Consider the following 69,428-nt stretch of genomic DNA (forward strand, 5'->3'; position numbering starts at 1 on the left):
TCTCTCTCCACAGATGCTGCCAGACCTGCTGAGTTTTTCCAGCACTTTCTGTTTTTATACCAGGGATAACTCCCCTGTTCTTCCTCAAAATAGTGCCATGGGATATTTTATATCAACCGGAGCAAACAGATGGGGCCTCAGTTTAATGTCTCATGTGAAAGACGGCACCTCTAACAGTGCAGCGCTCCCTCAGTACTGCACAGGAGTGTCAGCCTTGATTTTTGCACTCCAGCCCTGGAGTGGGACTTGAACTTGCAAGAATACTATCAACTGAGCCACAGCTGACACTATTGCATGTCCTCTTATTCTGACCCTACCTAATACCTTACTCATCCTTACTCTAGTATTAGCTGTCTCTCCCAATTCTTTTTACACCTTGATTTTCCTTTCTAATGTTACATCCTGGTTCTCATTCCAATGCCAAGTTAATGCAAAATTCACCAGGATGCTTGTCTTGGTTGCTATCATGACCCAAAATAGAAATGTGCATGCTTGAACACCTGGTGGGAAGAGGATTGAGATCACATATTGTTCTGTGATTAAATAGCTTGCTGATACTCACACATGAAGGATTGCCACTTAAAGAGGGTTTGGGAGAGCGAGCAGTGCTAGTGGAACTGTACTGTAGCAAGGAACCTTCAAGAAAGGAAGAAGGGTGAAAGTTGACAGAAAAAGGAGAAAAAGTGAAAAATACCATTTACACAATGAGTAACTTGTCTCTCACAGCTACCAGCTATGTTTCCCCATTACACATTCTATGCTGAATTTTCCTGTAAATCACTGATCTTGTTTCAGTTTTCACAGAAAAAAAATCAAATTACAGAACTTAATCTCTAAAATATTGGCAAAAATTTCAAACTTACTCAGTCCAATAAACCAGTGACCATGCTCATTAATTCCCATCTTAATTTTAACAATGATTTGGGAATGGAACTGAGGGAGTTGCTCTTTCAGAGAGCCGGTGCAGACACAATGAGCCAAACGGCCACCTCCTGCACTGTAACGGTTCTGTGGTGCAACCCATCCACCAAGCCATCTAGTCCTCCATACATCACTGACATTCCTAACCAGCTGCAGTTGATTAGCAGTATATTGATTGCATGAAAACAAGCAACATTTGGCAGTATAAGAGAGACCAGGGAGGCAAAGAGAAGTGCAGGAAACATAGAGCCAAGCATGATAAAGAATAATGAGACAGATACAAAGATCGTGCCATTCATGTCCTCAGGACATCTACAAAGCACCATACAACCAATTAAGTACGTTTTAAGTGTAGCCACTATAATGTTGGAAACCTATTTATGCACAGCAAGATAGCACACACAGCAATGAAATAAATGACCAGATCATCTGTATTAAGTATTGGCTCAGATTAAATGTTGGCCACAAATCTGCGATATCTCCTCTACTCTTCCTATAGTGTAATGAGATCTTTAACGTCCACCTGAGAGGAGAGGCGGGACCTTGATTTAACATTTCACGATACAGAAATGGCTGTCTACTTGAAGTACTAGAAGTGATATTTTAACCCACAACCTTCTTGCTCAAAATTGCCATAAACCATAAAATGGTTAATAATGGATAATTTAAAAAAACTGTGGATGCTGGCAATTTGAAATAAAAGCAGAAAGTGCTGGCAATACACAGCAGATCAGTCAGCATTTGTGGAGAGACAAACAGAGTTAATGCTTCAGGTCTGTGAACAAAGGTCTGTTTCTCTTTCCACAGATGCTACCAAACCTGCTGAGTATTTCCAGCACTTTCTGCTTTTACATAAAACAGCTAAATTGTTTTTAGACGCACTCCCTCCTGTTTGAAGCTTAGCATCCTGACAACTTGCATAGATAGTATAGTCTTTCAAGCTGTCGCGAGAGCAAATAACTATCACATAGCCCGTAGCCGCGTAATATTATGGGAGTTGTAGTTTACCTTGCCGCACTCTCTATGCGGATGTCTGTTAAACGGACAACATGCCCCACAATGCTGGGCGCGCCGCTTGCAGACATGCGCGCTCGCTGTCTATATATAAGACTGCTGCCTCACACTTGTCCTTGTCCACATTACCGTTCGCCATGTTGGGAGCTGTTGGACGGTGCAGTAGGGGCGTGGTGCAGGCGCTCCGGCCTGTAGTTAACCCCATACAGCCGGTGACGGGTGCACCCTGTGCACTTTATTCACGTAGGTATTCCGAATGGGGTGCTTCGGTTCGATGTTCGCATTTGCGCTGAATTTCCTGTTGGCGCCGAGTGGCAAAACCGCCATATGTAGGCCTGGGCATTTCCTTATCCGAACCGCTCCCCTTCCCTCCCGCTGAAGTCGCTTCACTGAGCCGACCTGGGGGCAGGCAGCAGGCACGGTCATTGGGAACCATGGTCGTTTTGACCTCATCTGTTCTGCAGGCTCAGGCCTGAGGCCTAGCGGGCTGGAGTTGCTGCTTTTTTCCCTCGTACATCAGCGGCTTTGGGTGGAGGAAATTAATCCTGGTTCAGTCGCTGGGAGGCGTTGGATGTTCCGTTTGTTAGGACCCGCTTGTGTACTTTTTTTTCTACACATGCTGTATTGGCTTCCTGGATGCCCTTCAACGTCACCTCTCTAGTTTGGGCCTTTCACCTTGAAGGTTAATCCGCAGTTCTGCACAATCTTTAGCCTAGTTCCACTGCACCAATGTACGTTCAAGCTGTTTTCTGTATCTGTAGTTTGCCCTTGCTGCAAGTAGCAAGTTATATATTTAATGAGAGTAACAGGCGCCATTGTTGGGCTGAAACTCGCGGTGTATGTGTTTAGTTTAGAGATACAGCACTGAAACAGTCCCTTCGGCCCACCGAGTCTGTGCCGACCATCAACCACCCATTTATACTAACCCTACACTAATTTCATATTGCTACCACATCCCCACCTGTCCCTATATTTCCCTACCACCTACCTATATTAGGGGCAATTTATAATGGCCAATTTACCTATCAACCTGCAAGTCTTTGGCATGTGGGAGGAAACCGGAGCACCCGGAGGAAACCCACGCAGACACAGGGAGAACTTGCAAACTCCACACAGGCAGTACCCAGAATTGAACCTGGGTCGCTGGAGCTGTGAGGCTGCGGTGCTAACCACTGTGCTGCCCCTGTACTTCAACCTTATTTGTATCTTGAGGGCAATGGTAATCAAAGTGTAAGAAAGAGAGTGCAAGTGTTGAGTATTGTGGGTACAGTACAGCACCCTTGATTATTTGCTAAATTGTGTAATGTGAAAATGTTGGACACCATGGAAACATTAGCTGCTTTGTATGGAGAGGGGAACTGACTTCATTATCAACTTGGCAAACTGTTCCAGGAGAGCAGAAGAAACCAAGCCCAACCAATAACTAGTAGCTAAATAGGGCACATCATGCAAGCAGGAACAAAAGAGGGCTATGGGACAAGAGCAGGGAGTGAGATTAATTGGATAGTTATATCAGAGGCACAATGGGCTGAATGGCCTCCTGTCCTGTATCATTCTAAAGTCAAAAGTCCCTAAAAATGACTGATTTATGGCAGAACTGCAATACAGTGAAATAAATGGCAATGTTTTCACCAGTAAATGTGTAAAGCAAATTTACCTGTATTGCATAAAATGTACCTTTATAATTGTGGCTAAAATAGTAGGAATAGGCCATTCATCCAGTGAGCCTGTTCACCATTCAATGAGATTGTGGTGGATCTACATCCCACCTGCCATGGCTCTCTATTCTTAGATTTTTGCATCTCAAATTAAGCTAGCATCTACTCTTTGTGAAGAGTTTTACACTTCTACCCTTTACAAGAAGTGTTTCCTAATTTCTCTCCTAAATGGCCTAGGTGCTGATTTTTAGGGTTATGCCCCCTTGTCTTAGATTATCTCACCAGACAAAAAAAGTTTTTCTAACTACCATATCAATTTCTTTCCAATTCCTAAAAAACCTCTTTTTTTTTTTAAATCGCTCCTTGACCATCTATAATCCAGGCAATGAAAGCTTAGTTTATGTAATTGCACCTTGTAATCTAACTTTTGAAACCCAGGTAACATTCTGGTGAAAATGCACTTCTTCCAAGGCAAGCTCACCTGTCCTCTAGTACTTCAGATGCAGTTTAACCATGGCTTTGTACAGCTGTAGTAAAAGTGCCTCCTTTTTTTATGTTCTATTTAGTTATAAAGGCTAATATTCTATGAGCCTCTTTGATTTTTGGACATGACAACTACATTTTAGTGACTTATTTACATAAACCCCAAAAACTCTTTGGAGTGCTGTTTTTATCATAAAAGAAAGATGCTTGAACTTTTTTTTTGGTCTAAATTGGGAGACCCTTCCCTGCATTGAAATCCATCTGCCATGATTTTGCCCACTCAATCTCAGTCTGTCATTTTATGCTCCTGTTTATGCTATTATATTGTCAATCCTTATCAAAGAATGAATAATGAAGGACATGGAACAGATCCTTGTGGAATGCAACTCATCTCTTCCAATTTGAGTAGCTATCCATCATCCTGATCGTCTACTACCTAAGCAACTCCTAACCAGTTCAATAGGAACATAGGAGCAAGAGTAGGCAATGGAGCCTGCCCTGCCATTCAGTATGATAGCTGATCATCCACTTCAATGCCTTTTCCCCACACTATCCTCATCCCCTTATGGCATTTGTATTTAGAAATCTGTCAATCTCTGCTTTAAATGTACTCTGACTGAGCTTCCATAGCCCTCTGGGGTAGAGAATTCAAAAGATTCTCAACCCTTTGAGGAAAGAAATTTCTCCTCTTCTGTGTCCTAAGTGGCTTCCCCCTTATTTTGAACTTGTGTCCCCTGGTTCTAGACTCACCAACTGGGGGAACATCTTAGCTGCATCTACCCTGTCTATCTCCAAGTATTTTGTTGGTTTCAATGAGATCATCTCTCATTCTTCGAAACTCTAGAGCATACAGGCCCAGTTTCCCCAATCTCTCAATAGGACAGTTCCGCCATCCCGGGAATAAGTCTGGTGAACTTTCCTTGCACTCCCTTCAAGGCAATAATCCCCTTCCTAAGATAAGGGGACCAAAATTGGACACAGTACTCCTAGTGTGGTCCAACCAAGGTTCTGTACAATTGAAGCAAGACTCCTGTACTCATTCTCTTGCGATTAAAGGCTAACATACCATTAGCCTTTTTAATTGCTTGCTGCACCTGGATGTTAGCTTTCGGTGATTTATTGACCAGGACACCCAAGTCCTTGTACATCTGCACTTTCTAATCTCTTACCATTTAAGAAATACTTTGCACATCTATTCCTCCTACCAAAGTGGATAACACTTTTTTCCGCATTATATTCCATCTGCCAAGTTCTTGCCTACTCATTAAGTCTTTCCAAATCCCCTTGAAGCACTTTGCATCTTCCTCACAACACACATTCCCACCTAGTTTTGTGTCATCTGCGAACTTGGAAGTACTATATTTGATTCCCATATCCAAATCATTGATATATATTGTGTACAGCTGGGGCCCAAGTACTGGTCTCTGCAGTGCCCAACTTGTCACTGCCTGCCAATGCGAGAATGACCCGTTTATTCCTACTGTTTTCTGCTTGTTATCCAATCTTTAATCCACGCCAGTATATTACTGCCTATCCCATGTGCTTTAATTTTGCTAACCAATCTCCTGTGGGGGACTTTATCAAAGGCCTTTTGAAAACCCTAGTATACCACGTCCACTGACTCCCCTTCAATTCCATGGGCTTTAATTTTAGTTAAATCTCTTGTGTGGGACCTTATTGAACAAATGTCTAAGTCCATATAAGCTATATCCAGAGACATTCCCTTGTCAACTACTACTGTTACTTCCTCAAAATTCAATTTAGGTTTGTTAGACATAACCTACCATTTATAAATCCATGTTGGCTCACTAATCAACTCAAATTTCTCAAGTCGCTCTCCTTAATTCTAGATTCCAATAACTTCCCCATAACACGTAGACTAATGGGTATATAATTTGTTTTTCTCTCCTTATCTGCATTGTTTCTATGCGTACCTTTTGATGAAGCCTGTGTGAAATCTGATGCTCAAAATATTGCCAGTTTAAATCGTGCATGCAGTGTTAGTGTACTGACAGCCCTTGCAGTCTTGGATTCATATCCAGTCCTAGACTGCAACTAAGCTTTGCAGATAAATTTGGTCTGTCTCATCCTAATTCCTAGTGGCAGAAACCTGTAACACAAATTGATTTTGCCAGTCTTGTTCAGAAACCAGAATGCAATTTACAATGCTGCTGTAGAAGCTGTTACTTTGAAACTTATATTAGGTGTAGTTGATCATAGGGAGCTTTAAACATGAAGTTAAGGCATGTTAATGGGGCAAAGTGGATTGAGTATTTCATGATTGTGATGTGTTTTTAATCTAGTCATTAAATTGAGCCTTTTAGGCAGTTGTAACCATTCTGAAGTTCAGTTTGGGGCTTTTACGATGAATATGGATACCATCTTTAAGTAGAAGAATAAACTGATGCTCACATTTGAAACTTCAAAATTAAGATTTCATGACCCTTCCCATAATCCAGAAGATGGGCTACTACTGAAATGAATATTCCTAGAATAGATGCCTGAAGTTTTCAGATTTTTTTTTTTACCTGTATATTTTCCCATTGCAGGGCGAAATTATGTCGCTCAAGCAAATCCTTCTGCCAAGCAAGGTATGGCGAAAGGTCGAATTGTTGCAGTCATTGGTGCTGTTGTGGATGTCCAGTTTGATGTGGGGCTTCCCCCAATCCTGAATGCTCTAGATGTGACCGGTCGTGAGAGTAGGCTTGTGCTGGAGGTTGCCCAGCATCTTGGTGAGTGCAGCTTGATTTTAACCTTGGTTTCAGATGAGAATTCAGTGATGAGACATCAAAAAGACTTTCGTTCTTCTGAAATGTCTGTAGATAAACTAATATCTGAGAAATGTAAAGATTTCAGTTTAAACTTTTTTCCTATGGCTGAGACTAACTAAAACTTCAATCTCTAGGTGAGAGCACTGTACGTACAATTGCTATGGATGGTACTGAAGGGTTGGTCCGTGGGCAGGAAGTTCTGGATACAGGTGCTCCTATCAGGATTCCAGTTGGGCCAGAAACTCTTGGCAGAATCATGAATGTCATTGGTGCACCCATTGATGAGAGGGGACCAATCACCACTAAACAGTAAGTGGGATGCTATTTAGAGTAAAGTTAGCTTGCACAATTTTCAAAAGTGCTTTTGTAGATTTGAGGAGACCAAGTATTAGGTATGCCTTCCCATTCTATGGCTTTCATTTGACCAGATATTTTTTAGAAAAGAAATATAGGGCTGTATTTTACGAGCTTGGCGGTGAGCTTCAAAGATGGCGGCTTGCATGCTTGGGCTTTACTCCATGGAGCTGCTGTGATGTTAAACATGGCAGCTCGTTTACATGGCTGCAGCGACTGCCCCCCAAGATGATGTGGACTGGCAGTCAGTCCCTGGCAACCACGTCAGGCACCTAAACCAATTTTAAGGGCTTCCAGCCCTTCAGTTTAATTAAAATTTTTAAAGAAACATGAGTATAAAAAAATTAGCTGTCCCAACCCCTTCCCACTTACCTCCAATGACCATCAACCTTGTGCTCACAACCATCTCCTTTTTCTCTCCTCCCCCACAACCCCCCAAATTTCATAAACTATGAACTTTACCCCTTCCTACCACCCTCTAAACCAATCAAAAACACTTGACCCCTACTCCCGCTCCCCACCAGTGTTCCACCTTGGTTCCCTGAACAGAGATCCGAAGGCATTGGGTGGGGGTGGTGGGGAGTGGCAGTAAAATCCAGCCCATAGTGTTCTACAAATGCTAAATCCAGGGAGGAACCACTCTAGCTAGTTCTAATATTGACCTTCACAAATAACTGTCATGCATTTCCCATTTTTGATCACTGGATGTTGAGAGTTGGAATGGAGGCTTTTTAATTCTGTCTATCCTGGCTTGGATTACAACATGTATTTCATTGACTGGATTCATATTTCATTGAGACAGATATAGAAACTGAGCTTGCATTGAGAATTTTGGCTGTACCATAGGATAATTGAAGCAAATGCAGAAAATACTTTGAATTAACATCTTATATAATTGAACAAATCATGTATCTGACAAGTTCTGAAATGGTCAACTTGTAGTTCCACCTTTCTCAAGTCCTCATCTTTCAGACTTGCTAGCCTGCTGAAAATTGGTCTCATTGGCATAAGTTGATCTGCTTTGACAAGCTTGGTTACAGAAGATGGTTTTATGACCTTGGTGATGACCAACCCTACAAATAGAAATGTAAGGAGGTGATTTTTTTTCCATCAAAAGCTCCTGCAACACTGGATCACCATCTCTGGAAAAGAACAAGAAACCATGTTTTTAAATCCAAGTTGCTGAAGCAAGTCAAATTGAATGTCTGAACTAGGTGCTTCTAGTTCATGTTCAGTTCCCATGGTTTTGGAGGGGACAACTTTTCACTGGTTGGAGTCATACCTAGCACAAAGGAAGATGGTTCCAGTTGTTGGAGGCCAATCATCTCCACCCCAGGACATTCCAGGGGTTCAAGGTAGTGTCCTAGGCCCAACCATCAGTTGCTTCATCAGTGACCTAGCCTTAGGGAGGGAGGAAGTGGAGATGTTTGCTCACGATTGCAGTTTTCAGTATAGTTTGCAACTCTTCAGATACTGAAGCAGTCTCTTCATACGCAGCAATGCCTGGACAATATTCAGGTTTGGGCTGATGAGTGGCAAGCAACATTCATGCCACGCAAGTGCCAGGCAATAACTGCCTCCAACAAGAGAATCTAAATATCTCCCCTTGACATTCAATGGCATTACCATCACTGAATCTTAATCAGCATCCTGGGGATTACCATTGACCAAAAACTTAACTGGATCAGCCAGATAAATAGTGATTACAAGAGCAGGTCAGAGGCTGGGAATTCTGTGGTGAATAGCTCGCCTGACTCCCCAAAGCCTTCCCACTATCTACAAGGCACAAGTCAGGAGTGTTAGCCCCTTGTCTGGACGAGTGCTGTTTCAACAATACTCAGAAGCTTGACATTATGCAGGACAAAGCCTCCTTAATTGACACCCCATACACCACCTTAAACATTCACTCCCTCCACCACCAGCATACAGTGGCGGCAGCATGTATCATATACAAGATGCACTGCAGAAACTTCCCAATGCTCCTTCATGAGCACATTCCAAACACTCGACTACCACTGCACAGGGCAAGGGCAGCCGACGCATGGGGAATACAACCATCTGGAAGTTCCCCTCCAAGTCGCACCATCCTGACTTGAAACTATATCGCTGTTCTTCACTGTCACTGGGTCACAATCCTGGAACTATCTTACTAACAGCACTGTGGGTGCATCTACACCACATGAACTGCTATGGTTCAGGAAGGCAATTCACAACCACCTCAATTGCAATTGGGGATGGGCAATAATGCCAGTGATTCTCTCATCCATGAAAGAATACAAAGCAAACCCTTTGACTACATTGCAAGTTTTTGTGCAGTACAGCATTCATGCAACTCTGATTTGTGCACATTTCTTGAAGATTATGCATGTGCTTAACTGGATGGCTTATTTTGTTCCTTATGACTAGTGATCTTGGATCACTGGCTTTTAATGTGGGATTTCTTCTGGTTTAAGTTAGTGTTGTGTTTTTGCATCAATACCCAGTGTTTGTGTAACATGAGATGAAACCTTGCTCTGACTCCCCAAATGCACTAATGTCAGCTGAGTTGAACTGCTCTATGGTGCTGTTCTCCATTGCTTGGCCCTCACTCATTTTGTGAAGCCAGGTTTAAAAATTGCTAGTCTACTGGATAGCATGGATACTTTGGTGAGAAAACCAATGCTGCTACTTCTGAAATTCATTTAGGAAGGAAATGGAAGCCTATATCTGTACAAAACTATCCTGGCTGACAAGAGTGCACACTGCAGTATAATTCTTGTGTGGTGACCTCTTTGCACAACAGTTACACATCAGAGAATGGGAATTACAAACCTCTAACTATCCATAGTGCGAAGAATATAAAACTACATACAGCAGCTGCAATGTCATTTTCCATCTAGTTTCAAATCAATAATTCCCTACCATGGCTGACTTGCACTTTAAACTGAAATCTCGATCAGGACAACAAGCACAACTTGCTCAAACTTGTAATTAAAATAGAGAAGCGTTTTTAATTTGAATTGGTAAAGTTAAGTGACCACTTTGGATGAATCCTTAAGTTGGCATTAACTCATGGTTTGTTGTAGTTTATATGCTACTTTTGATTCAATGCATGCTTTCATTCACACCTAGACATTCTGCAATTCATGCTGAAGCTCCTGAATTTGTGGAGATGAGTGTTGAGCAAGAGATCTTGGTGACTGGCATCAAAGTTGTAGATCTATTGGCTCCTTATGCCAAGGGTGGCAAAATTGGTAAGTGTGATCAAAAACTAAACCTAAATTATTGAACTGAAGCTAAATTAATCATTGGTCAAAATGTTGATTTTTAAGCTAGTGCTGCTTCAATAAAACCAATTTTTTTTACTCCAATATAAGGGTGGTATGATTAATTCCATGCATTTACACCACTGGGACAAATGCACTATAAATTGCTGCCTTTTTAATTAAGGTTGTTGATTGTAAAACTGTTTGTGCCAACCATGTGTAATTGAGGCTTGTGGCTTATTTGAAGTTACACAGCTTTACTACTGTATGCAATGTTAAGTGCTGCTGCGAAGTATGAATCCAAAGTGTAGATTTCTGAAACCGCTAACTAGGTTACAAGTGTTTTACATTGGTTTTGAATCAAAATTTTAAAATTGGTAACTCCAACCAAGGCAAATGACTCTGGCTTGCATTTTGATGCAAATCAATGGTAAATATAGGCTAAAGCTTACTACTTGTGTCTGCTTAGGTCTCTTTGGCGGTGCTGGTGTAGGTAAGACTGTACTGATCATGGAACTTATTAACAATGTTGCCAAGGCCCATGGTGGCTACTCTGTGTTTGCTGGAGTAGGAGAGCGCACCCGTGAGGGCAATGATTTATACCATGAGATGATTGAGTCTGGTGTCATCAATCTGAAAGATACAACCTCAAAGGTAAGTGTTAAATGTTATGTAGTTTAGGTTTTTTAGTCAGAACAGTGAAAATGTAAAGTGCATTTATGTGCACTTTTCTGGACTCAACATTTTAACCATTTCAGATCATAACCTCTACTCCCACTTTTTTCAGGGGTGGGGGGGAGGTGGGTGGTGGCTGCTGTTGATTCTGCTATTCCCACTTGTATTTCCTCTGGATGTATCTTTTTTCATTAATTGTCCCAGTGCCATCTACATTTGCCTTATGTCATTCCTTTGTCACTTAATCTCCTGCCTTCCATCCTACAACAGTCCTTTTTTTTTTTTCTTTTTTTGTCTCTAGTTGCTTAAAACCTGTTAAATCCCAACTTTTTCCACTTCTGACAAGTCATCAATTTAGCTCCTGTTTGTGTCCACAGATGCTCTGACTAGAGTATTTCCAGCATTTGTTTGTTTCAGATTTCCAGAATCTGCAGTATTCTGCTTTTGTTTGAAATGTACATAGTTGGAAAGCGAGTGAGGTTGGAAAAGGGTCACAATGCATTGAGAGGTTTTAGATATTCAAAATAGTGATTCAAGTAGTAAAACTTCTGCCATGATCTTAGAGTCCAAAATTAGTCCCATAAATGTAAGGTTAAATCCAATACAGAATTCAGGAGGAGCTTTACTCAAATAGTGAGGAATGTAGAATTCATTACCATGTGAGGTGGTTGAGGTGAGTAGCATTATGCATTTAAGGGGAAGCTAAAATACATGAAGAAAGGAATAGATGTATTTGGGGGTGGTGAGATGAAGTAAAGTGGAAAGAATGGCCTTTTCCTGTGCTGTAAAACTAATTAGGTACTGAAGTCTACTGTTACAAAAAATTCAGAACCAAAAAATCTACATGATTGTTATAGGCACCTATGCCCTGACTTAATTTCAATCTCTCCTCTTAGGTCGCACTGGTATATGGTCAGATGAATGAGCCACCTGGTGCCCGTGCTAGAGTGGCACTGACTGGACTAACTGTTGCTGAATACTTCCGTGATCAGGAAGGCCAAGACGTGCTGCTGTTCATTGACAACATTTTTAGGTTCACGCAGGCTGGTTCAGAGGTAAGCTTGTTTCTAATTATAGGTACATTTGAGTGCAGCAGCTTCATGACCGTTGTACTTTGGACAAATAGTCCAACACTCTCCATTATCCTTTCCTTAAGGTGTCTGCTCTGCTTGGACGTATTCCTTCTGCAGTAGGTTATCAGCCAACTCTGGCAACTGACATGGGTACCATGCAAGAGCGAATCACCACCACAAAGAAAGGATCAATTACATCTGTGCAGGTAACTGAAACTAATGTTCACTTGATTTTTTTTTAAATTGCCCAATTATGGTGCCAAAGTGACATTCATTTTCCTAAATGTGATGAAACAAAAAGTAGTTAGATGGTTTTGTAAAGATGTTTTATATTAATGCTTTATACTGAATTTTTTTTTTTTCAGGCTATCTATGTGCCAGCTGATGATTTGACTGACCCTGCACCTGCTACTACTTTTGCCCACTTGGATGCCACAACTGTACTGTCACGTGCAATTGCTGAGTTGGGTATATATCCAGCTGTAGACCCACTAGATTCTACTTCTCGTATTATGGACCCCAACATTGTAGGGCAGGAACACTATGATGTTGCTCGTGGTGTACAAAAGATTCTACAGGTTTGTATGTTTTTCTTTGAGGAAATGAGATCTCAACTTGACAAGTTTATGGTAGAAATGGCAACTAAGAATGTATGACCTAAATAGCTAACAGCTTGTATTTTTGAAATCCATGGGTTGAAAGATGAATCACCAGTGGATTATATGACAATTTTAATCTGTTGAGCACTCAGGAAACCAGACAAAAGCCTTTATAAAGTCTAAAGGTGAAAGGGATATGAATTGAAGCAGAGCAGTAGGGACAAAGATGGGTACTTGAGATGTAAAGAAAGACATGATTGAATGTAGGCTTTGAAGATTCTCTTGGGACTGAGCAGGATGCCAAAGTTCCATGTTGATTGAATGGGTATCTTGGAGAGATTTGGATTGTGGCCTAGATTTTCTGACAGGGTAGAACAGGACTGTTTGAGACTTTCCATTGCTAAACTGCAAGAAATTTTGGTTCACTGACGTCAGGTAGTTTGGACAGTTGGAAAATTTACTGTGATAAAAAGGGTAAAGCTGGGTATTGAGTTAATGTGTGAAACCTCATTCCATGTTAAGAGTATAAAGTTGTATGGGTGCAGATGACCTGAATTGGAGACAAATCCTCTAATTCTGTGCAACTTATGTGGGTAGGGCAGAAACTAAATTCTGATATTGAAGTAGAGAAATGGAAATTGGGATTTCCTTCAGCTTCCAAGATCCCAATTTCTGATCTGGAGACATTTAAGTGGTCAAATTAGTTTTCAAAATCAAGCTGGGCCTGTTGTGTGATCAGAACCTTGAGGGGTGAGGTAGGAGGTTAGTGAAAGATAATGACTCCTAAAAGGAGTTTGAGGTGGGTGGTGAGATAAATAAAGATTGGGCTTGACAACCATGTTGCTGCAAAGATGGAATTTCCAGTGAGTGCAAATGTGTGAACTAGCCTTGGGTCTGGATGGTAGTGACCTTGTCTAGATGGAGATGGCTTGTTTGCAAGGAAATGGATATTCACAAGGCATCTACTTCATCTACCAATAAAATAATCACTCTATCTAAATTGGCATCTGTAAGCTGCAACATGTAAACTGCAAAGAACAGTACAATTGATTCTAAAGGCAAACCGTTAAATTTAAGTTAACTTTGTAGTGCTAAAGGATAGGAAAAGTGAAATGAGTTTGTGAAAGAAGGTTGTGGACTGTAGCAAATTTAAGTTTCTACTTTTGTATTAAGATTTTCTGTTTGACTCTACACTTTCACTGTCTAGTTGGTTGTAAACCTGAGAAGGTATCACTTCTGTTGTATAGCTAAAGTCTGATCTAGAATCTTTCATTTTCCTCAAAATATCTCCAGCAAATTTTCTTTTTCACAGGATGCAGGTGTTGCTGGCTATGCCAGCATTTATTGCCCTTGAACTAGCTTTTAGATTTCTAATTTTACCTTGGATTAATACTTGAATGAGCAATAGATTTTACATCTGAATTATCTGGCATTGACTGGTTCAACACTATCATTTAAACACCTAAGGTATTTATGGTTATCTTCTGTTCAGAATTTGCTACCATTTGTAGCCTATAATTTTTTTCACACATCTGGAGTCTGATTTGTTTTAAATTTTCAGTTGACTTTCAGTGTAATAAATAGTGACTTGTAGACTAAGTTTTTTTTTAGACTTTCATCTGGATTCTTTGTGGCACTAAAACTTACTTTTTAGATACAATGTATATTTCCTATCCAATTTTGTGACCAAATGATGGAGCTATTTCTTTCTCTGCTTTCATTTACATAGTTAGACTAAAGCTCCATTTTATTTTTAGGACTACAAGTCTTTGCAAGATATCATTGCCATCCTGGGTATGGATGAACTGTCAGAAGAAGACAGGCTGACTGTGGCTCGTGCTCGTAAGATCCAGCGTTTCCTATCCCAGCCTTTCCAAGTTGCTGAGGTGTTCACTGGTCATCTTGGAAAGTTGGTGCCTCTCAAGGAGACAATCAAGGGATTTCAGATGATTCTTCAAGGCAAGTTCTTGTAACTCTCTCTCTTGTATATAGATTTATTTAATGTATTTTCAGGTTGTCAAATTCTCACTTTTCCTTCACCTTTTTTGCAGGTGAATATGACCACTTACCCGAACAATCCTTCTACATGGTGGGTCCTATTGAAGAAGCAGTTGCTAAGGCTCAGAAGTTGGCTGAAGAACATTCTTAACATTCTAACAAGTGGAAGTGGCTGGTTGTATTGTACCTTGTATGAAATATCTTTCAATATGTCTTCATGATAAAAGATCAAGATATTTAATGTTTCTACTTCAGAAGATGAAAAATAAAAGTTCTCTGAATCTACATACAAAACATGTCCTGGTGAAATTTTGTTACCAATATTGAATCTTTTTTTAAAGTGTATAATTGCACCATATAACAGCTATAAATTTGACAACTACAATATTTTAAAGTTATGGTGGTTAAATGCAAGAAATTCTATTGCAAGGGTGGATCGGTTTCAACAAATGTTGGCAAATTTTAGTGGATAGCTGATTTATGATTTCAATGGTCTAAACTTTGAGTAGGACCTTTTATTTTCAGAGCTCTAAATGACCATTGCATAAGTAACTTTTTTGTATTCCAAGTGATTGGTCAGAGATTAAGTTTTTTATGGACCATCTTTGAAAGATAGTGAATTTGAGTTTGGGACCAAGGCAGCTGAAGACATAGTTGTTAATGGCAGAGTGATTTTAAATCAGATTGAGGCCAGAATTGGGATGAGCGGAAGTCTAAGGGTTAGAGGAGTTTGGAGATGGGGAGGGGCAAGACCATGGAGGAATTTGAAAACTAGGATGAAAATTTTAAAATCTATTATTGCCAGGTCAGGAGTCAATGTAGGTCAGCAAGCACAGGTTATGGCTGAATAGGAATGGGTTAGGATTTGGGAACAGGTTTTGGGTGAGATCCAGTTTGAGGTGTGCAAGATATCATTTACACTGTTTTTGCTGACCCAGAGATGGAACAGGTCTTTTTTAAATTTGTCCATTGCTGGCAAGGCCAGAGTTTATTGCCCACAAGCAGGTGGTGTGATACCTACAACTGAGTGGTTTGCTGGATCATTTCAGAGGGCAATTTAGAATGACCCACATTGTGGGTCTGGAGTTGCATGTAGACTAGACCAGGTAAGGCTGGCAGATTTCTTCCCATGAAGTACATTAGTGAGCCATCTGGCTCACTAATCAGCAGTTTAGTGATAATTAAGATCAGCATTTTATTCCAGATTTATTAATTAACTGAATTTAAATTCCCCCAGCTGCCATGGTGGGATTTGAACTTGTCTCCAGAGCATTTGTTCAGGCCTCTGATTGCTAGTATAAATTACCACTACTGTCCCCACTGTAAACACCAGTGTACTACTGTATGCTGAATCATTGCAGTTGATGGGCCTTGAAATGGAAGAGTATCTTTTGAGAAAGCTGCTACAATGTGTGGAATGAAGGTAGTGGAGTCTAAATGCATTACATCTGCAGATCCATAATAAATGGAAAGCTGTTGGATAGAACATATTACCCAATTAAAACTTTTTGTGCATCTAGCATATATTGCATTATCTGGAATAAAACCTAACTCTTGGAAATCCATACTATGCATACAAGGACTTTGTTTAGTTTCCCCACCCTCTATCAATAGTATTGTCTCCATTTTTGGCAGCAGTTACATTCCCAGCTCTTGAGTGACTGAAGTAACAACATTAGCACTTTAAAAGACTTAACTTTTGTGTTACTAATGGTTTGGCTGTTGCCACTTGGTAAGAATTGATTTCTCGTGATTACCACAGGAAGCAATGTGTATCTCTTGGTAAGGAAAAGGAGTGCACTGTTTAGTTCCACTTCTCCACTGGTCACAATGTATATTTAAATATTTTTACCCCTTATGGATAAGGTCAGTCATAGACTTATTTTCATCCCAGAATAAAACTCCAACCAGATTTTCTTTCAGAACAAAATTCAGATTATAAAACCAGTCTTAACCAATGGAGCAACACAGATCAAAATACAAAAGTTCCCTTTTCACCTTAGCCACCCCCCTATCTCATATGCCCACAGACACACTCTTTAACTGAAAAAAGAGGTTTATTTCTAGTCAGTCATACAGCACAAACAGACCCTTCAGCTATCAAGCACCTATCCATTCTAATCCCATTTTCCAGCACTTGGCTTGTAGCGTTGTATGCTATACCTTGGGAGGGGTTTGGCATGGTAGGCAAGAGGGAAAGGAAAAGAGCAAAAGTGTCAGTGGGACGGCTGGTCTCAACCAGGCATATAAGATGAAATGCATCAGTCTGTATGGAAAGTTGGTTGAACTGGAGAAGGCTTGGAAGTGATGGGTCATAGTCATAGAATTATACAGCACAGAAATAAGCCCTTTGGTCCACCGTATCCACACTGGACATCAAGCCTATCCTAATCCCATTTTCCAGCATCTGGCCTGTAGCCTTGTATAGTACAAAAAAAAAAGTACATTGGCCAAAATACTTTCTAATTCTTGAAGAAAATAGAGAAGGTATGAAAAGATGACAGAAGCCCTTTTTGGTTTGTGTCCCAAATATGTATCGACAGCTGTCACTGGGATCTACCTAGAACAGTTCTTGGGTGATGAAGATCAGTGTGAGCAGGTTTTCCAGGGAAAATGCAGTGATGGGTTCAGGCAGTTTCTTGCACTTGTTTTTTCAGCTTCTGAAGAGATGGAAAACTGGCAGGCTTTTTCAAAGGGCTGGAACAGACTCAGCTCGGTGTTGCTCTCTTGGCAAGTTTTTTCCAACTGGCTTTTCAAGCCATTGTCCATATCACAACTCACTGACAAAAGTGAAACCAAAAACAATGTCATGAGTCAAGCCTTCTGACTCCTATAAATCTTTACCGGTCACTCCTTTGTAAACATCTTTTCCTCAATTCAAAAACAACCCCTGCTGGGTAATTATTTGGAAACTGGTGCCTTCCAGTAATTGTTTACATTCCAGACCTCTGGCCCTTGTAAAACAAAAAACCATGGACTCCTTTGCTTCAACCAGCGAGAACACATTTAAACAGATTTTGGCAATGTACTTTGCTCCTGATACAGATAGTTACCAACACTTGCTGTGTGAAGCTTATGAACACTGACCAGTTTGTCTTGACACAAGTACAAAAAAAGTACACAGCAGGCCTGACACAACTTGAAAAAGATTTAACATACTGTTTGCCTTTGTTCCATGATCATCTGGTCAGTTATTCTGTGACCTTCTGTCCTATCAACACCTTTCTTGTTATCTCTTGCCCCACCCCCCTGTTTTACTTGCTTAAAACCTGTTACATTTCTAATATCTGCCAGTTCTGATGAAGGGTCACTGACCTGAAACGTAACTGCTCTCTGCACAGATGCTGCCAGACCTGCTGTGTATTTCCAGCATTTCTTGTTTTTATTTCAGATTTCCAGCATCTGCAGTATTTTGCTTTTATTGAAAAAGAGGTTAATGTTTTGTAAATCCTTTGAGAGGACTAGCTACTAAGATGTATGTTGTTTTTTGAAAAATGGTGGCTATTTTTTAAATGGCATAGATTTACTCCCTGGGCTGTCTTAGGTATCAACTGCTACATGTGCTGTTGCTTCCAGTTGAATTGAATCTTAATTGGAATCCTACAGCTAGACCCCAGTGATGAGTAAGAAACCTGACCAAGGACTGTGGTGCAGGACACGGGTTGAAGAAACTAGGTGCTGCTAACCTTCAGTTTGTACACTTTTCTTTTGGAGGAAGGGGAGACTGTCCTGCAATTCTGAGAGCTTGTGAAAGTCAGATGTCATCTTTCATTTCCATACTAAAGAATGTGAAAGGTGGTGTATGTGGGACTTTTGACATTTTATTTGGACCATACATAAGATCAGCAGGAAATGATGATCCAGCGAAATTAAAATAAATTGCCCTTCCTAACTAAATTTCATGCAAACCTGAGCTGTGATTTTAGCTCCACAGGATGTTCAATAATAAATTTGGATGCATGTAGTCAGGCCTCTTGTGCATCCCTAATTTTAATCGCTCCACTATTGGTGGCCGTACCTTCAGTTGCCTAACCCAAGTTTTGGAATGCCCTCCCTACACTTGTCTGCCTTGCTTTCCTCCTTTTAAAGACACTCCTTAAAACCTACCTCTTTGATCAAGCTTTTGGTCATCTGATCTAATCTTTTGTGGCTCAGTGTCGTACTTAGTTTTATAATGCTCCTGTAAAGTGCCTTAGGACATTTTACGTTAAAGGCGCTATATAAATATAAGTTGTTGTAGTGGTATGCACAGCTCTAAATGTAGAAAACTCTAGAAAATGTAGAAAGTAGATGATAATTGAATGGTGGAGCAGGCTCAACGGGCTGAATGGCCTACTATTCCGAAGCATAATCTGCAATTAGGTAACTAGTAGTATCCCAGGTAAAGATTTAGGGGGGAAATTTTGCATGACACTGCTGTGCAAACTACATCAATTTTCCTTGTGCAGACAATGCCATGAGCCACTACCTGTGTAGCTCATCAATATCGATGAAGAAATGTGGTGCTGCCTGCCCTAGGAAATCAATGTAAGTGTGTGTAGTGCAAACAAATTTTTCTCCCATAAATCGTAGAGTCCCATTGTTTCTGCTAAGCTAGTGCACCTCAACTTTTATGTAAGTTGAAAGATGTGTTGCCCACAACACTTAAGCTTTTGAAAAGAGCTTCCTCAAACTGCCTTCTCATTTCTCTTTACAACCTGAGCCGCCACAGCCCTCTGGAGCAGAGAATTCCAAAGATTCACCACTCTGAAGAAATCCCTCCTCATCTCAGTCCTAAATGGCCTGCCTCTCATTGAGACTTTGTCCCCGGTTCTAGACTCTCCAGCTAAGGGAAACATCCTTCCTGCATCTACCCTGTTGAACCCTTTAAGAATTTTGTATGTTTGAATGAAATCACCTCTCATTCTTCTAAACTCCAGAGAATAAAGGCCCAGTCTATTTACTATTTCCTCATAGGACAATCCCTCCATCCCAGGAAGTAGTTTGGTGAACCTTCGTTGCACTCCCTCAATGGCAAGTATATCTTTACTTCGGTAAGGAGACCAAAACTGTGCACAATACTCCAGGTGTGGTCTCACCAAGGCTCTATAATTGCAGCAAGGACATCTTTACTCCTATACTCAATATGTATATCAGGAAGAGCGAGAGTCCTAACACTGACCCCTGGGGAACTCCACTACAAACCTTCCTCCAGTCTGAAAAACATCCATTAAATACTACTATTTCCTATCACTGTCAATTTCGTATCCACGTTGCTCCTGTCCCTTTTATTCCACGAGAAATAACTTTGCTCACAAGTTTGTTGTGCGGCACTTTATCAAATGCCTTTTGGAAGTCCATGTACACCACATCAACTGCATTACTCTCATCAACACTTGCTGTTACTTCATCAAAAAACTCCAGCAAGTTAGTTAAACACCATTTGCCCTTAACAAATCCATGCTGGCTTTCCTTAATTAACCTGCATTTGCCCAAGTGACTATTACTTTTGTCCTGAATTATTGTTTCTAGAAGCTTCCCCCCCCCCACCCCCCCATCCCAGGTTAAACTGACTAGCCTGTAGTTGCTGGGCTTATCTTTACACCTTTTTTCTGAATAAAGGTGTAACATTTGTAATTCTCCAGTCCTCTGGCACCACCCCTCAGTCGAAGGAAGATTGGAAAATTATGGCCAGTGCCTCCACAATTTCCACTCCCACTTTCCTCAGTATCCTTGGATGCATCTCATTTTGTCCTGGTGCCTTATCAACTTTAAATATAGACAGCCTTTCCAGTACCAACTCATCAATTTAAAACCCTTCAAGTGTCTGAATACCTCCTCTTTCACCATGACCTGCACAGCATCTTCCTTGATAAAGAGATGCAGAGTATTAATTTAATACCTCAACCATGCGCCATGCCTCCATGTGCAAATCCCCTTTTTGGTCCCTAATCAACCCCACTCCTCTTACCATGCTCTTACTATTTGTATGTCTATAGAAGACTTGGATTCCCTTTTATGTTAGCTGCCAGTCTATTTTCATACTCTCTCTTTGCTTCTCTTATTTGCTTTTTCACTTCCACTCTGAACTTTCTTCTGAATTTTGAACTGAATTCAGCCTGGTTCTCGGTTTTAATATCCACCTGACATCTGTCATAAGCACACTTCTTCATCTTAATCTCTATCTCTTTTGTCATTCAGGGAGCTTTGGATTTGTTTGCCCTACCTTTCCTCTTATGGGAATATGCTTTGACTGTGCCCGAACTATCTCTTCTTTAAAAGCAGCCTATTGTTTTGTCTGCTAACCTTTGATTGCAATTTATCTGCGTCAGATTCATTCTTCCCCCATTGAAGTTGGCTCTCCCCCAGTTAATTATTCTTACTCTGGATTGTTCCTTGTGTTTTTCCATAGCCAACCTAACCTTGTGATACAATGATTACTGTACCCTAAATGTTCCCCGACTGACACTTGGTCCACCTCATTCCCAAGAACTGGGTCTAACAGTGCCTCCTTTCTCATTGGACTGGAAACATACTGCTGTAGAAAATTTTCCTGAATGCTTTCCAGGAACTCTGAAGGGAATATGGTGGATATTGTCTATATGGATTTTAAAAAAGCACTTGAGGCTCATGAATAAGAGGGTTAGTGTCCAATTGGATAAGAATTGGCTTAAGGACAGAAAACAGTGAGTCGTGGTAAATGGTTGTTTTTCAGATTGTAGGATGATAGACATTGGTGTTCCGCAAGGGTCAGTGCTAGGACCACTGCTTTTTTTGCTATATATAAATGACTTGGATCTTGGAATACAGAGTAGAATTTCCAAATTTGCCAATGATACCAAACTTGGAGGACTGGCAAACAGTGAGGATGATACGAACTGCCTGCAACAAGGCATAGATAGGCTAGCAGAAAGGGCAGATAATTGGCAGATGGAATTTAATACAGAGGAGTGTAAGGTGATGCATTTTGGCAGTAGGGATAGGGTAGACTTAATGGTGCAGTTCTAAAGAGTGTGCAGGAACAGAGGGACATAGGAGTGCAAGTGCATAGATATTTGAAGGTGGCAAGACATATTGAGAGAGTGGTTAGCAAAGCATATGGGATCTTGGGCTTCATAAATAAAGGCATTGAGTACAAAAGCAGGGAAGTCATGCGTAACCTTTATAAGCTCTGGTTAGGCCCCAACTAGAGTATTGTATCCAACTCTGGTCACCACACTTTAGGAAGGATGTGAGGTTCCATGAGAATGTGCAGAGAACATTTACCAGAATGGTTCCAGGGATGGGGGATTTTATTTACAAGGTTAGGTTGGAATAGCTGGGGTTGTTCTTCTTGGAGCAAAGGAGATTGAGCAGAGATTTAATAGAAATGTACAAGATTAATGACAGGCTTAGATAAGTTATTTGAGAAAAAAACTGTTCCTATTGACTGATGGTACAAGAACTAGAGGGCTCAGATTGAAGGTTTTGGTCAAGAGATGCAAGGGAAATGAGGAAGAACTTTTTAATGCAGAAAATGGTAATGACCTGGAACTCGCTGCTCATGAAGGTGGTGGAAGTGCAGACAATCAATAATTTCAAAAGGAAACTGGATGCGATTTGAAGGAAGTAAACTTGCACGGTGATAGGGATCGAGCAGGAGACCGTGACTGACTGGATTGTTCTGCGGAGAGCAGATATGGGCCGAATGGCCTCCTTCTATACTGTAAATTACTATGACTATATTTAGCATTTCCAAATGGTTAGTCCTGAGCCTCTGCCTTCATTAGGTGGGGTTGTTCCCAGCCCTTCTGCATTATTTGCCCACAGGATCGGAAAGTTTGTGGAGGTCCAAAGTGAAAGCTGAGGAGAAGCACCAGTACTGGTCAGTCAGAAGGCCCTGAGGCTAATGGTTTTGGCCACAAAATTGTTTGCAGCAACATCTAAATTTGAGGAGTGAAATATTGGTTGCCACATTCTTGCCATGCCCATATAAAAGACTAGGAGGTAGAAATTTACCTCAGATGGTGGTGCAAAACAGGCAGTATCGGATCTGCTGCCCATTGTATGCAGTGCCTGATATTTAATTCCATTGCAGTCAATGGAATTAAATAAGGTCTCAACTAAGTTTGCTACATTAACATGCTGGTTAATCAGGGAAAGATAGTTGTAGACCAGTAAGGCTAAAATGAAATGCCCCTGTTACAGCAGATCAACTGAATACAAACATTTTTTTCTAGATAGGTATGTGAAAAAGATCCATTTCCAGCTAAAAGAAAAACAGGATGCAAAATTTTATGGTATGCAGATAAAACACAGAGAATGACTCCAGTCACAATGGTTTGTATTCGAAATACTGCTACATACAATTGCTATCACACTGAAACTGCAGATGTTGGCACAAAATGTTTCTTGCCCTTAAAGAGCATAATTTAAAATAAAAACAATAATTGGGATTTTTGCTTTCCAATAAATAGAATCTACAATAAAAAGGCATTTATTTCATTTTCTACATGCCACTGAATAAGCAATTATTTAAAGTTTGCTTTAAGACTTATCATTACCTTTCTGCCTGAAAATTCCTCAGTCATTGCATACACAACCTTTATGATGGTATTAGTTTAGTAGCATAACACAATCTGTTTTTCTGAAATGTTAAATTTCTACACAGATGTGTTTTCAATTTTGGTGATGGCTTTCTGGCCTTGAAATGTGTTTTTCATTTTTTAAAATTTATTGTGGGATGTGGGCGTTGTGGGCTTGGTCAGCATTTATTACCCATCCCTAATTGCCCTTGACAACTGAGTGGCTTGCTAGGCCATTTCAGAGGGCATTTTTTAAAGAGTCAACCACATTGCTGTGGGTCTGGATTCATATGTAGGCCAGACCAGGTAAGGACAGCAGATTTCCTTCCCTAAAGGACATTAGTGAACCAGATGACATTTTACAACAATCAACAATGGTTTCATTGTCATCATTAGGCTAACTTTTTAATTCCAGATTTATTAATCGAATTCAAATTTCATCATCTTCTGTCAATGAATGGTTTTTCGTAGCAAAGAACTAGGAAACCAGAATATGGCCTGTTTCAGCACAAGTATAGGGAAAACAAAGACTTACTACAAAACTGGCCTATGATTTCACCTACTTTGGATAACATTTCCAGGGAGAGGCTAAACTATTTCAAAAGTAGGTAATTAATATGGTCATATTATTTGCAACTGAGTATAACGGATCAATTTATTGCAAAATTCAAGGTATAATACACTAATGTTGAAATCTGGCATCAGTCAATCAGATGACGAAGTTTGGCATTCAGCTCCTTCTCTTTTGTTAGCAGGTCATTGCTGTGCTTTTTGAAAGCTTCAAATTCCTATTAATGAAAGAAGAGATTAGAAAATAGCGGTTAGAAAATAGCAATTTTTAAGAAATTTTGTAATGTGCTACTTACATTCAGATTACAATAATGGATGTCATGGATGGTCTGCAGTATGTAACAGAAGATTGTAAAGTAGACCATCGAGAGAAACATTTTAATTTTAGTTCTTTGCTCATTCCAGATTTCTACACATTCACACCTACATCTGAGGTTTTGCCAAAAGAGGGAAGCGATGCAGGACTCTGATATCTTTAGCCAAAGTTGTGTTCCTGCAGTGATTTTATGCAACCGCAATTTTAACTTGCATCTGCCTGTTTAACTTCACCCATAGCATACAGATAGCAGAGCCTTTCTGATTTTCTAACCTGGATGTAGTTCAATTCAATTTCAATTTATTTATTATCCATACAGAGATTCATTTTGGGTACATTGCTCATTCATTATTACATATGAATAGTAACAAAAAGAAATCATATCACAAAAAGTCTATCTTGATTAATATATATATGTTAAAAACTAATTCCAGTACATTAAAATAATCAGAGTCCCATCATGAGTGCATATCCCAGCTCCTGTTAAAAGTTCTTATAGAGAAAGGCACAAATGAGTGAAAGAACCGATTTGTTCTACATCTGAGGGATTGTAGCCTTTACCCTGAATGTATCCAACAGTAATACTGAGACAAGGGGGTGGCTCTCACTGTTCATAACACTCTTTACTTAGTTGATCTTGTGTTGCGTAATCTGTTACTTAGTTGATCTTGTGTTGCGTAATCTGTTACTATTCAGTGCTGCTTTAGGCCTGAGATACAACGGAGATGCAGAACTGAGGCTAGCAAAATACTTAAGGGATGAGTTAGGGCCATCTTGCAAATCTCTTGCCAAAGGTTTTCCTGCCTGCCGGGAAATGAGAAAGGATAGCTGAAAGGAGGGACAGTATTATACTGGGTGATATTACTTTCACGAAAGTATTTTCGATTAATGCTTAAAACCCTAATACCATACTGTACGGCTTACAGGTTGGGTCTTCTTCTTCTTTGGCCTCCTTGTCTCGAGAGACAATGGGAAAGCGCCTGGAGGTAGTCAGTGGTTTGTGCAGCAGCGCCTGGAGTGGCAATAAAGGCCAATTCTAGAGTGACAGACTCTTCCCCAGGTGCTGCAGAAAAATTTGTTTGTCGAGGCTGTTACACAATTGACTCTCCCCTTGCGGTTCTGTCTTTTTTCCTGCCAACTGCTAAGTCTCTTCGACTCGCCACACTTTAGCCATGCCTTTATGGCTGCCCGCCAGCTCTGGCGATTGCTGGCAACTGACTCCCACGACTTGTGATCAATATCACAGGACTTCATGTCGCGTTTGCAGATGTCTTCAAAACGGAGACATGGACGGCCGGTGGGTCTGATACCAGTGGCGAACTCGCTGTACAATGTGTTTTTGGGGATCCTGCCATCTTCCATGCGGCTCACATGGCCAAGTCATCTCAAGCACCGCTGACTCAGTAGGGTGTATAAGCTGGGGATGTTGGCCGCCTCGAGGACGTCTGTGTTGGAGATACAGTCCTGCCACCTGATGCCAAGTATTCTCTGGAGGCAGCGAAGATGGAATGAATTGAGACGTCGCTCTTGGCTGACATACGTTGTCCAGGCCTCGCTGCCGTAGAGCAAGGTACTGAGGACACAGGCATGATACACTCGGACTTTTGTGTCCTGTGTCAGTGCGCCATTTTCCCACACTCTCTTGGCCAGTCTGGACATAGCAGTGGAAGCCTTTCCCATGCACTTGTTGATTTCTGCATCTAGGGACAGGTTACTGGTGATAGTTGAGCCTAGGTAGGTGAACTCTTGAACCACTTCCAGAGCATGGTCGCCGATATTGATGGATGGAGCATTTCCGACGTCCTGTCCCATGATGTTCGTTTTCTTGAGGCAGATGGTTAGGCCAAATTTGTTGCAGGCAGCCGAAAACCTGTCGATGAGACTCTGCAGACACTCTTCAGTGTGAGATGTTAAAGCAGCATCGTCAGCAAAGAGGAGTTCCCTGATGAGGACTTTCCGTACTTTGGACTTCGCTCTTAGACGGGCAAGGTTGAACAACCTGCCCCCTGATCTTGTGTGGAGGAAAATTCCTTCTTCTGAAGACTTGAGCGCATGTGAGAGCAGCAGGGAGAAGAAAATCCCAAACAGTGTGGGTGCGAGAACACGCTGTTTCACGCCACTCGAGATAGGAAACGGGTCTGATGAGGTGCCACTATGCTGAATTGTGCCTTTCATATTGTCATGGAATGAGGTGATGATACTTAGTAGCTTTGGTGGACATCCGATCTTTTCTAGTAGTCTGAAGAGATCACGTCTGCTGATGAGGTCAAAGGCTTTGGTGAGATCAATGAAAGCAATGTAGAGGGGCATCTGTTGTTCGCGGCATTTCTCCTGTATCTGACGAAGGGAGAACAGCATGTCAATGGTCGATCTCTCTGCACGAAAGCCACACTGTGCCTCAGGGTAGACGAGCTCGGCCAGCTTCTGGAGCCTGTTTAAAGCGACTCGAGCAAAGACTTTCCTCACTATGCTGAGCAGGGAGATTCCATGGTAGTTGTTGCAGTCTCCGCGGTCACCTTTATTTTTATAGAGGGTGATGATATTGGCATCGCGCATGTCCTGAGGTACTGCTCCCTCGTCCCAGCACAGGCAAAGCAGTTCATGTAGTGCTGAGAGTATAGCAGGCTTGGCACTCTTGATTATTTCAGGGGTAATGCCGTCCTTCCCAGAGAATCAATGGCATCACTGAGTTCCGATTTTGTTGGCTGTACGTCCAGCTCATCCATGACTGGTCGAGGCTGGGCTGCATTGAGGGCAGTCTCAGTGACAACATTCTCCCTGGAGTACAGTTCTAGGTAGTGCTCAACCCAGCGGTCCATTTGCTTACGTTGGTCAGTGATTGTGTCCCCTGATTTAGATTTGAGGGGGACGATCTTCTTGATGGTTGGCCCAAAAGCTCTCTTAATGCCATCATACATTCCTCTGATGTTTCCGGTGTCTGAGGCCAGCTGAATATGACTGCATAGGTGTTGCCAGTAGTCATTTGCGCAGCGCCTGGCTGTTCTTTGTGCAGTGCTTCTGGCTGCTTTAAGTGCTACGGATGTTAACTCGCTGGGGGCTTTCTTGTAGTTCAACAGTGCAATGCGCTTAGCGGCTATGACAGGTTCCAGCTCTTCAAAATGAGATTGAAACCAGTCTGCATTCCTCTTCGCACATTTGCTATAGGTGGTCAAAGCTGACTCATCGATGGCGTCTCTGATGCAGGTTGGGTGATACACTAGAAACTCAGCAAAATTTGTCACTCATGGAAGCTGAATATTGGTGTGCTTGAAGCAATGTAGAAATAATTTTACTCTCTATCATCTAAAAATGCTTTTATTATTAGAAAAGGAATACATTTTTCTGGCTATAGGAGACAGACACATTTCTACTTTAAAATAGTAGGTGGGTTACTCTTTTGTATCTCTTAGTAATTAGTTTGACTGGTATTCATAAATCTCTCAGCAGGAAACCCAACTCTTTCAAGAATAATGCATGATATGCGATAGCCCAAGTACCAAAAATATGAGGGAGGGTTGTTCAGATTTATAGCTAGAGTTTACTTTACCCTTTCCAAGTCAGCATAAACCTGTTGAGATTTCTGATATTGCTGCTGTAACGCCTTGACTCTGACATTTGCATTTACCACTGCAGCTTCATATTGAAATCTGAAATATAAAGCACCCGTTGAATGAAATGCGTAACAGAGAAATACAACAACTTCTGCCCAAATAATGTGATAACAATCATTCAAAGGAATGTCCCATGATAAGACTCAACAGTAGATTTATGTACGTGCAATTAATTGTATGAGGGATGAGCAACTGTGACTAAAGTGAGTAATTGCATGCCGTCTTCTTTCTAAGCTTAACAAATTTTAATTTTACTTTAATGGTAAAACTTTTCTACTTTCTCCTAATTCCTTATTCACCAAGTTGTACAGCAACTGCAGGCAAAAAAGTTGACAGATTACCTCCCAAGTCTTTGCGCACCCTGCTTTGAAACTGAATCAACTTGTGAGAGTTGTACAAGAGCAGCTTGGTGATGAGATTCAGCGAACACACAGTGGAAAAAAACCTGTACTTTCAAAGCAACTATGTTGCATGCACTGAAATTATTCACTTCTGGTTTCTCATTTTGCATTAACTTTGATTAAAGCAAACCGAAAGGAGTGTATTAAAATATCATAGCTTCATGATAAAATATGAGCTTTTAAAAACATTAATCCATTGTTGGACCTCACATTAAACAGGGTTTGTTTCACAGTTCTTTTCTTAACTTTTTGTATCTTTGTTTTTCTGTAGATCTCAATTTCTCAAGTAGTTGAACCTCCTTTTGTTTGTCCTAGATTTCAAACATGAATTACTTAAATTGGCCCTTTTAGATATGTCAAAGAATAGAATATGTGATGGTCTCCAAAAGAATTTGGGTGCATAGAGGAAAGATTGTAATCTTCCAGCAGTTTATAGACTATATTCAGTCAAGAGGTAATGTTCCAATATCTGCAAAGTAAATACCTCCACCAATACACACTAATGTAAACCAACTCCTTTAGAACTCTGTTCTCAACACTAAAGGCAGTCATAAACATATATACTGTTACTCTCTCCACAGATGCTGCCTGACCTGTTGAGTATTTCACAGCATTTTTTGTTTATGCAAACACATGCCCTGTACAGTTAGCTCATCATAGCATAAATAGGCTCCATAGCTAGCCCGGAAGGGGACATGAATGGAGACATAGGATCCCAGATAACAGAAAGATTGGATATACACACAGCCACTACCTGTAGTAAAATGTTGGAGCATCAATGCAAAATCCTGCACTAAATACAGTACAACTTACACAAATTCTACCCCTCACAGATGGATGAGTAGTAGTGAGTAGGTCTTGTCCCAACTATTCTGGACCACAGAACAAGGTTATGAGGCCCACCAAATAGTGGGAAGAAGACGAGGAATAAATTTGCAGGCAAGTTACAGAAAAATGCAAGAACTTTTGTGTCGTGATAATGGGGGACTTCAATTATCCTGGTATAAACTAGGAAAATAACAGTGTAAACGGCAAAAAGGGAAAGGAAATCCTGAAATGTGTACAAGAGAACTTTTCTTGATCGGTATGTTTCTGGCCCAATGAGGAAGGAAGCAGTGCTGGATCTAATCTGGGGAATGAAGTGGGATAAGTAGAGCATGTTTCAGTGGGAAAAGTATTTGGGAAAGAATGATCATGATATCATTAGGCTGAGAGTAGTTATGGAAAATGACAAGGAAAACAAATGTGAAAACGCTCAATTGGAGGAGGACTTAGTTCAATGAGTTGAAAAGGGATTTGGCCCAGGTGAATTAGAATCAAACATTGGCAGGTAAAACAGTAAATGAACAATAGGAGGCGTTCAAAGAGAAGATCATGTGGGTACAGACTAGACACATTCCCACAAGGGGGAAAGAAAGGGCACTCAAAGCTAGAGCTGCTTGGATGACTAAAGATATAGAGATTAAAATGAAGTAGAAAAAGGAGGCTTATGATAAATGTCAGGTTCATAATTCAATAGAGGGGCAAAGAGAATATATGACAATAAATTAGCAGGTAATAGGAAAGGAAATGCAACAGTCTTTTATAAACATAAATTATAAAAAGGATAGTCAAAGGAAGGGTGGCGCCAATTAGGAACCAAAATGCAGATAATATTGTGGAAGTAGAAAGCATAGCAGAGGTACTAAATGAGTATGTTGCATTTGTATTGGCTAAAAAGGATGCTTCCACTGTCACAATAAAGGAGGTAGTAGAGAAATTGAATAGGTTAAAAAGAGGTACCTAAATGGATGCCAGTGCTCAAAGTAGAAAAGTCACCTGGTCCAGATGGGATGTATCCTAGGTTGCTGAAGAAAGAGTGAAAATTGTGCAGCCTCTTGTCACAATATTCCAATCCTCCTAGATATGGGAATTGTACTAGAGAACTTAAAATGTTAGACCCTTGTTCAAAAAAGCAGAGCGGGATATACCCAACAAATACCGCCTGTCATCCCAATGTTGGTGGTGGGCAAAATTTTAGAGATATTAATACAGGACAAAATTAATTGGTACTTGGAAAAATATGGTTTAATAAATGAAAGTCAACATGGATTTGTTAAAGGAAAATCATGTTTGACTAATTTATTTGATGAAGTAACAAAGAGGGTTGATGAGGGTAGTACGGTTGATGTTGCGTAGATAGACTTTCAAATGGTGTTTTATAAAGTGCTACATAATAGACTTGATAGCAAAATTGAAGATGATGGGATTAAAGGGGAAGTGGCTGGGTGGATACAAAATTGGTTAATGCATAGGACGCATAGAGTGGTGGTAAACGGTTGTTTTTCATACTGGAGGGAAGTGCGCAGTGATGTCCCCCAGGAGTCAGTACTGAGACCATGGAAACAGAACGTTTACAACACAGAATGAGGCCATTCTGCCCATTGTGTCCAAGCCAGCCAACAAGTAGCCATTCAGCCTAATCCTACTTTCCAGCTCTTGGTCTGTAGCCTTGTAGGTACGGCACTTCAAGTGCATTTCCAAGTACTTTTTAAATGTTATGAGAGTTTCTGCCTCTACCACCCTTTCAGGCAGTGACTTCCAGATCCCCACCACCCTCTGGCTGAAAAGATTTCCCCTCAATTCCCCTCTAAACCTCCTACCACTTACCCTAAATCTATTATGGACCCCTCAACCACGGGGAATAGGGCCTTCCTATCCACTCTATCTAGACCCCCTATAATTTTATAAACTTCCATTAGTTCTCCCTTCAGCCTCCTCTGTTCCAAAGGAAACAACCATAGCCTATCCAAACTTGCCTTATAACTAAAATTCTCTAGAACATGGCACCATCCTCGTAAATCTCCTCTGTACCCTCTCTGGTGCAATCACATCTTTCCTCTCGTGCAGTGACCAGAACTACATGCAGTACTCCAGCTGTGGCCTAACTAGTGTTTTATACAGTTACAACATAATCTTCCAGCTCTTATATTATATGCCTTGGCTAATAAAGGCAAGTAGCCCTTATGCCTTCTTGACCACGTTATATACCTGTCCAGCCACCTTCAGGTATCTGTGGACATGCAGTCTAAGGTCCCTCTGTTCCTCTACACTTCTCAGTATCATACCATTTATTGTGTATTTCCTTGACTAGTTAGCCTTCACCAAATGCATCACCTCACACTTCTTTCAGATTGAACTCCATTTGCCATTGTTCTGCCCACCTGACCAGCCCATTGATATCTTCCTTCAGTGTACAGCTTTCTTCTTCATTATTAAGACCAATTTTTGTATCGTCTGCAAACTTCTTAATCATACCCCCTATATTTAAATCAATCATTGATATATACCACAAAAAGCAAGGACCTAGGGAACCCCACTGGAAACAGCCTTCCAGCCACAAAAAGACCCATAGTCAATCACCTTTGCTTCCTGCCTCTGAGCCAATTTTAGATCCAACTTGCCACTTTGCTTTGGATTCCGTGGGCTTTTACATTCGTGACCAGTCTGCCATGTGAGATTTCGCAAAAGCCTTGCTAAAATCTATATAGACCACATCAAATGCACTACCCTCATCGACCTTCCTTGTTACCTTCTCAAAAGATTTAATCATGTTAGACCTTCCCTTAACAAATCCGTGCTGTCTTTGATTCATCTGTGCCTTTCTAAATGAAGATTTAAGCTGTCCATCAATTTTTTCAAATAATTTTCCAACCACTGAGGTTAGACTGACTGGACTGCAATTACACTGACTATCCCCTTTTTTCCCTTTTAAACAATGGTATAATGTTAGCTGTCCTCATTTAGTCCGGGCCTGGGGATTTATCCATTTTCAAAGATGTTAAATGCTTTAATACTTCCTCTCTATGTTAATTTCATTTAATATTTTACATTCCTGCTCCTTGATGCAATGTCTGTATCGTTCCTCTTTGTGAAAACGACGCAAAGTATTCATTAAGAACCATACCAATGTCAACTGCCTCCGCATACAGGTTCCCCTATGGTCCCTAATAAACTCTACTCTTTTTTTAGTTATCTTCTTGCTCTTTATGTATTTATAACAAATCTTTGGATTTTCCTTGATTTTACCTGCTGATATGTTTTCATGCCCTCTCTTTGCTTTCCTAATTTCCTTTTTAATTTCACCCCTACACTTTTTATACCCCTCTAGGTTTTCTGCAGTACTGAGCCCTCAGAATCTGTGATAAGTTTCTCTGTTATCCTTTATCTTCTCCTTTAAGCCACTCAGCCAATCATGCCTGTGTCAGCCAAAAAACAGCTATTCAGCTTAACCCTTTTTTCCTGCTCTTGGTCCACAGCCCTGCAGGCTACAGTACATCATGTGCATATCCAAGTACTTTTTAAAAATGTGATGAGGGTTTCTGCATCTACCAACCTTTCAGACAGTAAGTTCCAGAACCTTACCACCCTCAGGGAGAAAAACTTTTCCTTAATTCCCCTCTAATCCTTCTACCAATTGTTTTAAATCTGTGCCTCTCTGCTAAGGAAAATAGGTCCTTGCTATCCATTCTATTGAGGTCCCTCATAATTTTGTACACTGGTGTTTTTGATAAAGTCCACAGCTCTCGATTTTTTTGGACCTTCTCAAAATATTATCACAGCCCTGCATATTTTCTCAGTCTCTTCGATACATATTAATGATATGGACTTGGGTATACAGGGCATAATTTCAAAATCTGAATATGACACAGAACTTGGAAATATAGTAAACAGACTAATAATCCACAGACATGTGGCAAATGAAATTTAACACAGAAGTGTGAAGTGATTCATTTTGGTAGGAAGAACAAGGAGAGGCAACATAAATTAAGTGTTACAATTTTGAAGGGGAGAAGGAACAGAGGGACATGGGGATGTAAGTACATAAGTCTTTGAAGGTGGCAAGACAAGTTGAGAAGCTTGTTAATGCCTCTAACGATAAGGATACAATTCTTTAAGTACAAAAGCAAGGTAGTTACGCTACACTTTTATAAAACTCTGGTTTAGTCTCAGTTGCAATTTTCTTTTTATTCATTCTTGGAATGGGAGTGTCACTGGCAAGGCCAACATTAGTCCCCATCCCTAATTGCCCTTGAGAAGGTGCTGGTGAGCTGCCTTCTTGAACTGCTGCAGTCCATGTGGTGTAGGTACATCCACAGTGCTGTTAGGGAGGGAGTTCCAGGATTTTGACCTGCCAACAATAAAGCAATGGTGACATAATTCCAAGTCAGGATGGTATCTGCCCTGGAGGGGAACTTGCAGTGGTGGTGTTCCCATGTGTCTGCTACCCTTGTCCTTCTAGGTGGTAGAGGCCATGAGTTTGGAAGGTGCTGTCGAAGGAGCCTTGGCTGGACACCACATTTTAGGAAGGGTGTCAAGGTCTTAGGTGCAGAAGAGATGTAATAGGATGGTACCAGAGTCGAGGGTATTCAGTTATGTGAACAGACTAAAGAAACTGGGGTTGTTCTGCTTGGGGCAGAGAAGGTTAAGAGGAGATTATAGAGGCGCTCAAAACCATGAACGGTTCTGATAGAGTAAATAATGTCATGAACATGATATGCTGAATAATGATTTTTAATTCATCAGCTGGAAACCTAAATTAAACTTTTCTTAAAAAGCTGCAAACCTAAATTCAAATTTTAAAAAGAAAGCAGCTAAGATAGCCACTGCAATTTGCACTGAAATACCTTACATTCCAAGGTATTGAGGTGGACATGCAAGCCTGAATAGCCCTCATCCAGAACAATGGCTAGAGCAGTTTGAATGCTACCTGATATTGACTTTATTAGCAAGACATTCAAAGCCATCTTGGAACTTTTAAAACTAGTGGAGAGGAACATTAAAGGGTAAACATTGAGACAATGAGACCTGAGAGAGATTGGAATTCTTAGTCTTGGATCTCACTAAAGTGCAAAAGTGAATACACTGGGACAGTCATGTGACAGTCTCTCCATCTGTGTGAAAACTTGTGAGTTTCTTTTGGACACATCAGACAAGCTTCTGAGAGTTAACTGGCGCAGGACCCAAGTGGCTTGTCTCTCTCTCTTTCTCTCAGTAACACTAAGTTTTGAACCCTGCCTGTGGGCTGCAAAACATCCAAGTCTATCATTGTTGCAGACAAAGACTCTGGGGAGAAAGCCATCTACATCCCTGTCTCCAAGAAAACCCTGAACCAGGTGGCTCTCTACCAGCCAGAAACTTCAGGTTTACAAGTTCAGCCAGCAAACAACTGAATTACAAGACTTCACAGACAGTATGTTATTTTATTTGTTCTGAATTCTAATCCAACTAACTATCCTTCTTCACTCTGTAACCTATTTGTGTGTGTGTGTGATTCTCGTATTTGTGTGCGCGTGAAAGTCGGAGTGTAGTTTAGTATTTTACTTAGATCGGGTTTTGATTTTCCGTACAACAAACTAACCACTTTCTTGTTTAAACCTGTCCGATTGGTTCATAGCATCTAAATGGGTTACTCACTGAATTGGTAAGCACATTCACTGTTCAAAAGAAATAAACCCTGTTGTGGTCAAACAAGGAGAGGGACAAGAGGGAAGCTTTTCGACCCCTTCTCACCTGATTGTAACAATAAGGAGAAACTGTTTGCAGTGGCAGAAGGAGGAGTAACCAGAGGACACAGATTTAAGGTAATTGGCAAAAGAGCCAGAGATGACATGAGGGGAATAAAAATTATGCACTGACTTGTTATTATCTGAAAAGGACTGGCTGAAACAGTAGATGGAGCAGATTCAAAGTTAATTTGCAAAAGGCAATTGGATAAATACTTAAAGGGCGATGGGATAGAGCAAGGGGAGTAGAACTAATTGGATAGATCTTTCAGTGAGACAATGCAGGCACCATGGGCCAAATAGCCGCCTTCAATTCTGTGTCATCTGTTACGATCGAGGCGGGCGCAATGCACTGTCAGTTCAGTCCTACCACTGCACAGGCTGCAGCATATGCTTAGAGTCTTCCCACCCCATTGGAAAACAGCTAAATTAAACACTCTAGTATCCGCCCCCCCCCCCCAGAATAAAACAGACTAAACCAGGTATCTTTAGACAACAACAAATTAACTATTTATTAAAAACTAAATCTTAAACATTATTAAGATAAATCTAAGTCTAAAGACCTTATAACTTCATATTTTAACCTAACTCGCCCATTCACATGCATAGGGCTGAATTTTATTGGGGCGCCGCCGTCTGCGGCGGCACCCTTTGAACTCAGCGTAGTGCCCCCATTTAGTGGCCGCCACAGAGCGACCACGATATTACGTGGGGAGAGGCGGGACATTCGGTGCAGTGAGGAACCCTTTGACAGCTGTGCAGCAGGTGCTGGAGCCCTATTTTAAGCGTCCCAGCACCTGCTTCCTGACAGCTGTCAAAGAATACTTAACTGACTGTTGAAGAGTGGGGCTGCTGTCAATCTGGCAGCAAAGCAGAAAGCGCTGCAGAAATCCAGCAGGTCAGGCAGCATCTATGGAGAGAGAAGCAGAGTTAACGTCCAAGTTCACAGACTAGAAAGTTAACTCTGCTTCGCTCTCCACAAATGCTGCCTGACCTGCTGAGTTACCCCAGCACTTTCTGCTTTGCTGCCACATACTTACCCTGCTGTGTCCCAGTGTCCCATGAAGTTGCAATCCTCTTCTTTCACTCAAGTGTAACATTCCTTCTTGTAGGGTGAATAATCTTAAATTTGCACATTCCAGGACGTGAGACTTAAATACACCATTAATGGTATTACAGAGGTTTACAGAGAACACACTGACACAAATGGGAATGCACAGGTGTCACAGCAATGTAAATACATCTTTCACTCCATGTTCCTCACCAACATGTGTGTCCTTTTCTCTGTGCGAATGATATGTGCCAGCATGTAGCGCCAATGTCACATCCCTTTGCACCGTTGGCCCTTCAGAAGAGCCAAAGTATGCAATATCATTGCCATGCCACCATTACATATGAGTGTCTCCACGGATGCAGTGACATGGACATTGGTTCAGTCAGCTGCTGCCTCTAATGGTTTACACATGGATACTGCAGATGTGGACTGGTGCACAGCATGTGAGCAAGGGTGATGTGTGGCTTGCAGTGCTCATGTCAGTTCCTATGGAGCAGAGAGTTTTTGTCTGATAAGCCACTTCTGTACATCCCTACCTCACTGCTAGCCCTGCGTGCAGAGCCTGGGTACCATCTGCCCTCCCATGCATCTTTCATATTGTAGGTCGTCAGTATCCTCATAGTCCGAGGAGGAATCCTGTTGATGTCTCTCATCATCATGACAGGCCTGGCCCCTATTGGGTAAGTAGTTGTGCAGAGCAGCAAAGAAAGGTGCTGGCCTTTTCAGCCCATAGTACAGGGCATCACCCTATCCATACGGGCATTGGAGGTGCTTTTTCAGCACATTCCGATCTCCTGCTCGATGGTGGCTCATGTAGCTCAGTGGCTGGTGTTGTATCTCTCCTCTGCAGCAGTGGTGGAGTCTCTCACTGGTGTCAGGAGCCATGTCTGCAAAGGATAGCCCTCATCTCCAGGAAGCCACCCGTCCATCTGAGCCAGTTCAGTGAACAGCGGTGGCAGCTGCGACTGGTGCAAGACCCAGATGTCATGGCAGCTGCCTGAGAAGAGGTCACACATTCACTGCAAGCATCTGCAGTGTTTACATACCGGCTTCACCTTGATTTAGAGGGCTCCTTTAATGGTGAAAACTGCAGGTGGTAGCCTGGCAGTAGGCCTGATGGCCACGTGAGTGCAGTCTATGAACATTACAACCTATGGTTCTCCGGCAATGGTGCCAGAACCAAAGGCCCTCTGGGCCCGGCTGAGAGGTCCGTCCTGAAGCGGACATACTCACTGGCCCTCTGGTGCAGGGCATTGGTGACCTCCCTGATGCAGCGGTGCACTGCTGACTGTGTGACCCCACAAAGGTCTCTGTTGGGCCCCTAAAAGGCTGCAGAGGCATCAGGCTTGAGAACCGCTGCCACTATGAGGAACAAAGACATGGGATGTCCACCAGAGCCCATGGGCTGCAGGTCATCCTTAAGCAGGGCACAGAGACGTGTCACCGCCCTCTCTATATGTGCAATCTCCTCGACACTGGTGTTCTGACATCAGATGGCATGTCATGTGGGGCCTCTGGATGCACGGCAAACGTAATGGCGGGCTCCCCTTGGGGGTTGCTGCTCACGAACGGGGGCCTCTACGTGGATCGCACCCGACTGTTGATATTGCCTCTGACGCATAGGAATCCTCACGTGCTGAGGATCACACAATGTAGGATGAGCCATACCTATTTCCACGTGATAAATAAAGTTGAACCCTGCATGCATTCGAAGGTTCCTAACAGGGCATGGATTGGTCTTGACGGGTACATCAACTGCTTTCCTAGATCAACTATGTGGCATGCCATGGCATTGCCCATCCTGGCCAACACTCAGCGTGGCACATGACCACATCAAGATCCTACCAGCTGAATCGACTGCCCCATAAAACCTTAATGCTCCTACCCTTTCCGGCACCCTCCCCACATATAGGGTGCCTAGTATGCCATTGCCACAAACACAGAGCGTACACTGTTAGTGGACGGATGGAACACGGTACCTCCCTTTATGCCAGAACACCTTTCCCTCCAGTAATCCCAGGCCCTCTCTCTTTCAAAATGCAGAGTGCGACCCCTGTGTATTCCCGCCCCCCTCCCTTTAGGAATGCAGTTAGACCCCGGCATATCCCCCTCTCCCTCCTCCTTTAAAAATGCAGAGTGCGACCCCTGTGTATCTCCCCGCTCCCTCCAGGAATGCAGAGTTAGACCCCTGTGTATCCCCCCCCACCCTCCTCCCTTTAAGAATGCAGAGTGCGAACCCTGTGTATCTCCCCCCTCCCTCCCAGAATGCAGAGTTAGACCCCTGCATATCCCCCCTCCCTCCTCCCTTCCGTAATGCAGAGTGAGGACCCTGCCGGCTTTTCAGATCGTGAACGGGACAGCACGTGACAGCCGCCCGTTCAATGAAAAATCCGGTAGTGGCGGTGGAGAGGCGGTGGGATGCATAATCAGCATAGGTAAGTAATCATTACCATATGTTGATTGTGGTGCCGCCAACGTGCGGTAGGGTGGGGGGCGCACTGAGGTCCCACCGCCGCCGATAAAATGCGGTGGGCCCGTCTCAACATTGTGCATCGAGGCGGGCCTTTCCCCGCAGCATTTTACCAGCCCCTGAACCGTGACACGCAGCATTGAGGGGATGGTAAAATTCAGCCCATACACTCAAAAATCAATGGTTAACCGTTTTTTAAAAAAAGAATGGTGTTTTAAAAATTAGCTGTTTCTTAAAAATAAATAAATAACTGGGTTACAAGTCTTTGTGGGTTACATTCCTGATGGGTGAGGTATTCTAGTGTAAAAATAATCAAATGCCACTCGAAGTCTCCACGCGGATTTGATGAAACAGACCTTCAATAGATAGGCATTCAAAGCACTTCACCTGCAAGAGGCGTCAGTTCTTTATACAAGGAGTATAGCAATGGGTCTACTCGGATTTTAAAACTGACGGTCTCTCAGTTGAAACTTTACTGCGAATTGCAGAAAACACAACCAGTCAAGAGAGATTCAATCTTGAAGCAAAGACTTCTTGGATTGGAAGTAAAGAAAAGGAATTTTGCTACCTCCAGCAATACAAATGGTCTCTCAAAGGGTTTTTTCCTCCTTAGGCAGTTAGCATGGCCTGTAACTCACTGTAGAATTTCTGCTGAGAGAAATAGGCAGCTCCTTTCTCCAGCAAGTATGCTTCGCTGTTGCCTCTCTAGTTCAAAACTGGTTTTAGCCAGTTTTTACACACTGTTAAATTGAAACATTACACCATGTGATCTCCTCACTCTCCTGCTGTTGCCTAGGTAACAAGTGCAGCTGTGGCACACTGTTCTCAGAAATCTAAAACTTCTCTCTCTGTCTTTAAGGTACACTGTTTTTAAGAGACTTAAAAGCACACCGTTTCAAACAGAGGAGAAAAAAAATACAGTTCTGTGACACATTCTAAAATTATCTAAGCATGATCAATCTTCCCTGATCCATGCCCCTGCCCAAAAAGGAGATTGATGATGATCATCATTGCATAGGCCAGGGTTGTCTAACCTTTTCACATGGGAGGCCGCATTACAATTTTTGTCCGATATAAGGGGCCGCTGAGCAAATTTCGGAAATATAAGATATTTGAAATTTATTGTACTATTAACCGAAACAACAACAAATGTGCATTTTTGTGGAGATGAAGAAGCTTTAAATGGAAAGACTAATTTTCTTACGTTCTCATCGATGAAAGGTCACAGACCTGAAACGTTAACTCTGCTTCATTCTCCATAGATGCTGCCTGAACTGCTGAGTGTTTCCAGCACCTTCTGTTTTTATTTCAGATTTCCAGCATCTGCAGTATTTTACTTTTATTATAGGAGTGACTGTGATGGTGTTTTGACACCTCTCATTCCTGAAAAAAATGGTGTTGATTTTCAATCTGGGCACGGCAACCAATGGCAGTGTCCATTTTTTCAATCTGGGGGCGACAACCAATTGCAGCATCCATTTTTTTCAATGTGGGGACAGCAACCAATGGGTGCATCCGTTTTTGCAATCTGGGGATGGCAACCATGGGGTGGCAGTGGCGTACTGCTTTTGTCACTGGACTAGTAACCCAGAAACCCAGTTATTGCTCTGGGGACATGGGTTCGAATCCCACCACAGCAGAAGGTGGAATTTGAATTCAATTAATAAATCTGGAATTTAAAGCTAGTCTTATGATGGCCATGAAACCATTGTCGATTGTTGTAAAAACCCATCTGGTTCACTAATGTCCTTTGGGGAAGGAAATCTGCTGTCCTTACCTGGTCTGGCCGACATATGACTCCAGATCCACAGCAATGTGGTTGACTCTTACATGCCCTCGAAGTGGCCTAGCAAGCCACTCAGTTCAAGGGCAATTAGGGATGGGCAATAAATGCTGGCCTGGCCTATGATGCCCACATCCCATGAATGAATAAAAAAAACCAATGGGAGCATCCAATGGGAGCAATATGGGCCTGCTAAACAATGCAATGAATCGAACAGCATGTTTTGTTAGATTTGGATAGGATTATGTGGGAATGTACTGATGATGAAATGCAAGAAGGTCATGCTCTGTGAAAGCTCTCTTCATGTCACTGCATTTTGGATCTCAATTAGTTCATGTTGTGCCATGTCCTGAGCATCAGCAGCATCAGTTCCAAACGTATCTGTGAACAACTTCATTTCATCATCATGTTCCCTGAAATCCGAAAACCTTAGTCTGAATTTGTCTCTCAAGCTGTGGATCAGTGCAGAATACTTTCCATGGTTCACGGTCTCAGCATGTCTTGTAGATAGCATTGTGAATTTCACAGCTCTCTTCATATTCAGCTGTTTCTGCATCAATTCTAACGTCTGTACAAACGCATGGACATGCTCATACAGTTTGTGCACAAGTTGATCCTTTCCTTGCAGTTCACATTCAAGACCCCTTCCCCATTCCATTCTGTGAGGACACCTTCCCCGCACCCCCCACACCCTCCCCCCACCCCGATGCTTGTGAAAATGCACAAAAAGACCCGAGGTGCAGTTACCTAAAGTTAAAATTCACTCAAATAAACTTAAACACAAGCTGAGCCCTCCCTCCGTCCGGCTCGGGTGCTCACCCCTTCGCCTCCGTGTCTTCCCCCTGCAGAGTCATAGATTTCTCCATTTAGCCTCTTCCAACGTCACAATGCATTCAACCTACCCCACCTCCGTTTTGTAATGGGTCACTTGATTGAAAAGGGACGCTCCTATTGGTTGGCGACACCACAATGAAAGACTGACGCACCCACTGGTTGCCGTCCTCACATTGAAAAAAAATGGATGCTCCCATTGGTTGCCATCACCAGATTGAAAAAACAGATGCACCCATTGGTTGTTGTCCTCACATTGGAAAATGTGGATGCTCCCATTGGTTGCTGCCCCCATATTGAATAAATGGACACCACCATTGGTTGCAGTGCCCAGATTGGTGAGTGGCCCCCGAAATGCAGTGGGAATGGCAGCCCCCGGATCGGACCAGAGAGCTGCACCATGCTTGGCGGGCTGGATGGAAACCCTCTGCGGACCAGATTGTGGCCCGCGGGCAGTAGGTTGGATAACCCAGGCATAGACTAATACTGCTTCTTGCTGCAAGAAGTAACAGCTACGTATCTGTGGAACCTCAGAGCAACTGATGCTGGGCCTCTGGTTTAAACTGGAAAAGGATGAAGTCATCTTGGTTTCCTGGCATTATAAAACTATCGAAGGCCAGACTGATGGAAGAGGGGCAGGTCCTGCTCGTTAATATCATTATCCGAAGTACTACTGAGGTTGTATAATTGTATATTGGTATATACATAATATCAACTGACTTATCAATGTATACTTCTGCAAATGCCATATAAGCAAATTTAGAACTGTAGTAGTATATAAACCAGTGTAAAATTCTGTAAAAGAAGTTTAAAAAATGTAATATTAATCAATGTTTGGCTCACACTTAATAGCCTTTCCCTGTTGTCTTACCTTTCTTCTGCATCTTTCTTTGCCTTTTCTGCTACTCTTAGTTTCTCCTCAAGTTGCTGAATATCCTTTTGTTTGTCCTATATATTTCAAAAAGTCATAGTGATGCAGATATTGGACTTCTACAAATGACAAGTAAAGTTCCCTGTTGCATCCACATATATCTCCAGATCAGCAAGAATCACTTCTAAAATAAAAACAATTTCACATTCTAAGCCAAAAACGTTTGAAATGCTGGGGCTAACCTCGAAAAAGATAAAGAACCACTGGTGTGACCAAAGCTAGCCCTATTATGTATATGAACAGGAATCCATCTCTGAGGAGTGAACTTCTGACTTTACTTCAAGAGTACTGTGCCCCAGGAAATAGGGAGAAAAGAAATGAAAGGATTGGTAAAAAAGGTCTTTTGTGCCTGGAGATGGAAAAGGAAAAAATAATTTGTTGAGGGCGAAAGCAAGAAGGAAACAGTATCTTGATGATGGAGTTCAGGAGAGAAAATGAGACATCCTGTTGTGATGGTTATGAATGAGAAAGAGACCTTGCTCAGGAGAGCAAGTGAGGAAAACAGGTGATTTTGTTGGGAACAGATACTGATATCTTGATGAAAAGAGTTGAGAGAAAAGTACTGTTAAGTGGAATACAGGGAGAATAGGAAGAAAAATTCTGTTCTTTATTCATAGGTTTCTAACTTTGGGTACAGAAAGGACAGTTGCAGAGCTTAATGGGCCCATCTTATAAAACAGTACATCCTCTGACCAAGGACAATGTTACAAGATAGTAGATCAATAATAATTTTGTAGTTATGTAGGACTGGTGGTCTGAAGTGCATTTGTTTCAAGGCGAGAAGTACAACAGGCAAGGCAGATGAACTTAGAGCTTGGATCAGTACTTGGAACTATGATGTTGTTGCTATTACAGAGACTTGGTTGAGGGAAGGACAGGATTGGCAGCTAAACTCTCCGGGATTTAGATGCTTCAGGTGGGATAGAGGGGGATGTAAAAGGGGTGGGGGAGTTGCATTACTGGTTAAGGAGAAAATCACAGCTGTACTGCGAGAGGACACCTTGGAGGGATCATGCAGCGAGGCAATATGGGTAGAGCTCAGGAATAGAAAGGGTGCAGTCACAATGTTGGGGGTTTACTACAGGCCTCCCAACAGCCAGCGGGAATTAGAGGAGAAGATATGTAGACAGATCTTGGAAAGATGTAAAAGCAACAGGGTTGTGCTGGTGGGTGATTTTAACTTCCCCTATATTGACTGGGACTCACTTAGTGCTAGGGGCTTGGATGGGGCAGAATTTGTAAGAAGCATCCAGGAGGACTTTTTGAAACAATACGTAGATAGTCCAACTAGGGAAGGGGCCGTACTGGAACTGGTATTGGGGAATGAGCCTGGCCAGGTGGTCAAAGTTTCAGTAGGGGAGCATTTCGGGAACAGTGACCATAATTCCGTAAGTTTTAAGGTACTTGTGGATAAGGATAAGAGTAGTCCTCGGGTGAAGATGCTAAATTGAGGGAAGGCTAATTATAACACTATTAGACAGGAACTGAAGAATTTAGATTGGGGGCGGCTGTTTGAGGGTATATCAACATCTGACATGTGGGAGTCTTTCAAACGTCAGTTGATTAGAACCCAGGACCGGCATGTTCCTGTGAGGATGAAGGATAAGTTTGGCAAGTTTCGGGAACCTCGGATAACGAGGGATATTGTGAGCCTAGTCAAAAAGAAAAAGGAAGCATTCATTAGGGCTAGAAGGCTGGGAACAGACTTTGAGGAACATAAAGAAAGTAGGAAGGAACTTAAGTAAGGAGTCAGGAGGGCTAAAATGGGTCATGAAAAGTCATTGGCAAACAGGATTAAAGAGAATCCCAAGGTTTTTTATATGTATATAAAGAGCAAGAGGGTAGCCAGGGAAAGGGTTGGCCCACTCAAGGTCAGAGGAGGGAATCTATGCGTGGAGCCAGAGGAAATGGGCAAGGTACTAAATGAGTACTTTGCATCAGTATTCACCCAAGAGAAGAACTTGGGGCATGATGAGTCTAGGGAAGGGAGTGTAGATAGTCTGGCTCATGTCGATATCACAAAGGAGGTGTTGGGCGTCTTGAAAAACATTAAGGTAGATAAGTCCCCAGGGCCTGATGGGATCTACCCCAGAATACTGAGGGAGGCAAGGGAGGAAATTGCTGGGGCCTTGACAGAAATCTTTGTATCCTCATTGGCTACAGGTGAGGTCCCAGAGGAATGGAGAATAGCCAATGTTGTTCCTTTGTTTAAGAAGGGTAGCAAGGATAATCCAGGAAATTACAGGCTGGTGAGCCTTACGTCAGTGGTAGGGAAATGATTGGAGAGGATTCTTCGGGACAGGATTTACTCCCATTTGGAAACAAATGGACTTGTTAGCGAGAGGCAGCATGGTTTTGTGAAAGGGAAGTTGTGTCTCACTAACTTGATCGGGTTTTTTGAGGAAGTGACGAAGATTATTGATGAAGGAAGGGCAGTGAAGGTTGTCTACGTGGACTTCAGTAAAGCCTTTGACAAGTTCCCTCATGGCAGACTGGTACAAAAGGTGAAGTCACACGGGATCAGAGGTGAGCTGGCAAGATGGATACAGAACTGGCTCAGTCATAGAAGACAGAGGGTAGCAGTGGAAGGGTGCTTTTCTGAATGGAGGGCTGTGACTAGTGGTGTTCCGCAGGGATCAGTGCTGGGATCTTTGCTGTTTGTAGTATATATAAATAATTTGGAGTAAAATGTAGCTGATCTGATTAGTAGGTTTGTGGACGACACAAAGGCTGGTGGAGTTGCGGGTAGTGATGAGGATTGTCAGAGGATACAGCAGGATATAGATCGGTTGGAGACTTGGGCGGAGAAATGGCAGATGGAGTTTAATCTGGACAAATGTAAGGTAATGCATTTTGGAAGGTCTAATACAGGTGGGAAGTTTACAGTAAATGGCAGAACCCATAGGAGTACTGACAGGCAGAGAGATCTGGGCGTACAGGTCAACAGATCACTGAAAGTGGCAACGCAGGTGGAAGAGTCAGTTACTGGGGGACATAGGTTTAAAGTGCGAGGGGCAAAGTTTAGAGGGGATGTGCGAGGCAAGTTTTTTACACAGAGGGTACACACACAGTGCTTGGAACTTGCTGTCGGGGGAGGTGGTGGAAGCAGGTACGATAGCGACGTTTAAGAGGCATCTTGACAAATACATAGGATGGGAATAGAGGGATACAGTCCCCGAAAGTGCAGAAGGTTTTAGTTTAGACAGGCATCATAATCGGCGCAGGCTTGGAGGGCCGAATGGCCTGTTCCTGTGCTGTACTGTTCTTTGTTCTTATTTTAATTTTATCAGTTTAAGCTGTTTGTTTCTCATATACAAGGAATCGATTCAGAACTGTTAACATACTTAGAAGTCGCTTTTTTACTCTACTTTTTTATTCTTTCATGGGATGCGGGCATCACTGGCAAGCCAGCATTTGTTGTCCATCCTTAATTGCCCTTGGCAACTGAGTGGCTTGCTACGATTTCAGAGGGCAGTTAAGAGTCAACAACATTGCTGTGGGTCTTGAGTCACATGTAGGCCAGACCAGGTAAGGACGGCAGATTTCCTTCCCTAAAAGACATTATTGAACCATGTGGATTTTTACAACAATCGATAATAGTTTCATGGCACCATTACTGAGACTAGTTTTCAATTACAGATTTTTAAAAATTAATTATTAATTCATTGAATTTAAATTCCACCAGCTACTTTGGTGGGATCTGAATCCATGCCCATGTCCCCAGACATTAGCCTGGGCCTCTGGAATACTAGCCCAGTGACATTATCACTATACCACTTGAACTGATATTCTATCATATTTCTTTTATACTGCCGAAATTAACCTGTATAATTTTCCCCCGCTGCATGGAAAGTTTCAGAAGTTCTTCCTTCTCCTGAGACACCACATGCAATTTTTGCTGGAGATCTGTTTCTTCACGATTTCTGGTTTCAGCAGCTTCTTTCTGCTTCAGTTCAGCCTCTTAAAAAGTGTGTCAGATTTAGAAAGGTACAAATGTCAATGGATCTAGTCACATTTTCAACTTGATACATAATTACCAACCACAAATATGCTGTTTCTAACTGATTAGTCCCAATGAAACAGAATATTTTTCAAAAGTATAAGAAAAACAGCATGTTTTGATACTACCAGCAATATAAAAACTATTTGCTCAATTCATTCTAAAACTATATTGATAAAATTATTTTAGGCGGTTATACAAAGTTATGATTGTGCATGCACATTGCCACTTACATGAGCTATTCAAATACTTTGAAATTACAATTTAAAAATACAAGTAAAGGTTGCATGAAGTTTACATACTAATGTAAACTTCATCTCGTAATTGCTCTTATAAACATCACTGTTGTTGCATTCGCTCAAACTTACTTTGATAATTTGGAATTACTTGTCATTTTAGTACTGCTTATGCTTTTGAATACATACCATTACATCTATCTTCTGATTCTTTCAGCTTTACCTTCAAAGATTGTACTTCATTCAGATAAAACTTTTCTGTGCTTGTTTGCTTCTCTAAAAACTCACTTTCTTTTCTCTGTAAATTCTGTGATATTTGCCTGAAATACATGAACAAAAAATATCATAGTCAACTCATTGGCTTTCAGAGAACTAGCCAAAAACATGCAAGAATTAATATTAACAATTATCGGCAGGAAATAACCATTTAGGGAATCCATCCATGGTACGTTCTTGGTGCTTTTTGGATAACCCTGAATCTATTTATTGACGAGAGCCTGTCTAATGTCTTCCTGAAATGCATTAAGGATTTTTGTTCTACCATCCATGTGGGTAAACTGTTCCACATACTTAGTGCTCTCTCAGTAAAAAAGTTACCCCTGTATTTCCTATTTTCTTTTGTTGTCCTTAATTTGTTAATATGACCCCCTGTGCTTACAGTCTGTATATAGTAACCTTATTTGAATCCAATTTGTCCAAACCTTTCATAATTTTAAACATTTATATCCCATCCCCTTTCCCTCTTCACTTTGCAAGCAGGAAAAGACCCAGACTAGTCAATCTTTCTATATGCATCATTCCCTTAAGTTCTAGGATCAACCGTGTTGGAGGGGAAAAGCCACACCATAAACTAAGAAGTATAAGAAGACCAGTAGGACATATGGGAAAAGTGGGGACAGTTACCCAGATAAGGTTTCTGTATGTGAATGCATGTAGCATAAGAAATAAAATAAGTAAGTCAGAAGCATAAATTCAGCTTAAAGGGTATGATCTGGTAACTATTAGAGAGCTGGCTGCAAGTTCTGAATGATTGGGAGCTAAATACTTCTAGCTATGGGATCTTTAGATAGTACAGGAAAATTGAAAAGGAAGGGGGAGTAACAATATTTATAAAATACACAATTACCGCAGTAGAAAGTAAGGATTTTAGTATGGGTAATCGGGCCATGGAAAAACTATGGATTGAGTTATGGAACAGGAAAGGATCTAAGACTGTGGTAGGATTTGTCTGCTGACCTCCTGATAGTAATGTGGTTGGTCCGGGGGAGGGATGTATAAATACAGTGATCAGAGAAAACATACAGCAAAAACAATATGGTTATAGGTTTTAATTTTCACAGATTGAGAGGCAGACAGCTCAAATAGTAAAGGCAGTGAATTCCTAGAATGTATTCGAGACAGTTTTCTTGATCGATGGCCTGGAAATTTGATGACGTTACGCCCATTTTTCAGGCACTAAACAGGTGCCTCAGCCTCCAATAAGTCGAACATGAAGTGCACACTCATTTTCAGCTGGAAGTGTTCCACTCGTCATACTGGACTGGGCTTCTCCATAGGTATCCACAGCAGAACTATGGAAAACCCCAAATAATGTATTTAAATTAGGATCTTCTGCTTCTTGCAGGACTCTTTTCCAATTTTGTTATGGCCCCAATTGCTGATGCCACTTGCTGAACTCGCCCAGCAAATAATGGCTCTAGGAGACAGGAAGGACCCTTCACCAGTGCTCTTTAAAGAGAACATGCAGTACTTACAGGTTACTTATCATTTCATGCTGATGGCTAACTTCCATTTCAACACTGGTCTTGGTTGCAGCCATCTGAGAATGCTGTCTGAGGGGGTTCCGTAATGGTGGGTTCCAAACTTCCTGCGATGGAGCTAACCACTCAGTTGATCCATATTGGATGGAATGGTCTCCAGGCTCTGTGCAAACTCTTAACACAAGTTGGAGCTGGACTCACTTACATCCTTTGATATTATGTGTAAGCTCGCTGGTTGCCTACAGGATGCACCTAGCCTTTTCTGATAAATTTCCTGGTATATGGCCATCAACTTTCTTTGGTAGGCTGGGCCATCAAAGTTGGCCCTGAGTCCTCTGTCGCAGAGCCAATATGACTCCAGTAAGCTGTCATCCATGACATCCTATCCCCTGCCCCAGCTGCTGCACACTTGTAGCTGACAATTCACCATATGAAGACCCCTTCTCTAGCTTAGCCTTTAAAGTATGTGTGTTACCAATATGATGCTAGTGAGGGTGAGATTGTGTAAGGCAGTTGGAAGGCTGGGCTGCTCTTCACGGACCAAGGAGCATCCACATTTTCAGCATCTAAATTGAAAGAGAAGAACAGGAGTTAACTTTTAGTGTGAAGGGAAAGCAGAGTGAGAGAAAAGTGGCTGGTGAGGGCACCTGCAGTTTATCATGCAGAGTGTGTAGAGTGAGATAGAAGAAGAGAAAAAGAAGATGATGTGTGAAGAAACCCTGTATGACATCTCTTCTAGCATTGTTGGTCACAGCCATGATTCTCTCTTCTGTGATGGCAAATGCGTTTTCCTTGAGGGAGGAGAAGGTTTACACATGGGCTCGGGCTCTTCTGGTGACAGCTTCCTGTTCGGAATTTTGTATAACTTTGTCCTGAAAGAAAGAAGTGTGTGTAAGTGACAGACATGCTCTTACAAGACTATTATGGTGTAATACATCATATGCAGTGCGTAAGTATGGGAAAGTGAGATTTGCAATAGTGGTGAGTATATGAGTAGGATAAGCAAGTGTAGTAATTGTGAGGGTGAAGGAAAGTGGGGGAAGGGCATATTGTGGTGAATAGTTAGGGTGGAGGTGTGAGCAGACTAAGAGAGCAGTATTCTTACCTTGACAATCTGGCAGCAGACTTGTTGCTGGAGCACTTTCTGATCCCTGGAGAAGACAGAATCTCCCTCCCTCTGTCCACTGCCTGAACCAGGACCACCAGCATAGTATCGTAGGAACTTGGTGCCCCCTCGGTGCTTATTGCCCTCTGGGTGCTTCCTGCTGCCATTATTATATTCACAAGTGCTTTCTGCCCTGTAAGAGTGCACATTTTCTTCAGGAGCAGCTGGTTGCCTTGAATAGGCATCAGAGATGTCTGATATTTGGCCCCATAAACAGGAGTGCAGCCAATGAACAGCCCAAGAATTGCTGGCTGCGCACTGGAGTCATGATAATGAACATGCATCATGAATATTATGTACCGGCTCAGACAACGCTATAGGTGCATGCACTGTGCCCCCTGGCCCCACTAATTGGTATTGGGCATTTTAAAAATTAAATCATGATTCATGGTGGTACAATTTCACTCTAAAATTAATGTTATAATGACAAATTAAATACTTGTGTTTGGTTAAATTATTAGCACATTTCACATTCTGAAATTATCATTCACACTGCTTACTTGCATTCCTGTTCTAATGCCTTGCACTGCTTTAAACATTTTTCCAACTCATTGGAGAGCTTGAATATTTGGTCATCCTTCTGTTCTAGAGCTTTACAGAAAATATTTTCATTCTCTCTCTGGAGTTTTTCATTTTGCTGTCTGAGCTCTGCATTCTGACTCTTGTATTCATCCTTGAATTTGATAATTTCTTGGTGGTTGAATGCCAGGTCCATAAATCGCTCCTCTAGCCGAGCTGACTGCTTTAGTTGGCCCTCTAATTGTTGCTTGAAGTCCTCGCACTGGTTCTCCAGCTCAGTGTTAACTGCCTCCAAAGTTTGGCAACGCAGTAAAAACTCATCTGCTCGCCGTTTTAGTATGCAGATGAGCTGTGACTGTTCATCTATTCTGGATCGTAACAAGGCATTTTCTGTTTTGTCATCTTGGGAGAGTCCGCGTAGTTTCTCTAACGTAATTTGCACTGCATCAATTTCCTAAACAATGCAAAATGACTTGAATGTTTCATATTTGCTTAGTCACAGCATTTTGAATAAAGGAGGGATAGCTGGTTAATTTTACATACTGCTACAATAGCCCCACTGGCCATACACTTCCTAATTATAGCCATGTTAAGAGATCCAAGTTCAAATTCAGTATATAGATGATCATTTATGCCTTGGTTACCTCTATACTTGACTATTCCAACGCACTCCTGGCTGGTCTTCTACATTCTACCCTCCGCAAACTTGAGGTCATCCAAACCTCTACTGTCTATGCCCGAACTCGCACCAAGTCCTGTTCACCTATCTCCCTAGTGCTCGCTGACCTACACTGGCTCCCCCTCAAGCAATGTCTTAATTTTAAAATTCTCACCCTTGTTTTCAAATCCTTCATGGTCTTGCCCCTCCCGGACTTTGTAATCTCCTCCAGCCCCACAAGTCTCCGAGATAATCTGTTCTCATCTAATTCTGGCCTCTTGAGCATCCCCAATTTTAATTGCTCCACCACTGGTGGCCGTGGCTTCAGTTGCCTCGGCCTTAAGCTCTGGAACTCCCTCCCTAAACTTTTCCATCTTGCCTCGCTCTCCTCCTTCAAGACATCCTTTAAAACCTACCTTTTTGACCAAGCTTAGGGTCATCTCACCTAATATCTCCTTATGTGGCTCGGTGTCATACTTTCTTTTATGATGCTCCTGCGAAGCGCCTTGAGACATTTTATTACATTAAAGGTGCTATATAAATATAAGCTTTTGTTGCTGTTGTTAAAATCTTCTCACTGGTGTCAAGAGACACAGCTAGAATTAAAGAGGAAGGAATGCCAAGCAGAGGAGAAACTTCTGTTTAAATTATCTTTTTAATATGAAAAAATATTCCTGCATGAAATTACTTTTCTTTTTTTTAAATTCTGGCACAGCCTCAAGTGGTCACATTATGGAGAGTGTGTCTTTGTGTTTTGGAGCAGTTCTACTGCAAACAGTGAGAGCTGTCACATAAATTAGTTTGGGAGTTACTTCACAGCCACTGAACCTTAAGAAAAGACCCTACAGGCTGGGAAATCTGAAGTCCAACTCTGTGGTGGGTCCTAAACTTGGTTGACTTCAGTGTGATCTGCTGGCTGATTGGAAATCAACCTGCACCTCTCCCCCCACTGTTTACAATGGAGCAGGGAAGAAAGGAACAGTCAAGTTGAGTCTTTCAAGACATTGTTACGACCAGGTGAGAAAGGGATCTAGGGTTCCCTTTCAGCCTTCACCTGGTCTTACTGCAACAGGGTTTAATTTTAAACACACCGTGTTTTTAGCTCCCCCTTGGTGAATCTTTGTTCACTGCTTTCCAATTATAAGGCTAAGAAACCAGCCCAAAACAGGTTTTCTTAGGTTTAAAGGAGAAAGGTTGAAATTTTATTAAACTTTAATTCGTTTAACGCCTACGGATACACAACACACCCATGCTAGCATGCATACGCGATACACACATGCAGACAGAGACAGAAAAGAGAAGAAATTGGAAAGGTCTATGGCAATATCTGAAGATGGGTTTTTTTTATGGTTCCTCAAGCTCGCTGCAAAGTCCTTGATTGTAGATAGGTCTTGCTTTTCCATGGGGCCCTTCTTAAACCTTGTTCGATGTAGGAGACTTTCCTTTCTTGGGGGTTCATGTGTCTTCAGTGGATTTAGAATTCTGTGAGAAAGAAAGGGAGAGCCAAACAGACAGTAGAAGTCTTTTCCAGTCCAGGAGCAAACAGACTCTCTGACTTCAAACTCTCCGTAGCTAGTTCAAAAAACCCTGGACCAGCCAGTTAGTCATGTGACCAGCTGGATTAACCAGTCCTGGCTTTTGTGGATTGTATCACCTTAGAAATCTCTAGAATGCTCTTCCTTACACCTTCAATGTCTGCTGATCAAAATCTATTGTGGGTTGAATGTGTCAGGGAATGATCCTTTGTCTCCACAAGCGCTGTCTGTTAGTATGTAAATGTCTTTTTGAGCCACGGCTGATCTGTTTGACAAGTTATTTCCTTGCTTCAGCAACAGTTTAAAATCAATGTTTACATGACACAATTAATATGCCTCATTTTTGGCAGGTGGGGGCCTGCAAGGCAACATCAAGATGTCCCAAAGGCAATGAAGTCCTTATTGTAATGTAGGAAATGTGGCAACAGTTTTTTGCACAGCAAGATCCCACAAACAGCAAAGAAAAAGGACCAAAACATCTGTTTTTAATGTTACTTGAGGAATGAAAGTTGGCCAGGACACCTGGAGAATGTACCTCCACTTCTTCAATAATGCCATGAGATCTTATATGTCCACCTGACAAGGCAGATGGATTATCATCTAATCCAAAGGTAGACACCTCATACAGTGCAGCTCTCTCTCAATGGCTGTGCTTGTGACCTGGTTTAGTTATCAGTGTGAATGCACTGACTCGGGTTTGTGATCCAGGTGTGAACGCACTGAGTCGGGTTTGTGATCCAGGTGTGAACGCACTGACCTGGGTTTGTGATCCAGGTGTGAACGCACAGACTCCGGGTTTGTGATCTGGGTGTGAATACAGTGATCCGGTTTGTGATCCGGACATGAATGCACTGACACTGGGTTTCTGATCTGGGTGTGAAAGCACAGACCCAGGTTTGTGATCCGGGCATGAACTCACAGACTCCGGGTGTGAACACACTGACTCTGGGTTTGTGATCCGGGCATGAACTCACAGACTCCGGGTGTGAACACACTGACTCTGGGTTTGTGATCCGGGGATGAAAGCACTAATTCAGGTTTGTGATCCGGGTGTAAACGCACTGACTCAGGTTTGTGATCTCTGTGTGAACGCACTGACCCGCGTTTGTGATCCGGGTGTAAACGCACTGACTTGGGTTTGTGGTCCGGGTGTGAACACACTGACCCAGTTTGTGATCCGGACATGAATGCACTGGCTCCGGGTTTGTGATCCGGGTGTGAACACACTGACACCGGGTTTCTGATCCGGGTGTGAAAGCACTGACTCAGGTTTGTGATCCCTGTGTGAACGCACTGACCTGGGTTTGTGATCCAGGTGTGAACACACCGACCCAGGTTTGTGATCCGGGCATGAACTCACAGACTCCGGGTGTGAACACACTGACTCTGGGTTTGTGATCGGGCATGAACTCACAGACTCCGGGTGTGAACACACTGACTCTGGGTTTGTGATCCGGGGATGAAAGCACTAATTCAGGTTTGTGATCCGGGTGTAAACGCACTGACTCAGGTTTGTGATCTCTGTGTGAACGCACTGACCCGCGTTTGTGATCCGGGTGTAAACGCACTGACTTGGGTTTGTGGTCCGGGTGTGAACACACTGACCCAGTTTGTGATCCGGACATGAATGCACTGGCTCCGGGTTTGTGATCCGGGTGTGAACACACTGACACCGGGTTTCTGATCCGGGTGTGAAAGTACTGACTCAGGTTTGTGATCCCTGTGTGAACGTACTGACCTGGGTTTGTGATCCAGGTGTGAACACACCGACTCGGGTTTGTGATCCCTGTGTGAACGCACCGACTCGGGTTTGTGATCTGTGTGTGAACACACAGACTCCGGGTTGTGATCTGGGTGTGAATACACTGATCTGGTTTGTGATCCGGACATGAATGCACTGACTCCAGGTTTGTGATCCGGGTGTGAATGCACTGACACTGGGTTTCTGATCTGGGTGTGAAAGCACAGACCCAGGTTGGTGATCCGGGCGTGAACGCACAGACTCCGGGTGTGAGCACACTGACTCTGGGTTTGTGATCCGGGGATGAAAGCACTAATTCAGGTTTGTGATTCGGGCGTAAACACACTGACTCAGGTTTGTGATCCTTGTGTGAACGCACTGACCCGCGTTTATGATCCGGGTGTAAACACACTGACTTGGGATTGTGGTCCGGGTGTGAACACACTGACCCGGTTTGTGATCTGGACATGAATGCACTGGCTCCGGGTTTGTGATCCGGGGATGAAGGCACTGACTTGGGTTTGTGATTCGGGCGTAAACGCACTGACTCAGGTTTGTGATCCTTGTGTGAACGCAATGACCCACATTTGTGATTCGGGTGTGAACGCACTGACTTGGGTTTGTGATCCAGGCGTGAATGCATTGTCATGCTAGGCCCCCCCCCCCCCCTGCTAAGAATGAGGCACATTAATTTTGTCATGAACATTGATTTTCAACTGTTGCTGGAGCAAGGAAAGGACTTGTTAAACAGATCAGCCGTGGCTGGAAAAGACATTTGCAAATTAACAGGCAGTGCTTGGAAGGAAAAAGGACCATTCCCTGACATATTCAACCCACAATGGACCTTGATCACCAGGTATTGTGTGTATGAGGAGCATTTCAGAGACTGCTAAGGTGCTCCAACCCAGGACTGGTTGGACCAGCTGGTCACATGACTAACTGGTTGTTCCAGGGTTTTTTTTGAACTGGCCACAGAGAGTTTGGACTCAAAGACTTTTTGCTTCTGGACTGAGAAGTTGTCTTCTCGCATCTCTTTCTCACAAGCCTCTGAATCCACTGAAGACACATGAACTCCAAGACAGAAAAGTCTCCTACAGCAAACAAGGTTTAAGAAGAATACTGGGCTCTAATGAAAAGAAAGATCTACTTGCAATCAAGGACTCTACAGTGAGCTCGAAGAACCATAACAAAAACTCTTCAGTTATTGCCTCAAACTTTTCCACTTTATTTTTTCTCTTTTCTGTCTCAATTTGCATGCATGTATGGCACATGCACATTAGCTTAGGCGCATCCTGTATCCGTATGCATTAACCAAATTAGAGTTTATATTTAATAAATTTTAACTTTTCTTTAAACCTAAGAAGCCTGTTTGTGCCAGTTTCTTTCCCTTATAATTGGAAAGCGGCGAACAAGGATTCACCAAGGTGGAAGTAAAATCACGGTGTGTTTAAAATTAAACCCTGTTACGGTAAGACCAGTTGAAGACTGAGAGGGGCCCCTATGCACCTTTCTCACCTGGTCGTACAGCACTGACCCACGTTTGTCATCTGGGCATAAACGCACTGACTCGGATTTGCGATCTGGGTGTAAACGCATAGATTCCAGGTTTGTGATCTCTGTGTGCGTTTTTGATCCAGGTGTGATCGTACTGACTTGGGTGTGTGATCTGGTTGTGAACGCACTGACCCGGGTTTGTGATCCGGTTGCAACGCACTGCCCAGGGTTTGTGATCTGGGTGTGAACGCACTGACTCCAGGTTTGTGATCTGAGTGTGAACGCACTGACTCCAGGTTTGTGATCTGGATGTGAACACACTGACTCCGGGTTGTAATCCGGCGTGAACGCACTGCTCTCGCACGGGCTGCTCTCTCGGTTCCTACCTGTTTGCTGTCCTGTACCAGTTGATTGAAGTCCCGGGGAGTTGGTTCGGTGGCCTGTCGCCGCTCCATGTTCCCCCGGTCCCGACTCCCGCTCCGGTTCCACTCCTACCCCTTCGCACCTCTCCCTTCACCGCTTCAACTGTTGCCGGTAGCAACCCGCATTACAGCGGCTGCCAAGGTACAATACCTCAGTGAGTTCAAAACGCGATCCTGAAATATTCCTTCCCCAGCTCTTCAGCAGCAACAGCAGAAAGAGGCCGGCGTTTCAAAACTTTTATTCGGCTGAAAGCTTCTGTAAATCCGTCCCTTGCAGAAAAAGTGCAAAAAAAAAATCCTAATATCAATGCCAAATTATTGTGAGTTTTCAGTTTGTGGCAGTAACCGTCTTAAAATATAGACTTTGTAGATGAGAGCTGCTGAGGCCCTGGTGGGTCTCTGGAAACCTTTGCATTTTTACAGAGCTGAGCATTGTCCATTTGTTGCAGAATGTTGCGTTACATTTATGGTACTTTAAGGTCGTTGTTTTCATTTAAAATGTATGGTTTGTATTTATATTCAGGGCTTTGCCTCATGGTAATACCAGTTCAATGCCAGTGTATGTCACTAGTACACCTTGTCAGTTGGAAGAAGTGAACAAGCAAAGTCAGAAATGACAAGAAAAGGCTACTTGCCGCATTGCACTCATTCTCCACTCCATTAACTCTCCCAAATGTTTTTCTTCTATTATCTTGCATGTTTCTGAGCTCTACCCATACAGATTCCACATCGTCAGAGCTAATATCTTTCCTCACTATTGCGTTAATTTCCTCTTTAACCAGCAATGCAACTCCACCGCCTTTTGCTTTTTGTCTGTCGTTCCTAAATACTGAATACCCCTGGATGTTCATTTCCCATCCCTTGTCACCTTGCAGCCATGTCTCCGTAATCCCAAATATATCATATCTGTTTACATCTATTTGTGCGATTAATTCATCCACTTTATTTCGAATGCTCTGTGCATTAAGGCACAAAGCCTTAAGGCTTGTCTTTTTGACATTACTTGTCCCTTCCCACTATTTTTCACTGTGGCCCTGTTTGATTCTGGCCCTTGATTTCTCTGCCTATCACTTTTCTTATTCCCCTTACTGTCTTTTGTTCTTGTCTTTGATTCCTCCCCTCCTCTGACTCCTTGCACAGGTTCCCATCCCCCTGCCATTTTAGTTTAAACCCTCCCCAACCACCCTAGCAAATACTCTCCCTAGGACATCAGTCTCGGTCCTGCCCAGGTGTAACCCGTCGAGTTTGTACTGGTCCCAATGTCTCAGGAATCTAAAACCCTCCGCCTCACACAATCTCTTCAGCTATGTATTCATCCGATATATCCTACTATTTCTACTCTAGCACGGGGCACTGGTAGTAATCCTGAGATCACTATCTTTGAGGTCCTATTTTTCAACTTACTTCCTAGCTCCCTATATTCTGCTTTTAGGACCTCATCCTTTTTTTTTTACCTATTTCGTTTGTACCAATGTGTACCACAACCACTGGCTGTTCACCCTCCCCCTTCAGAATGTCCTGTAACCACTCTGAGACATCCTTGACCCTAGCACCAGGGAGGCAACATATCATCCTTGAGTCTCTTTTGCGGCCACAGAAACGCCTATTTATTCCCCTTACCCTATAACTATAATGTGCTCTTCCTTCCTAACTATGCATTGCTTCACTTTGCCTGCACCATCCCATGAGTGCCCATTATTGCTTCACTGTGTACTTTGCAGCAGCTCCCCTGCCTAGCATCAACTCCTTGAGTAGAAGGCTGGCCAGGACAACCTGTTGATACCTCCCTCTAAATTTCCATCTTCACAGTACCTATGAGAGATCACCTTAACACGTGGGTATAAGGAGATTCCATGCCACCAATATTAGCTAATCAATGCATGCTTCTGCTTTGATAGGAGAAGATTGTGAAGGTTATACTAAAAGTGGAGAGGATGTTAAGGATGGGATACTGTTAAATAGGGAAGGTGTACTAAAAGGATTAGCATTACTGAAAGTCACTAAGTCATCTGGTCCAGATGAAATGCATCCTAAGTTGCTGAACGAAGCAAAGGTAGAAATAGTAGAAGCATTGGGCATCATCACAACAAGAAGGGAAAGGATGAATACTGGCATAGGCCTGACTGGTATCAGCCTGGGCATAATGGCTTTTGCAGTAGAAGACTGTACTGCAGAGTTCAGGTACATTATTTAGATAAAGAAGCAGGGGCATGGGCCCAGCTCAAGGTTTGTACAATAATTATCTTTTCTTTCTATTCTGTTGCTCCATGCCAACTTTTTGACAAAAGCTAGATGACGAGTTATTATGAGGATGTGTTGCTAACACATGTCACTTTTTGTGTCTCCACTAATGGCAGAAACAAACGATATCAGATTAGCAGTTCGTTACATGCCCTGCCCAATTTTCCTTTCCTTAAAAGTTTTTATCTCAACTGATCTTGCTGATATGGAGTCTTCAAATTTGATCAACTTACAACTGTTTTTCATATCCAGGTAATTTATATATGTTAGGTACCTAAATATTGACCCTTATGGAAATACACACACCAGTCAAGGCCCCCAGCCCCTCATCCACCCCCACTACTCTGCAATTTGACATTACACCTTTAATTAATTTTTTTTTGGAAGTGTTTTCTTTCTTTCTACTGCTCCAGTTGGTTACTGGCAAGAGTCCCACCTCATGTCATCAACCTTCTACTGTTATGCCACTCAGGTTATACTGACCGTGTACATTTGGCACTCCAGCTCCTTTAAGATTCAGAGCGCAACCAGGCAAGCCCAGGCAGATACAGACTGCATCATCTGTCACAGTGCTGTTCAAACTTTCATATACATGCCTGTACATGCTTATTGCTTTTGGAAGAAAATGGAAGTACATAGTGTGTGTGACCTAGCTGATATATAGTTTGTACCTGATGGTGCATTGTCAGTTGACCTAAGCAGTTTGACCACCTACAAGTATGTACAGTGCTTGTTTGCCCAAAACATTAACTCATCTTTTATCTTTTCAGATGCTCATAGGCATAGCATATATTTCCAGCATTTTATTTTTCTTTTTATCCATAGGGAAGGATAAACTGCACTGAAGCATGTTCAGTGGGCAGGTGATCCACTCCACCAGATTCCTGTGTGGTGAAGATGAAAATTTACCCCAATGAACTCTGGATTATTTTTGTAAGCCCCTCATGTTGCCAACATGGTGACACTCCACTAACAGATCAAAACTGTGAGTGGTTCTTGATGTAAAGCACAAAATTAGATATGGTCAGGGATCAGTAACTCCAGATGAGATTTTTTTGCCACATTTGCAACCAAATTGGAATGAATGCGTAATGGAAAGCCTAATTTTACATGTATGACAAGAACTAATAAAAATGTGGAAACCCTTAAACTTTTGCACTTTACTGACAAGATGTCCTCACTTGTATATATAGGTCAGAAGACACAGACAGGAAAATTGCCTGTCATGTGCACAGACACACACACACACAACATTTTCCTTAACAGACCAGGAGAAGCCATTCCAAAACTAAATTACACTAATGGTATGGAAACCTTTCTTTTTATTCCCCTTCACTCAATCATTGTTTTGGTCTATTTTTTGGGCTCAAAACTCAGTTCTCCATGGCCAACACATGCCCAAACCAAGAGGCCTGAGGTGGACCCAAATTTGGGCCTCAAGCCTCATCCAAATATTCTGGGCAAACTGCTGGCATTTGTCATGCTTTCAAAGGCAGCTCACCCTTCAAATTGATTGTATTTTGGACAGCTTGTCTCAGCTACGTTCCGGAAAGCAGGGGTAAGGGACGCGATTGCGGCCATGTGGAACCGGGATGGTGTTCTCATAGCTCCATGTTAAAATCAAAACTTTTTTAAACTTAACTTTTTGATGGTGACCACTTTCTAGGGTGCATCCATACCAGCAAAACCTGAGCAGAACAGGCTTAGTGCCTGATCAGCTCAGAGCAATCCAATTTCTCTGAGGAGTTGTAAAAAGGGCAATAGGCCACTCATTAGCATTGGTAAGGGGCCTAACACCTGTTTTAGTCAGATTCCCCGGTCGCCTGAAAATCTCAGCCAAATATCCTGTGAAATTGGTTATTTCTGTCACCACTTCTGAAAATAGGCACAATGATAACCAATTTATACCCCTAAAGTTTTCTCCAATTTAAAAAATTCTTGGTGTTCATCTGCAGTGAACCACTCAAAACAGGAGTTACAAAGTGCATTTGTTTAATTTTGGTAGAGATTTAGTGCCTATACTGTTGTACCTTTGCATTGCACATTCAAAAGCTGTTGACCGTTGACACAAATATCAACTGGTTTGTACTAGTTGTAAGCAGCTTTATAAATAACAGATACCTTTAACAAAAAAAGTGGATAATTATTAGTGATTATTAATTAATATAGACAAATGGATGAGACATTGGACCATTTCCAGTGACAGTTTTGTTTCCATTAAAAAGAAACTTCTTGCATGTTACTGTGAAAATAATCAATCAATAAATACCTTTAGTTTAATTCACCTAAATTTTGCAATCTATGTTGCTGCTTCACTCTAATCATACTGAGGACAAAATTTACTGCAAATTTGAGAGCAGGCATAGATTACGTTATGGACATAGAAAGACCCCAAAATGCAGGAGGGAGAAGATAAATAATCTTGGATTATCTTGCAGGTGTGGTCCAGTAGCTCCTTGAGAGCTGCAAAATTGGGGTTGCTCTGTTCCTGTGAGGTGTTTACTAAGCACGAAGCCACTCTTACATTCCAGCCTCAGTTGGGAAAGGTGCATTGATACATCCTTATAGGTCCTTACAGAGATCGATAGATTTCTAGATATTAAAGATATCAAGGGATATGGGGATAGTGTAGTAAAATAATGTTGAGGTAGAAGATCAGCCATGATTTAGTTGAATGGTGGAGCAGGCTCGAGGGGCCTACTTCTGCTCCTATTTCCTATGTTCCTATGTCACCCCAATCAAGTTAATGACCTCATACCACAAGTTGGGTTGAGGTTGGCAGCCTTTAGTTGGATAGTCAGAGCTTAATCAGGGATAGTCAGCATGGCTTTGTCAGGGGGAGATCGTGTCTAACAAATTTGATTGAATTTTTTGAGGAGGTGACCAGGTGTGTAGCTGAGGGTAAAGCAGCTGATGTAGTCTACATGGACTTTGGTAAGGCTTTTGATAAGGTCCTGCATGGGAGACTGATTAAGAAGGTAAGAGCCAATAAGATCCAGGGTAATTTGGCAAATTGGATCCAAAATTAGCTTCATGGAAGAAAACAGAGGGTGATGGTTGAAGGGTGTTTTTGCGAATAGAGGCCTGTGACCAGTGGGGTACCGCAGGGATCGGTGCTGGGATCCTTACTGTTTGTAGTGTACATTAGTGACTTAGACGTGAATATAGGAGGTATGATCAGTAAGTTTGCAGACGACACAAAAATTGGTGGTGTCGTAAATAGTGAGAACGAAAGACTTAGATTACAGGATGTTATAGTTGGGCTGGTAAGATGGGCGGAACAGTGGCAGATGGAATTTATTTCTGAGAAGTGTGAGGTGATGCACTTTGGAAGGACTAACAAGGCAAGGGAATCTACAATGGATGATAGGACCCTAGGGAGTACAGAGGTTCAGAGGGACCTTGTGGCGCTTGTCCATAGATCACTGAAGGCAGTAGCACAAGTAGATAACGTGGCTAGGAAGGCATACTTGCCTTTATTAGCCAAGGCATAGAATATAAGAGCAGGGAGGTTACATTAGAGCTGTATAAAATGCTAATTAGGCCACAGCTGGAGTACTGTGTACAGGTCTGGTCACCACACTATAGGAAGGATGTGATTGCATTGGAGTGGGTGCAGAGGTGATTCACCAGGATGTTGCCTGGGCTGGAGCATTTCAGCTATGAAGAGAGACTGGATAGGCTGGATAGGATGGGGTTGTTTTCCTTGGAGCGGAGAAGGCTGAGGGGGGAACCTGATTGAGGTATACAAAATTATGAGGTGCTTTGATAGGATAGATAGAAAGAAACTTTTTCCCTTCGCGAAGGGGTCAATAACCAGGGGGCATAGATTTAAGGTAAGGGGCAGGAGGCTTAGAGGGGAGTTGAGGAAAAAAAATTTCACCCACAGTTTTGTTGGCATCTGGAACACACTGCCTGAAGGGGTGGTAGAGGCAGGAACCCTCACAACATTTAACAGCACTTGAAATGCCATAGCATACAAGGCTACGGGCCAAGTGCGGGAAAATGGGATTAGGTTGGATGGGTGCTTGATGGTCGGGGCAGATGCGTTGGGCCGAAGGGCCTGTTTCTGTGCTGTATAACTCTATGACTCTATGACTCATCTGTTCCAATATGGTGCATATGCAGTGGTGGAATGTGTTATATGACTGTAACACTCTGGACAAAGGTTCTGTATATAGTTTGCTCTGTATTGTATATACTAGATTAGCTGTTAATAAACCCTCTAGCGATCTTCAAGGAACTGGAATCCGTGTACCTCATTGTGTTGCTTAAGATAACACAAAGAATCTCATGACAGAATGAGTCCATTAGAATTTCAGCTCCACTGCCTTTATATGACTAAACATTAAATTTATATGAAATAATTACATGCAGCATTAAACATAGAACTAAGTAAGTCTAGCTATAAACTTGACTATCTTATTTTAACAACTTTGCAACTACTTTCCTTTGCACAGGCTGGCATCTCTATGTGTTGCCTGGGGCTGGAGATGCACTCGGTTCCCGAAGGTTGCATTCTTTAGCTGAGCTTTCCTACTAATATATCTCAGGCTGTGAGCACTCTTGATTTCAGTTTATAGTCTATATTTCTGGTGTGTGTTGTGACAGTTAACACATTGTATTAACCTGAAAGAAAGAAAGGTGGGAGGTTGCCCAGTTCAAATTTATTTATTTCAGGAGTAGGGGCGGTAGCTAGAGCAGGAAGACCAGTCAATTGCCCAAAGCTCTGCTTCAAGGATACTTGCAAGTGTGACATGAAAGCCCTAAGCATCGATTTTTACATGTGGGAAACACTAGCTAACAACAGAGGGAAATGGCAACATTACCTCTGGGCTGGTGTGCACCACTATGACAATCAGTGACAGCAGGCACCAGTGCCAAAAACAGCATCCCACAACACCTGATAACCACCTCATATGCAGCACTTCTGGCAGAATCTGCCTCTCACAGATTGGTCTCTTCAGCCATCAGCAAAAGAGCACTATGTGAAACTATGCCATTGCCAATGGATTTGCTGCATGTTCATCATCTCACTTTGATCGAAGGATGCCGATGATGACACTTACAGAAATCAAGACAGGAGTTTGTGCATTCTAACTTAATTAAATTTCTGAGATCTCTGTAACCCAACTTTTTTTTTTAAATTTCAGTTAAGTTCCTTCTTAGCCAGTGCTGCATTTAAAGAGAGAGGGAGCATAGACCACAGGGCCCTCTCAGTGCTGTTAGACTCCAACTGATTCCAAGCACTGCCTGGCACCCTTCTCTGTGCTGACAAATTCCACACTCCCTATGCAGTTCTGTTAAGGACCAGCCCCACATTCTTCAATGCTACATTTTGAAATGCCCTAGGCCAGACCTTAGTCTCAATGTTGTAGCAGCACAAGTCCTGTCCTTTGGCTACCTGTGCTACTATGAACTGATCTTGTGCAATAATGTGAGGTGAACTGTTTCGCATTATATTGTAGTACTTCAAGTGCACAGTGTGAGAAGATGGGTACATTATTCTGGCACCTAATTGCAAAATGTACCATTTCAGAATCTTCTGGTCACCTTAAAGCTGGATTGCTACTGTGGGGCAACAAGACTAGGATGCGGCTTTGGAGATCCCACTTCTGAAGGAGTCGATGCAAAGGTCATCCTTTTGGAGCAGAGGGTCATCCCTTCTGAAGAGTAGTATAAGAGCAGGTTGAATGGCAGTAGCAGAAAGATTGAATCAGTCTCGACTGTAACCAAATCCTTGAAGCAGGTGAGGAAGAAGTTTGTTGCTTTCTGGAGGATTGCTATAGTGAGTGTGCTCATACTGTGGCTAATTTTACAAAGTCACCATACAATCTATCTTAACCGTACTTCACAGAGGCAGAATGCACAATGCTCCATCAACTGTTCACTTATGTTCTACATGCATAATTCTGCTATATTTTAGAACTGTACTAAGGATTGTTGACATGCCAATGTGTTTGCCCTGTAGACCATGTAATATGGGAAAGAATAAGCATAAATCAAGCAGTTATCCATAATTTGCATGTTCACAGATACACAGACTGAAAGCCATAGTTCTCTTCTGCCATTGGATGAAGCACCTATGCTTCAAGCATTCTATGACATTGGCCCTTTGAAGGGCAAAGTTATGTAATGCACATCAGGTTGTAATCATCTTGTATACCTAGGTTGAACTGTATTGCATGTCTCCTCTAATCATAATCTTCTTCCTCCAGAACTAACAGAGAGGAATGGTCAGCAGACTACCAATAAGTCCTTGTCACATTTCATGACTTTTGCCTATTTTGACCTTGGAGGAATATTGGGTTAATATATATCAAGATATTGCCAGCAACTTAAATTCATCGCACAAGAGCTTAAAACCACTAACACTAATAACACTAAAACTATGTAGTTATAATTCAATAGTGGGGACAACATAAAGTAGATAACCGAATTATGTTTTTCACATACCATATCAGTTTGAGACAATGAGGATAGTTAGCATATTGTGAAGAGGAAACGGGGTGTAGTTTTAAATTGGCAAGTTGTTGAGCACACTTTGTGGTCTTAAATAAGCAGGCCTTGTCGATACTCTGAGAAGCTAGATTTCTGATTCAAGGTAACAGGTTTGTTGACAGCTCAATAGACAAGCCACAACACAAAGCTGCCTCTTTACGAGTAGCAACCCCATCTGCTCCATCTTACTCTCTTGTCAACCTTCCCACCGAGCACGCACTCTGGGGACTAAACTTTCCAACCGTTTTCCCATCCCACTCACCCTTCCCAATGCTGACCCTGTGGTTTCTGCCAGCAGATTGGCTATCACTGTCCTTCTCCACATCTCCTTCCAGAATGTCAGTTCACTTGAGAATAAGCTCCTTGCCGTCCATAAGCTTACTGTGAATGATTGCATCAACACCTGGTCGATGGGTGTTGACACCTTCCCGCTAATGAATCCTCGCCTCCTTCCACAACTTGCCCCACCTAAACTGCCAAGGTGGTGGTGTGGCTCTTATTGCCAAATCACACCTTGGTCTGTCTCCTACTCCTTGAGCAATGTTTCCTCCTTTGAGAATCTCACCTTGTTCCACCCTCTTGCCCCTCATTTAAAATCCTCTTTCTCTACTGCCCATTCACGTACCATGATAAGTTTCTCACTGAGATATCTTCACTGCCTTTCTCCTTCAGCCTCTGCATTGAGCAGCTTCTCATCCTCAGTGATTTCAACCACCATCTCAACTCATCATGCTTCCTCTTCTCAGAGTTCATTACCCTCTTATCCTCCCTTAATCTCTCCCTCCATATAAATTCCCTTACTCATATTCATGGCCACCCCCTCGACTTTGCCATCTGTGGCCTCTCTACTCCCAATGTGTCAAGCACAGATAAGGCCATCTCTGATCACTTCCTTGTATTCCTCTGCACCCACATCCCCACCCCCTTTCCAACTCCACTTCCTTCTGTGTTCCCCTGTAAAAGACACCCCCCCAATTCATTTACATTTGCACTTTCAAATTCACAACTGTCTAGCTGTGTAACTGGCCCTCCATTCACCATGACAATTCTAGAACAACCAACCTGCTTAATTACACCCTCACCTCACCTTTGATGCCCTGTCCCCATTAAATACATTAGTTTTTTTTTCATTCTGGTCATTCCCCCAGTATGGCCCTCATCTCTGCTTCCTTAGGTCAAGGGATACAGACTTGAACATCTATGGCAACAACTGGTTTAGCCATTCATTGCCAGATCTGGTTGGGCCACATGAACTCTCTGCTGCCAAAACTTCTCACTACTACAGAATCATCCTAGAATGCAAAGATAACCCTGGCTTCTTTTCACTACAAACTGCCTTCTTAAACCCTCTCCTCTGAATTCCTCACTTCTAACAAGTGCAAGAAGTTTATGGACTTTAAAAGGTGGCTTCAAACGGTGTGAATACTTACAGAAGTGAAACTATGAAATATAAAACTAAATCGCTGGGTTAGTATGTAGCTACTTGATGCTGGTACAAAGCAGACTTCTGTTAAAGGGCAGAAACCAAAATGTCTAAATGAGCCAACCATGCAGTACCTATTTTTTATGGCCACTATGTAGGTGTGGAGACCACATTCTGTAGAAAGAATCCCATTAACATTTTTGAGGCCTTAATGAACCTAGCATATGCCTAATATAATATATAAAATAAAACAAGAAATGCTGGAAACACTCAGCAGGTCTGGCAGCATCTGTGGAGAGAGAAGCAGAGTTAACATGAAACGTTAACGCTGCTTCTCTCTCCACAGATGCTGCCAGACCTCCTGAGTATTTCCAGCATTTCTTGTTTTTATTTCAGATTTCCAGCATCTGCAGTATTTTGCTTTTATTTCTAGCTTATGCCTAGTCTGCAGGTCCACAGCGCCACATATGTTTTCTTGCAGGAATATCCTACACGATGAGCAATGGACACAACAATGCCCAGACACGATGGTCCGAAGGGTCTGTTTCTGTGCTGTATAACTCTATGACTCTAACTCATGTCATCTGCTCACGATGCACATGAGTGCTATCAACACTAAGCTTTGTATTATTAGCCACTGTAGCTGGAAAAGATTTGGAAGAGGGCAGGAGGGAGACTGGTAGAAAAGTTAAGGGGCAAAAAATAAATAAACTTGATTAAATTATGTAATTAAATAATATTGATTAAATGATTTACCCATAATAACAATTGAGATGCTGGATGCTATGGTAAAAGAACCTAGGGAATAATTGGAAAACCATCATGGGGTAAATGCAGAGAAATATGACTATAAGAAAATCAAGAGTCCTGCCACTGAGATTTAGCTCCTCATTAAAATATTAATATCAAAACTCATACCTCTAAGATGTGTGGATAAGTCACAAAAAGTTATTCAATAGACTCCTCAAACTGTTTAGGTGAAAGCACCAATGACAGTTTCTAGAAAACACAAGTTACCACTATCAGAGAAAAGTGTTAGCTTATTTGTCCTTTTTTATCAGGTCAGAAAAGCAAACTTCATTGGTAGATCACAGCTTCATGACTGCATTCATGCTTTGTGCAATCACAGTTTTGATTTTTGATGGGTTTTACAGGTTACATAATATTTCAAAGTGAAATTTTGTCTATACAATAGATTGATGCATATCATTGTACCAATTAAATTATTTTCCAATGATAGCAAAATGATAGTGTGGAAAACAGCACTACAGAGGTGATTGTGAGCAGGGAAGTCATGAACCAGGCTACAAAAGAACAGGCATTTTAATAAAATGAGATTTGACCAGCTGAACATGGATTGCAAATTTAAAAATCAGGTAAATTGTCTCTAGTTACTAGAAGCAGTCTAAGGACTGCCCCCATTCTCCTAAAATGTGGGCAAGGACAAATTGCACATTTGGGAAGCAGCCCAGGCCGACACAATACTAACATTACCAGACTACATTAGTTATGCTGACAATCACACGATCCGCATTTTAGTATCTCTACCACATTACACATAGCTTCACCTTTCACGTACTGGTACCTTAGATCCTGGTCTGATTTGACCTGTTGGTTTTTTTTTAACATGAACCAGACTCTCATCCTTAACTAAAGCAAAGATAGTGCTGGTGCGATTTGAAATTTTAACCTTTATTACACTGCACTGTTCTCAGTGCTTAATAGTCAGTGTCTCCACTAGCTTATCAGTTTAAGAAAAGGAGTTTATATGACATAGAACAGATACTCATTCAGTCTTGGTAAGCCATCATTCTGGTACAATTTGGAGAACAGTTTTTATTCTGTATAAAATTATTTCTCAACAGTTGAGATCTTTATTCACACTATTACCAACATATCTTTTTCAGTATCAATAATAGAGCTGCTGACTTAAAATTTGTGGCTGCCTGAGCATTATTAATAACTAAAACTGCATCACCTTGCTTCACAAATTCTACAATTATCTGAGTGATGACAATGTAAATTTTAACTTGATGATCCTCTCTTGCAATATATACACAAGAGAAGGAATATTACATTAAATGGAGAGAAGCTGTATAGGACACAAGCCTTTTTAAAAACTCAGTTTTAGCCTTGTAAAACAGAAACCCATGATATTAGAACCAGTGTAAAGATACCGGTAGTGAAAAATGATGCAAAGCAGCAGAGTAAACTGTAACTCCTTGTGTAGCAGGTGAACCAAGGCTAGTACTTGAAACAGAGAAACTCAGAACTGTCCCAAAGCAAAGGCATGGTGCTGGGATGTTATGCAGACCCCATATTCTTTATCAGGAGAATCATTCTCAGACGTTCTGACTCCTTGTTGGCTTTTGAAAACTTTTTTTTAATCTCTGAATATCGCTAATTTCAATTGTGTGAGAGAGGCATTAGTAACCAGGAAAAAATATTTCTAAGTTGTCGAAATAGGAAAGTATAGAATCCTTGCTGACTAGGAGTGTGGAATCTGCTTTGGAAAAACTTAATGTAACTTTATTGTTGGGAAATAATAAACCCAAAGCATTGAAAATTATCATTTACAAACCTACAAAGAAAGCAACATGCTAGTTGCAGTTCAAAAAAAGTTGGACATTTCTTCTTAGTTCTATAGTTAGTCCTATTAATGTACATATCTAAAACATTGCAATGTAGTGAGAAACATTTTATTTGTAATTTACTTGTTGATCTCAAATGACATTGCACACAGGGAGTTAAGTGCAAGTAGAGTCTTGAAGTGAAGTGGGTTTAAAGGATAGGAAGACAATTTGTAATTTGACCACAGCTTAGAAACATAACTCAACCCCACATTTTGAAGTCATACATATAACAGGGTGTAAATGCACCCATCTGCCTTTGGTGGTGCTGCAGTGCCTCTTGTGGCAGAACAGTGTCATTGCAGGATGACAAGTTTACATAGCTAGTTTACTTTTGTCATGATCCTGTCTTTTTTTTCTCTCCAGGCAATATGTGGTGTGTCTTTAAGACAGCAAAGGATCGGTATTGCTTTAAGAACAAGCAGGCCTCAGGAGTTACCTAGAAGGTGCATTTTGATTACCATTGGATACAACCATAGAGAGACGGAACCAATCAGCTTCAAAGGGTGCATCCTAGTTGCCTTGGATACAGCTACTTGGACTGAACATCAAAAGATACATTTGTTACAATTTAATTTTGAACTGGCTTCTAGTGGAAAAACAGCCTGTTTTAACAGAACAGCTGTGGGTTAGCACCTGACAGGAGAACTCTCAGACCAGTTAACCTGAAGTAAGATAATTTAGTCTGTTTATTTATTATTCTCTCACAAAATACTAAAAGGTCAAGCAAAAACAGAGATCTCTGATAATTTAATCTGAAGGAAGGGAAGTTAGACTGTGGCAATCTTTTATCCCTCAAAAATTCTAAAGCCAAATTGATTCATTAAAAAGTGTTTGCAAGTTGTTAATTGTAGTAATTCATCGCTGGAGAAGGAAAGCAACAATTTTGACTTCTGGATTAGACTATGGAATGTTCTACTGTTGAAGATCTTTTTTCCCCATCGGATGGCAGTGAGGATTTCAAGCAACCTTGGACTGTTCCACATCCGGCAGGAGCGTAAATTTGCAAGGACTCTAATTTTTTCTATTTTAAATGTTGTTTTATCTTAGCAGTTTTTAAGAATTTAGTTTTTCTAATTAAACAGTTAATTTGTTGATTTAAAGACACCTGGTTTGGTTAGCCTCATTTGGGGGTTAATGGATGATACAATTTGGCTGGGTCTTTCTTTAATTTGGAAAGTTTAAAATGATATGTTAGGCAATCTGTGGAGGGACGGGATTGAATTAACAGTGCATTTGTCCCACCACAATCAGAAT

General features: G+C 42.0%; 2 protein-coding genes across 2 annotated transcripts; one reads left to right on the forward strand and one right to left on the reverse strand.

Annotated features, from left to right (window-relative positions):
• Positions 1–2,029: 2,029 nt before the first annotated feature.
• On the forward strand, positions 2,030–15,085 carry atp5f1b (ATP synthase F1 subunit beta). Its single transcript, XM_068035172.1, has 10 exons — positions 2,030–2,178; positions 6,626–6,808; positions 6,982–7,156; positions 10,313–10,434; positions 10,916–11,100; positions 12,018–12,176; positions 12,278–12,400; positions 12,560–12,772; positions 14,551–14,752; positions 14,845–15,085. Exons 1-10 carry the CDS (start codon positions 2,073–2,075, stop codon positions 14,940–14,942), a joined length of 1,566 nt encoding a protein of 521 aa, XP_067891273.1. The 5' UTR covers positions 2,030–2,072; the 3' UTR covers positions 14,943–15,085.
• A 7,991-nt stretch (positions 15,086–23,076) lies between these two features.
• Positions 23,077–55,505, reverse strand: zgc:172182 (coiled-coil domain-containing protein 89). Its single transcript, XM_068034521.1, has 7 exons — positions 55,341–55,505; positions 49,508–49,980; positions 46,272–46,402; positions 45,670–45,806; positions 41,787–41,863; positions 27,768–27,867; positions 23,077–24,122 (listed from the first exon to the last, which is right to left on the reverse strand). The coding sequence occupies exons 1-7, from the start codon at positions 55,407–55,409 to the stop codon at positions 24,036–24,038; spliced, it is 1,074 nt and encodes a 357-aa protein (XP_067890622.1). The 5' UTR covers positions 55,410–55,505; the 3' UTR covers positions 23,077–24,035.
• Positions 55,506–69,428: the final 13,923 nt, after the last annotated feature.

The sequence above is a fragment of the Heterodontus francisci genome, chromosome 7 (assembly GCF_036365525.1).
Source record: "Heterodontus francisci isolate sHetFra1 chromosome 7, sHetFra1.hap1, whole genome shotgun sequence".
Classification (NCBI taxonomy): Eukaryota; Metazoa; Chordata; class Chondrichthyes; order Heterodontiformes; family Heterodontidae; genus Heterodontus; species Heterodontus francisci.

Excerpts from the sequence above, each read along its gene's own strand:
- zgc:172182 (XM_068034521.1), bottom strand. The coding sequence starts at position 55,409 with ATGGAGCGGCGACAGGCCACCGAACCAACTCCCCGGGACTTCAATCAA. Across the intron at positions 46,403-49,507 it reads GCATTAGAACAGGAATGCAA|GCAAATATCACAGAATTTAC; the intron begins GTAAGCAGTGTG and ends CATGTATTTCAG. Across the intron at positions 41,864-45,669 it reads AGCGGGGGAAAATTATACAG|GACAAACAAAAGGATATTCA; the intron begins GTTAATTTCGGC and ends TGAAATATATAG.
- atp5f1b (XM_068035172.1), top strand. The coding sequence starts at position 2,073 with ATGTTGGGAGCTGTTGGACGGTGCAGTAGGGGCGTGGTGCAGGCGCTC. Across the intron at positions 6,809-6,981 it reads GGAGGTTGCCCAGCATCTTG|GTGAGAGCACTGTACGTACA; the intron begins GTGAGTGCAGCT and ends TTCAATCTCTAG. Across the intron at positions 12,401-12,559 it reads GATCAATTACATCTGTGCAG|GCTATCTATGTGCCAGCTGA; the intron begins GTAACTGAAACT and ends TTTTTTTTTCAG.